The sequence below is a fragment of the Triticum urartu genome, chromosome 7A, assembly GCF_056163025.1.
Source record: "Triticum urartu cultivar PI428250 chromosome 7A, HENAU_Tu73, whole genome shotgun sequence".
Lineage (NCBI taxonomy): Eukaryota > Viridiplantae > Streptophyta > Magnoliopsida > Poales > Poaceae > Triticum > Triticum urartu.
Window position 1 is genome coordinate 578871052 of NC_141879.1, and position 72089 is coordinate 578943140.

At 45.1% G+C, this 72089-nt stretch overlaps 1 pseudogene; it reads left to right on the forward strand.

Annotated features, from left to right (window-relative positions):
• The first annotated feature begins 4481 nt into the window (after positions 1-4481).
• On the forward strand, positions 4482-44133 carry LOC125519085 (uncharacterized; annotated as a pseudogene).
• The last annotated feature ends 27956 nt before the right edge of the window (positions 44134-72089 follow it).

Sequence of the window (72089 nt, forward strand, 5' to 3'; positions counted from 1 at the left end):
TGCCGCGGAGCCACCGTGCAACATTGTCAGCAAACGAGAGGAATCAGACTGTACATGGAGAGGTTGACAGAAGGGACCCAACAGGCCCATTGCCGTATGCAAGCAAGTGCCTTCTTATTACAAGCAAAACAAATGCTTCCTCCTAATGGTTTCATGACATCTGGGTCCCATCCCATTGTCAACGTACTCAGTAAGCGAGAGAATTGCATAAGGAGCGGCTGACACCAGGGACCCAACAGCTCGCACAATTATTTTCTTGTTTTTTAGATGAGGTGGAGCAGAGTATCAATTGGGCTATGTGGTGGTTGTGGCCAATCTAGCCCAGGATTTTGTTTTATGTTTACCACATGACCAGCCCACCTGTTTTTTTTCTTTGTGAAAATGGCTAGCCCAACTTTATTTTTTTCAAGAATACCCAACCGAGGCCTAGTTGCTTTTCACCGCCCTGCTAGGATGCAAACCAGAAAATGAGCTATAACTAATAATAAATAGGCCGTAAACTAAAAAATAGCAAAACAACAATTAGTTTCAAATTTCGTTTTCTTTGGTTTTGAGATTTTGAATTTCATATTTTTTGTGGTGAAAATTTCATTGGATTTTAGATAGATATATATACTTATTTTTGAAATTAGTTTGAATCTGACTCGAAATTTCGGGATTAAAATAGTTTAAACCCCTCCGAAATATGCAAAATTTCATTGAAAATTTTAACCCTTGCCTGAATATGGGATGTAATGTTAACAAATGGAATATGGGCTGCAATAAACTCCTTAAGAATTAGCAAATGGGCTGTAAATTATTGATAATAATAGCAAATGAGTTGTATGTTGTCTGCCACTGATTTGGAGGTTGACTTGTGGGCCTACTAAGTTGACGCATACGCAAGGTTTTGTCAACTTATTGTCAACACACAATTCTAGCCACAGTGCCCGATGGATGTACATCCAACGGTCATCGTGGTTCTTTAATATCTGATCTTCTTCTTCCATACGTCCAAACCAGCGCTAGTGGGACCGCCTGCTCCCACCTTCGGTGGCTAGCTGTGCTGCCACACAGGACTCACCGCCCCACCCTACTCCCATTGCTGGCCAGGCCATCCCTCTACTCACCCATACCTCCTGTTATTCTCCGGCAACGGCTGCCTCACACCATAGCCGAACTAGTAAACCCTCGTACTCCCCTCCACGTGGGAAACCACTACCGACTCTTGCCCGGTTTCAGGTCCTTCCTTTCCTAGGACTTTCCATCGTCCATCGCAATGGCATGGCGTCGTCAACTTGGTCAATGAACGACAACCATCAGAAGAGGACTGTACATGGAGAAGCTGATAGCTGGGACCTGCGACGTCCATCGTCGCATGCAAGGAAGAGCCTCCTTATTACGTGCAAGAAAAATGATTCCTCCCCTGATAACTAGGTCCCACCAGCTACATCTTCGCACGCAATGAATTGCTTCCTTATTACATGAAAAAATGCCTCCTCCCCCTGACAGCTAGGACCCACCAGCTACATCTTCGCACGCAAGGAAGTGCCTCCTTATTACATGCAAAAAATGATTCTTCCACTTGACAACTAGGACCCAGCAGCTACATCTTCGCACACAAGGAAGTGCCTCCTTACTATGAGCAAAAAATGATTCCCCCCCCTAACAGTTGGGACCCACCACCTACATCTTTGCATGCAAATAAGTGCCTCCTTATTACATGAAAAAATGATTCCTCCCCCTGATAGGTAGGACCCACCAACTACATCATCGCACAGAATAAAATGCGTCCTTATTACATGCAAGAAAAATGATTCCTCCCCCTAACAGCTGGAACCCGCTAGCTACAACTTTGCATGCAAGGAAGTGCCTCTTTATTACGTGAAAAATGCTTCCTCCCCCTGACAGCTAGGACCCACTAGACATGTTCACACGCACGGAAGTTCCTCCTTATTATGCACAACAAAAATGATTCCTCCCCCTGACAGCTAGGGCACACCAGCTATATCTTTGCATGCAAGGAAGTGCCTCCTTATTACATGGGAAAAATGCTTCCTCTCCCTAATAGCTAGGACACACTAGACATCTTTGCATGCAAGGAAATTCCCTCCTTATTATGCTCGAAAAAATGATTCCTCCCCATGACAAATGGGACCCACCAGCTATATCTTCGCACGCAAGGAAGTGCCTCCTTATCACCCCTGACAATTGAGACCCACAAGATAAAAGCGTACGTAGTGTTATCTGTCTGATCGTAAAACATGTACGGACATACTAGTCGATCGGTCTCTTTGTAATGATGAACCGTGACTGAGGAAGGAATGTCATGTGTCATAGTAGAGCCCCTAATTTGCAGTTCAGGCAGTCCCGTCTAAATTGTGTACACATACGTACAACAACGCTGCAAAAAATACGGCCATGTATGTACATGCGGGCGGGGTCTCGAATGCGTACTCGCGCATACGTACGACCATGGCTCGTGTTTTCGTGTACATGGAGAGGCCACCAACGGCATCAATGGCCTCGTGTTTATCAGCAACCAACTGGCTGGGTCGGAATGGAGAAACAACATTGTGTTCATCGGGAGGCAACCAACTAGGTCAAAATGCATTCTGTTCATTGGGAGCCAACATGCTTGGACAAAACAACCGAACCAGGGTCCTGTTCATTCACCCCACAGGCTCAGGGTCTGGCGTACCACAAAATGGAGGAAACACACTTATGTTCAACCGCACACAGTCGAAATGGGGTCATGTTCATCGGGAGGGGTCTGGAGTACTGCAAAACGGATGAACCAGACTTTTGTAATCAACCGCCTATGGTCGAAACATGGTCATGTTCATTGGGAGGGGTCTAGCGTACCACAAAATGGAGGAAACGGACTTCTCGCAAACCTCCAACGGTCGAAATGCATCCTGTTCATCGGGAGGGGTGTGGCGTACTGCAAAACGAGACTCCATGGGCTACTGTTCATCCATCGTCGACTTCCCCCAGCCTCCACGGGCTACTGTTCATCCGCAACTGCTTACGGCCTCCCCGATCGACCAGGCTCCTCTTCATCTAGTGCCAACCACTTGCACATAGCCAGGGTACTACGCATCCACAACCAACCCACCTGCTGGGGTCGGGCGTAAGAGTGGGCGGAAACGACGTGAACTGTTCATCCACAGCCAACTAACCAGCTAGGTAAACTCACCATGTCTCGCACAAGGGGCTCGAGCGATGAGTCTCGACTCATGTCTATCTATATCATGCGCGTGGCAGCAACATGCACTATTCATCGAGAGGCAACCCGACATCGGCTGGCTACGTCTCGCGTGGGGTCTAATCGGCTTGAGTAAGCGGCAAGAAGGATCGATCTAGTTCAGTTAGTAGCGAAGGAATCGCTCAAGTTCAGTTAGCAGTGAAGGTATCGATCGAGGTCAGTACATAGTGCGAGGGATGGATCGGTCGTTTTTAGTACTTAGTGCAAAGGCGTCAATCGCTCAGACTTAGTAAGAAAATACCTCGCATAGGTCAGTTAGTGAATACGGCTCGCACACACGCGTGCGTACGAGAGAAACACGCAAACGACTTGGTCGCTTGGGCCTGACCACCCCTACCGTATACCGAGAACTCCCTAAAAATTTCGTCGCCCTTACTTCTACCACAAATTTTTACGTCATGGACGGACCAAAGAATGTCATACAGGTCCGTCTCTGGCCCGCCTAGGACAAAAATACCATTTTCTGTTATAATTTTTTGGCATAGAAGTAGGAGCCCACCGCATCTATGATGATATGTGTTTTTGTCACAATTATCGTCGTAGAAGTGTCTCATCCATGACATAATATTTTTCCGTTCGAGCCATAATGTCATGGATGTGACTTGTTTTGTGGCGTGGCAGGGCCATTTATATCATGCCTTCAAATAAAACTTTGTTCGATTTAACTCCTCGTTAGTGTTTCCAAATAAGGATGTAGGTACACAAAATATAGCAATTCTTTAATGCTTTCAAATAAAGGGTGGGAACATGTACACACATATCAATATTTTACTTCCAAACAAGGATGGGAATATATTGATATATGAGTATTTGGGTAATCATTAATAGTTTCCATATAAAAGCATGTTCACAAAAAGGGTATGCCATTGCTCATAATAGATATATAGAAACATAGTCTACTCAAATAGCAATGGTAACATCAAATTTTAATCAACTTGGGGCTACTGATAAGGGGAAAATTAGAACTTCCCTTTTTGTCATTCGAAAAGCTTTATGAGCACCAAAATTTATCATACACAGTTCTCTAAATGTCCATGACAGATGGGCCCAACCATACAAAGATGAAACTTTTTTAGTAAACTCCGGTAGTATTGTAGAGAAGATACACAATCGTAATGGTCCTTTCCCTTCTATATAAGGGGCTCCCATATCCTGATATCTCACACCAATTTCTCTAGATCATACTAGCTAGATATTCGTAGTAGAAAGTTGATTTCCAGTTGTCCATTTTAGTATGCCAAGGAAGGAGAGGAGATTGGGTATCAAGTACATCCACAATTAAAAAGAGCGTGCCGTCACCTTCTTCAAGCGGCGCGTTGGTTTGTTCAAGTGCTCCGCTGACCTCACTGCCCTCACTGGAGCGAGTGTCGCCGTCGTCCTAGAGACGAACATCAGAAAGATGCACTCATTTGGGACACCATCAGCTGACCCCATTATTAATGGTTTCCTAGATGGGGTTCCACCAACGAATACGTCCACTCGTGGTGTGCTGGCTACAAGGATTGGCCAACTATAATCTGAGGTGGCTCAGTTGGAGGATGAGTATACAATGGAGTATAAGAGAACTAAACTATACATCCAACGTATGAAGGAGATCCAAGTTGGCAACCGTGGGATGACATCAAATCTCATATTCTCCAAAGAAGAAGATCTCAATAAGCTCTTCAATGACATGTCGCGTGTCTAGGAGAACATTAGGCATCAGTTGCCTCTATTGCATCATGGCCATCAATTGCATATCAATGGCCCAAGTGCAACCAAAAACCTGCTACCACCGAGAGGCCTATCATGGGGTAGCCCGGAGACCACTGCTTCACCATCCCAATCATCATCTCCTCACCATATTTCCCAAAATCTAGTACTTTCGGTCCCAATACCAACACCAATGGAATACATGTCGTTTCCAGATTTTCATATGAAGTTGCCACAAGTGTTCCAATCTACTCCTTCATCTTTAGCACAACATTCAGACTTTGTTCTGTCACCAATTCCTAATCAGGTACATGAGCTACCTCCGCAACTGGATTTGGACCATCAGACTTGTGAATGTCCTCACGGCATACTAGATAAACTACATAACTATGCAAGTGTTGACTCAACATTCAAGCTTTCGATCCCAATACCAACATCAACGGAACACATGCTGGTACCAGATTTTCATATGATGTTACCACAAGTGTCCCAATCTATTCCATCATCGTCGACACAACGGTTGGACTTTTTTCTACCACCAATTCCTGATCAGGTACCTGAGCTACCTTTGCAGCTAGATTTGGACCTTCAGACTTGTGCATGTCCTCACGACATACCAGAGAAACCACATAACTATGGAAGTGTTGACTCAACATTCAAGCACAACCTAGAGGATTCCTCCATGTTGATCGACTCCAGTGGCAATAACTTCGTTGTTGAGGACCCCTTTGGCTACGAACACTGGGCTTATGCTCTTTCTGATCAGTCATACTATGAAGAATTCCTACAGGGTAATGCTTACTTGGGTTGTAATGGCACTAATGTAGGCGAATTGTCCATGGAAAATGGTGGATATGATGTCGACGCTCCATGAAAAGTGTTCTTCTAGTTGGCAAGGTGCCGATACTAGCACATTGTATGGACTCTGGTAGTTGCCATTAAGTGCTATGTGAACAATCTAGCTAGTAATATTTCAATTATGTATTTTTTCATTTGGTATTTTAAACCTCTTCTGGGCAACAATATGCATGTCGAATGATTTTATTATCATTGAATACTTAATATGTTCTTGCTGATACAAAAGCATGTTGGTTTGTATCCCGGCGATGAACTAAGAAGAACATGGATTTTAAGTAATGCCCCACTTTAGGATGTTATGTCAAACATTATTAATTTGATTTTAGAGAAAGGGTATGCTCGTTGAGTAAACTCAAATTTAATGTAGCTAGGTCCAACTTTGGCTTGAGAGAGAAGCATCAATTACTTATTGCACAAGTTACCAACAAAAAGTAACAACCCGTAAGATTGTGTGATATTGAAGTAAATCGAAGTGTTTCTTAATACATGCTAATGTATCTTTTCATTAAATTAAATAGAATATAACTCAAAATATATGATGCGCACTAATTTTGTATGTTAGTACCACATAAAAATATTGCAAACATAGAAAACCACAACATGTTTTTGAAACTATATGTGAACATTATTGTTGTCTATTCGTACTAGTGTATCCATGTACAATGTTTCTCATATCTAAGAGTCATGTAGACCAAGGTATACGCATGCCCTTGGGTTCTACAAGGAGTCTACTACCCTAATCGGTATATGGTTTGGGTTACCTAAAGGAAGCCTTGCAGGTTCTTAGTAAGAGGCCATGAGTCCTAGTCATACACGGCCTAAAACATTCCACCAGTACATGCAAAAGATATCGGAGAGTCATCTACCCCGCATGTTAATCTAGGAACTTGAATAATAACACTTGATGGTGAATGTAGGTAGCGACGGTTTGTTTCGAAACCCTAGCAGCCATGATAATTAAAATTTGCATAAATCGATTAGGGGTGTATAACTTGGTTTTTGTTGGATGGGCATGTGATGTGATATAGCCTTCATCATATTAATGAGAATATGTGTGAGATGTCTATATGTTGTAATTATTAACATTACCTGTGTGTCATGGTTCTCCATGATGGCTAGAGCCATGTGATTGTAATTTTTATGACTTGTGTGTGAAATTCATGTTGCATTTATTTTTATTAGCTATAGATAGCATAGTATTATTTTGTTCATCGACATGGTGGTGAAAAGTTTTGTGGTGGCGGACCCCAAATGCAAAATCCATATGCAAAGACGGAAGAGAAGAGTTGAAGAACCGGGCCATGGTAGAAAACTTCTGCCATTAAGGAAAGTAAAACTGAACCCTTCCCGAGCTCTCTCATGCCTTCAATGATTTAGGCTGTTGGATTGCGCATCTCGGTCGTACCTGAGCGTCCAAGGCACTTCTTTCTCCCACATGGGCTGGTACTGAGGCAAATATCCTCAGACCGCTATTCCCGTAGCCATTATAAGCTTCTCGTTCACTGAGATACTCTAACATTGGATGCCGAATGAACGATCATGATTGTGCTCCGCGTCTTCTAGCCCCGCCCACCTCGCTCCCCTTCCCACACCAAACCCAATCCCCACCCCCGCCCTCTTGGCCTTCTCTATGCCAGACTTTGGTGCACCACCACTGGCATCATTGCAGCAAAGGGAGAGACGACAATGGCAATGGAAGACTGGAGCGGATCGCCATCTCCACTCATGACGCGACACCCAAGCTGCTCCACCCAAACAGCGATGCGTACGCCCTGCTCCCTGATGACCCACAAGTGTACATGATCAATCGTAGTCCTTTCGATAAGTAAGAATGTCAAACCCAACGAGGAGCAGCAGGAAATGACAAGTGGTTTTCAGCAAGGTAATTTCTGCAGGCACTGAAATTGTCGAGAACAGATAGTTTGATAGCAAGATAATTTGTAACGAGCAAGTAATGGTAATAGTAAATAAAGTGCAGCAAGGTAGCCCAATCCTTTTGTGGCAATGGATAGGCCAAAACGGTTTCTTATAATAGGCAAAGCGTTCTTGAGGGTACATGGGAATTTCATCTAGTCACTTTCATCATGTCGGTTTGATTTATGTTTGCTACTTTGATAATTTGATATGTGTGTGGACCGGTGCTTAGGTGTTGTTCTTACTTGAACAAACCTCCTACTTATAATTAACCCCCTCGCAAGCATCCATAACTACGAGAAAAATATTAAGATAAAATCTAACCATAGCATTAAATTTTTGGATCCAAATCGGTCCCTTACAAAGTAGCGCATAAACTAGGGTTTAAGCTTCTGTCACTCTAGCAACCCATCATATAATAACTACTCCACAATGCATTCCCTTAGGCCCAAATGTGGTGAAGTGCCATGTAGTCGACGTTCACATGACACCACTAGGACAATCACAACATACATATCATCAAAATATCGAACACACATATCAAGTTCACATGATTACTTGCAACATGATTTATCCCGTGACCTCAAGAACAAAAGTAACTACTCACAAATGATAATCATGCTCAAGATCAGAGGGGTATTAAATAGCATAATGGATCTGAACATATAATCTTCCACCAAATAAACCATTTAGTAATTAACAACAGGATGTAATCAACACTACTAGTCACCCAGATGTACCAATCAAAGGTTCCGATATAAAGATCGAACACAAGAGATGAACTAGGGTTTGAGAGGAGATGGTGTTCTTAAAGATGTTGATGGAGATTTCCCTCCGAAAGATGAGAAGGTTGTTTGTGATGATGATTACGATGATTTCCCCCTCCGGGAGGGAAGTTCCACCAGCGAAATCACTCCGCTGGAGGGCAAAAGTACTCCTGCCCAAGTTCGATCCCGAAAGTCCTCCCTTCATTTTATCTAGGTCAAAATGACTTATATACCAGAAGATGGGCACCGAAGGTGGGCCGAGGAGGGCACAACCCACTAGCGTGCGCCAAGGCTCGTGTCTTGTGCTCACCAGGGTGGCCCCCTCCGGTAGTTATTTGCTCCAGTATTTTTCATATATTCCAAAACAATTCTCCATAAATTTTTATCTCATTTGGAGATGTGCAGAATAGGTAACTCTGGCGTAGCTTTTTCAAGTCCAGAATTCCAGCTGCCGGTATTCTCCCTCTTTGTGTAAACCTTGCATATTATGAGAGAAAAGGCATTATAATTACTCCAAAAAGCATTATTATGCATAAAAACATAGTAACTAATAGTAGGTGAACACGATGCAAAATGGACGTATCAATTCCCCTAAGCTTAGACCTCGTTGGTCCTCAAGCAAAAAACCAATATCGAAAACATGTCCACATGCTTAGGGAAAGAGAGAGGTGTCGATAAAAACAAAATACGGACATAGAAGCATCATGCATATTATTATAACAACAAAAAACTTTATCATAAAACTTTATCACATAACTTTAATCATATAACTTCTCATGAACAAGTAACAATTCATCACAATATCGAAGTAGAAGCATAAACTCTATTGAAAACCAACAAAATATGTTCTCAGTCAACTTTGCAACTACAATTCATCATATTTTCAGGAAGGATCTTGTATCGAAGCCTTTTGGCAAGTCCACATACTCAACGATCATATAGTCTTCTGTGATTGCTAACACTCACCGCATACCCATGAGAAAAACTTTCAACCAGACACATAAGGAAGACAGGGGCTTATAGTTTCGCCTCCCAACGTATTCACCTCAAGGGTGATGTCAACAATAATAACTCATGCTCATTCACATCCAACTGGATATATGTGCCTAGATCTTTCCTCACCACATGATGCTTGCAAAAGAGAAAATAAAAAGGAACAGGGAAGAATACTTTGACTCTTGCATAAAAGTAAATACATAAAAGTAAAACACATAGGCCCTTCACAAAGGGAAGCAGAGGTTGCCATGTGCTTTTGGTTTGTATGCTCAATCTCTTAGGGCAAAAGAATGTCACATTATATTGCCACTTGTGATAGCAACCTTTATTATGCAGTCTATCGCCTTTATTACTTTGCCATCACAAGTTCGTACAACGCTCAATTTTCTCTTACACTAAATGATCCAACACATTTAGAAGCAATTTTTATTGCCTTATTGCACCGATGACAACTTACTTGAAAGATCTTACTCAATCCATAGGTAGGTATTGTGGACTCTCAAAACAAGATTAGGGTTTAAGGGTTTTTGGATGCACAAGTAGTATCTCTACTTAGTGCGGAATTTTGGCTAGCAAAGATAGGGGGCAAGCACCACATGTTAAAGGATCTATGAGAATATAACTGCTATGTGAGTATGAACAAGTATAAATCATTACATTTTCTTCCACATCCAACGTTAACAATTTTGGCATATAGTATTTTGATGAGGGCTCACAATCATAAAAGATGTCCAAGATAGTTTATTTGCATGTGAATCTTCTCTTCCCTTATTAATTCTTTCATGAATTGCATCATTGACCAACGTTATGTTTGTCAATCTCCAATAAGTTTTACCACTTATACTTCTCCTTATGTGATGTCATTACTTACCATAAGATTAGCATATGATCTTTTTCATTTATTTTTCTTCCTTTTATTTTGATTGGAACATAAAAGTAAAGAAATAAAAACTCGAACTAAACTTTATTATATATCTTGCACACTATTACAAAGATAGATACATCACTAAGCAAAACACTCGAAGAAAAGATCGAACTAAACTTTTATTCAACTAATTCAAAAGATAACAAAAGATCAAACTAAGATAAATAAAGGCAAAGAGAGTGGTGTGATACGACACAGGCCACCTCCCCCAAGCTTGGCACGAGCCAAGGGGAGTGCCCATACCCAATACTCAAGTCTCCTTTGGTGGTGAATAAGGTGATGGTGGTGGTGGTGATAAGGTAGTAGCTTCACACCTCCTCCTCAGCTTACGCTTGAGGAGGGAATTTTCCTCCCTCAAGTCATCAATCTCTTATTCCAACATTAATATATTTTTTCATAATTATTGTTTGTTTTCTTGCAGAAGACAAAAAGGGATAAACTGGATCTTAGGTTTCTTTGCTTTATTGGGAAGACTTGACTTCTTCAATTCCACGTACATGTCCCCAGGTTGAGGCAGTGGAACTTCATATTCATCTGAGCTTGTTTCTTCCTTCCCTTTCAGATCATAGTCTTCTTCTTCCTCCGTAGTCCAACCATAATGTTCCACATCTCCGTAAACCTTGGGATTTGCAATATAATCAGCAACATAGCTCTCACCCTCCGAGTCTTGTGATGACATATTTTCAGATCTGTCAAGAAAAATAGCGAGAAAGAAGAGCAGAAGATTTCTCTGCCATACGGTGGTTAATAGGTTCGGGGGGTATATAAAGATTTTTTATCTTTGGAAACAAGCAAAACAAGGGGTAAACAGAGTCAGGAAGGTGCCCGAGGTGGGCACAAGCCAGGCGCGCCCTGGTGTCTTGTGCCCACTTCGCTTGCCTTCTCGGTTGTTTATTATTTTCCTATTTTTTGTAATATTCCAAAACTGAAAAAAATGCGGATTTTCCGGAGTCCGTTTACTTACCGTATCACGTACCTCCTCTTTTTTCATGATTCTGGAGTGTTCCGGAAGGTTTCATTTATGTGTTCCTTGGCTGTCATGGTTTGGATAATATTGCTTTCAACATTAATAGGCGTACCTGAAATATAGTACTGTTTGATTCTTTCCCCATTGACAACCTTCGGATTAGTACCTTCGGCATTATTTGTTTTGACAACTCCAGAGCGATAAACCTCCTCGATAATATATGGTCCTTTCCATTTGGAGAGAAGTTTTACTGCAAAGAATATGAAACGAGAGTTGTACAAAAGAACATATTCTCCAACTTTGAACTCCTGCTTTTGGATTCTTTTATCATGCCATCTTTTCACTTTTTATTTAAATAGTTTGGCATTTTCATAAGCTTGGGTTCTCCATTCATCTAGTCAGCTAATATCAAATAACCTCTTTTCACCAGCAAGTTTGAAATCATAGTTGAGTTCTTTAATTTCTCAATATGATTTATGTTCTAACTCAACAGGTAAATGACAAGCTTTCCATAAACCATTTTATAAGGAGACATACCCATATGATTTTTATATGCTGTTCTCTAGGCCCAAAGTGCCTCATCCAATTTCTTAGACCAATTCTTTTGGGACCTATTAACAGTTTTTTGTAATATTATTTTTATTTCTCTATTTCTAAGTTCAACTTGACCACTAGAATCAGGATGATAAGGTGATGCAATTCTATGGTTAACATCATACTTGGCAAGCATTTTATGGAAAGCACCATGAATAAAGTGTGAACCACCATCAGTCATTAAATATCTAGGGACTCCAAACCTTGCGAAAATAACTTCTTTAAGTATTTTTATGGAAGTATTGTGATCAACACTACTAGTTGGAATAGCTTCTACCCACAGTAACATAATCCACAACAACCAAAATATGAGTATACCCATTAGAGGAAGGAAAAGGTCCCATATAATCAAAACCCCAAACATTAAATGGTTCAATAGTAAGTGAATAGTTCATAGGCATTTCTAGATACTTACCGATATTACCAATTCTTTGACATTCATCAGAAGATAAAACAAACTTACGGGAATCCTTGAAGAGAGTAGGCCAATAAAACCCAGATTGCAATACCTTCTAAGCAGTTCTATCTCCTACATGATGTCCTCCATAAGCTTCAGAGTGACATTTTCGTAAGATTTGTTCCTGTTTATGCTCAGGTACAGAACTTCTAATAATACAATATACTCCTTTATGGGAAACTAGGTAAATGTAATGTCTTAAATCATAGAAGATATTTTTATTTTGTTGGTATGTGAAACTAGGTGGTATATATTTAGCAAAAATGTAATTAGCATAGTCAGCATACCAAGGAGTGTTATGGGAAACATTTATTGCAGCAAGTTGTTCATCAGGAAAGCTATCATCAATAGGTAGTGGGTCATCAAGAATATTTTCTTACCTATACAAGTTATGTGCTACGGGGTTCTCAGCTCCTTTTCTATCAGTAATATGTAAATCAAATTCTTGTAGCAGAAGAACCCACCTAATGAGTCTAGGTTTAGCATCTTATATCAGTGCTAAGTGCGACCCCGTCCCACCTAATATCTTTCTGGAAAGGCTTTTCAAGCCATCCGTGGTGTGGCAGGGGGAAAACGGCAACACTAGTCCGGATCCAAACAAAACCCCAGATTCCGAAAACACCGATATCGTCGGAGGCTCAACCACCGAAATAACACCGTCGGCTCATCTCATTATGGCAGTCATTGCCCAATGGACCGAACCCTTCTTGGCCTACCTTAATAAGAAGGAGCTTCCCGAGGATCAGGATGAGGCCCGCTACATTGTCCAGCGTTCGAAGGCCTACAAAGTTCATGATGGAGAGCTCTATAAGAAAAGCGCTACCGGAGTTCTTCAATGATGTATGTCCGAAGAAGAGGGGCGGCAGCTCATGGCTGAAATTCACGCCGGACTCGGTGGTCACCACGCCGCAGCTCAGGCCCTTGTTAGCAAGGCCTTCCATTTAGGGTCTAATTGGCCGACGGCCCGAGCAGATGCACAGGACCTTGTCCAACATTGCGTTGGATGCCAACTCTTTGCCAACCGAAGCCATATGCCCCCCGCTGCCTTACAAAGAATCCCCATCACTTGGCCTTTTGCGGTCTGGGGACTCGATATGGTCAGACTCCTTAAAGGAGGAAGCCATAAGAGAAAGTATCTGCTGGTCATGGCGGATAAATTCACTAAGTGGATAGAGGGAAAACCGGTCAAAACGGCCGAAGCAGGGCCGGTAATAGATTTCATATCCGGCGTGGTACATCGTTATGGTGTCCCACACAACATAATCACAGATAATGGCTCTAATTTCATAGCCGATGAGGTGAAAACCTGGTGTGATAATCTGGGCATTAAGCTCGATTACGCCTCTGTCTATCACCTGCAGACAAACGGTCAAGTCGAATGGGATAATGGTCTTATTATGAGCGGCATCAAACCTAGACTAGTGCGGTCTTTCAAAGAATCAGACAAGCACTGGGTGGAGGAACTTGCCTCCGTACTCTGGGGGTTGCGGACCACGCCCAACCGCACTACTGGATATACACCTTTCTTCATGGTGTATGGTGCAGAAGCAGTGTTACCCTGCGATATTATTCATGACTCACCTTGAGTACGCATGTACGAAGAGAGAGAAGCTGAGCTTGATCGGCAGGACATCTTAGATGCTCTAGAGGAGGAGCGCGATGTCGCAAAAGCCCGTTCCGCATTTTATCAATAGCAGGCTCACAGGTATCAAAGCAGAGAAGTGTGGGCCAAGACTTATAACATTGGCAAACTCGTTCTACGCCTGCCGAAGAAGAACAAGCACAAACTCAAGCCCAAGTGGGAGGGTCCCTTCATCATTGACGAAGTTCTCTCCGGAGGAGCGTGCCGCCTGCGTGATGCGTTAGACAATCACGTGGAGCCAAACCCCTGGAATGCGGCCAGACTCCGAAGATTTTACGCCTAGCGCCAAACTCGGTGTTCGTCTCCTTCCTCCTGTTATTAACGTTATTCTTTTATCTCTTTTCATTTTTTATCTTTTTTTGTTTTGCTCTTTGGCCCTACGGCTTTAGTACGGCTAGGCTGTCCTCCCGTGATGCGTACATCTCCACATATGTATGTTCATTATACCTGGGGGCTTCTCGTACAGAAGCTTGCTATTATTCTTCGAGCATCAAGCTCACCACATACGCATTTTTCCATATGTACCTTTTCTTCGCCATTATATGCATCGATATGACTTAAGTTTTGGCCAAGCTGGGTTGCCTGGATCCTGTGCTTATGCCCTACGTTCCCGTTAGTTCGGCTAGGGCATAAAGGGAGCACCTCTGCGATTGTTACTGCCGGGTCATCCGGATGTGTATCTCAGACTGGGTGAAGCCGAAAGCTAGCGTTCTTAAGGGAATATTCGGTTGGCAAATTAAAGACGTTTCCGCATTCACTCCATTGTGAAACCCCAGAAGTTACTTACCCTACGATTTTTTCAATCATAGTTCGGACATGCACATTAAACACATGCACACCCAGGGAAAGGAACCCTTAACGGAACTATTCTCTATTCTCTTTAAAAAGGCACCTTTGTGGTACAGTCGGGGTGGTATATGCAAAAATACCCTGACCTCTCGCAGGGACTTCCTCAGTCCTTTGGCTTCCTGTCGCATAACATCTGATCGATGTCTTTCAACTTGAAGTTGAGACTCAAGAAGCCGAACTGATTTAGGCAATGAGTTCGAAGAGCTGGTGCCAGCAGTGGTAGCCAGTAACTCAAACACTACATCAAGACAAGACTTTGGAGTTGTCTCAGTGTCTTCAATATAGTTTTTATCAGCTTTCTTGGAGACCAACAGGGATGTCTCACTATCTTGAACCTTATCTGCATTACTCCCTTTACTATTGCATAACAGGGTACTCTTCTCCAATATTTTATCCGCGTTCTAAAAGAGAAACAAACAAACACATCTCAGTTTTACAATGTAGTATATGAAACTCATTTTGGTAAACCAGTTCAGTAGTAAGGTGGACAGGATAACAGCATGAAACAAACATATATCTATGTAGTATGGTCACTGTATGGTCTATATCATTCTAGTTTATGTAGCCATATCAAGATAGATACAGTTTGAATCATATCTATTTAAGACAAAGCAGCATAGAAAGAATATAAGTGTGGGAAACTACACAGCAATAACAACACTTGTAATGTCCATGGCATGAGAATGTAACTGTTTATTCAATTGAAATTGAAATCAACATAGAGCAAGTTACAATAGCAAACAGCCAAACACGTTGAAGAAACAGGTTTAAAACATACCTGTTGCGCCATTAGAGTTTCAGTTGCATCCTTCAAATTTGAAATTAGTTGGTATCAGTAAATACAGTGATGCAAGAGCAAAGTAGTATGAACTATAACTACGGAACCTGACCTGAGAACAATTCTTCTTCTGCTTTAAGCGTTGACTTCGGGTTCGGAGTGGTGGTCCTCGTGATTTGGGCACTGCAGTTGCCTTACTAACTGCTCGTGTTTGGGTGCTCTGTGGTGGAGACATTGTTGTGTCAACGGGAACTGGGTGTCTATCTACTAGGGTTGGGGTTAGAAGGGGTGTAGCTGGTTCTCTGTCCAACTGGGTAGGGGTACAATTTGCATGAGTGTGGGTTATGTGTGGTGGGGCTGGTTCTTAGGCAAGTACAACCGTGGTTCTATCTACATCGACAGGTAGCATGATCTTTTCTGAAGACTGTGTTTTTACTCCCATAGATACTGCCATGATTCCCTCCAATTGAAATGGTTGATAAACAAGAAAAGTAATTGAATGTACAGACATTGTAAGATAGACAGGTGCAATGGATAGTAGGGAAGAAAACAGGGCATGAAATAATTCACATTTATGTTGTCTAAGCAAACAGAATAGCAGGACATAATTTCACATATATGATGGCTAATTAAACAGGATAGCATGACACAATTTCACATGTATGATGGCTAACTAAACAGAATAGAATGACATACTTCAAAATATGATGACTATGTAAACAGGATGACACGATATAACTATACGATGTGTCTATTAAAGTGGTTGGCATGGCATAAATCACAAATATGCCGTCGATGGAAACATGATGGCATGATAATTCACGGATAGAATGACATAATTTAAAATATGATGACTATGTAAACAGGATGAGATGATATAACTATATTATGTCTTTAGAAAATGGGTTGGCATGCCATAATTCAGATACATGTTGTCTATGTAAACATCATGGCATGACATAATTCAAATATATGATTTATATAGTAATGAAGTGAGCAGAGGGCAATTGCATATATGATGTGTCAACTAAGGAGATGGCATTCAATATTGTGTATATGATGTAAAAACTAAGCATTGCAATACAACATATGCATTATATGAGTAATATAACCCTGCCAAGTTTGAGCATACACCTCAGGGGGATAATAGGACTGGTCATCTGCCTCTGAATCCTCCTCTGAAGAGCTATCTGTAACCAGCAAGATATCTGCTTCAGCAGGTAGAATTGTCTGCTCTGAAGGCCTTGTTTTCACTCCAGATTTCTCCATCACCAATTCAAATGGCTGATGCACAGGAAGAGCAGTTGAATATACAAACATTGTCGACAAAAGCAATGTGAAATACAAAAAAGGACGGCATGATATAATTCACATATATGACGCTTGCCTAAACAGCATGGCATTGCATAATTCACATACATAATGCCTTGTAACAAGATAACATTGCATAATTCACATATATAATGTCTTGCAACAAGATGGCATTGCATAATTCACATATATGGTAATTAGACACTAAACAGGTGGCATTCACACAAAGCATGTCTAAGCTAAGCAAATGACATAGCAATGCAAGATACCATACGCACGGTATGAGCAACATAACCCTGCCAAGTTAGGGCATGCACCTCGGGGGGGGGGGGGGAATATGACTGGTCATCTGTCTTTGAATCCTCCTCTGAGGAGCTATCGGTAACCAGCAAGACATGCGCTTCGTCAGATAGCATTGTCTGCTCTGAAGACCTTGTTTCCACTCTAGAGTTTTCCATGACCGTGCCTAATGGCTAATGCACAGGAAGAGTAATTGAATGTACTAAAATTGTTGACAAATTTAACACGTAATAAAAAATGATGGCATGATATAATTCACATATAAGATGACTGGCTAACCAGGGTGGCATTGCAAATTTCACATATATGATGCCTGGCTAGACAAGATGGCATTGCATGATTCACATATACGATAAAGAAACTAAGCAGATGGCATTGACACAAAGCATGTCTAAACTAAGCAGATGACATCTTTAATGTATATAGTAAGCAATGCAAGGCACCATATGCATGATATTACCAACATCAGCATGCCAAGTTAGAGCGAAGACCTCATGGGGTAAATAGGAGTGGTCTTCTCCTTCTGAATCCCCCTCAGAACAGTTGTCTTCCTCTTGATTACGATCCGAAATGGGTGGAGGGGGGCTGCCTTTGCACCCACCATGGAATGACGTCTGCATGAAATTTTATTGCCACGCAAGGCTCGTCTCTTTTGCTCTAAATGATCAGTTCCATTGTGTACAATAACTGGCATCCATAGGAATAAAACATAGTGAGATTATGTAAGGAGTGCATGCACAAATCCAGAGTGATGGTAGCAAACTGTGGATAGACCCAAAACTAATGATAGCAGGCAGATAATAGCTTTAGTTAAAAAATAAAGTTAATGGCTCCTTTAATGTTTGTTTGCACCCAACATCAAACTCATAGTAGACACCGGAGATTAACCAGATAGTAGACAGATAGTATTGATTGCTGCCCCAATATGTACCCCACAACCATTTAAAAACTCAAGTTTCAGCATTAGTTTGGACCTGACTCGGAGTCTAATAGGTGAACACGACGATAATGTAGCATGCCATCATATTAAGAGACGCATAACGTAAGTAGACACGGAAGAGTGCGACCTCTCTTGCGGACCCGTGTAGTCCTCAAGGTCATCTGCTCAGTTGATGATGGTAATGCAGTTGTCGTGGCTGCCGACGGCGGGGAAGAAGATCTGAGGCGGCGACAGACAGTCTGGAGAGCGGATCCCTGCTGTGGTGAACCCTTCCATTGTTGGAGCAGCTGAGCTGGGGTGGAACACAGCGCCGCAGGAGCAGGACAAACCACACAAGGTTTTCTTTGACACATATCTGTAACCAAAGTAATTGAGTAAGGGCTTGTTTGAATTTGAGGATTCTAACAATGCAGGGATAGGAAATAGACAGGAATAGGATATGAATGCAGGTGCAAAATAGAGAATTTAAAAACACAGGATTTCTGCCAATCTGGGTGTTTGATTCACAACAATTTGAAGATCACAGGATGCAAAAAAGCATGGTGAGATTAAGTCAAACCACAAGAAAATGTACGGTTATAATGCTATTATGGTACTATCTCTTAGTCTTGTGCTTGATGAATAGGAATATGAAAAGGAGGAGAAGTGGAAATTAGAATTCCTACGGTTTTTCTTTCAAGGAGACACTAAAGGAACAAATCCTACAGTTTTCCTTTGCTCCATTCCTTTGCACCAAATTCATGAAAAGTAGTACCATAGGAAACTTTCTAATTCCAATGTTTTTCATTCACTTTTCCTTTCAAGCACTGGCGATTCTAGTAGGCAGGATTGAGCAAGGAAAATCCTACACTAAAAAAATGTTTTTGTGCTACTTCTATTACTTTGGACCCAGGCCACTGCCATACTAGCTCAACTCCCAGGGCCATCGACAATTGCACAGCTCAAACGCGCAGAGATAAATAATGATGGAGTTCAAGAGAGTCCATCACGGGTAGCTAAGTTGCCTAGTACCTCACTGCTTGTCATATAGTAGGATAAAATAATCGTATTTCCCGTTACTACGAGTACTTAGTGGACAATATATACAACATGTAGAGTAAAAAAGAGATGCAACTAGTGTACAACCTCTTTGGCGAAGCCACGTCGATCTCAGCGTGATTGGGTTGGCCAGTGAGGATGCTCTGGCTGACTTTGCTGTCGGAGGAGGGGAAGAAGATCTTAGGCGCCTGGAGATGGAGCCCAAGGTACTGCTCCGCTGTGATGGAGGGTTTCATCGTTGGAGCAGCTCTGGTGAGTTTAGGACAAGAGAGACAACGAACAACGTTAACACGAGTGGAATTCTAATAGCATCTCCAATACATGACGTAAAATACATAACCACAAAGTGCTAGATGTAAAATACATCAGTCGCTCATCTCTGAACTTAACTGTTGAAACTGAACTTAACTGACAAAACTGAATTTTGCTGTCGAAACTGAATTTTGCTGTCGAAACTGAACGCACTAGCAAGGTGAGGCTACACGTCGGTCGACTGACTTTTTCATCTCTAGTCAGTCGATTTTGCAGCCGTTGGATACGAAATCAAGGGCCTGCGGTTCATCTTCAACCTCCACCCCCTTGAGCTGCCAGCCACCACCGGCCAAACAGCAGCCCCCTGCCGCCCGCGACCGGCGGCGCACCGCCCCGCCCGCCCCGAAAACACTCCCCACCGCCGGTCCGCCGCCGCCCCGGCCATCCCTCTAGGCCCCCTCGCGCTGAGCTTTTTCTCCGACGATCCCCACGCCACCGCCCCGCCAACGCCCCGCCACCGTCGGCGACCACCGCCCCCATCCTGAACCTTAAGATAGATAGTGGGGTACCTCTCCGGCGAGCCCCCTCCCCGCTGCGGCTGGTTCTTCCTTCACCCCGGCGAGCCCCTCCCCCCCCCCACACCCCCTGAAAATCGACTGACATGAAAGTCGATTCAGTCAACTGAAGTTTAGCTAAATTGGAGCAACATTGCAAGCAAGAGCAAGAGCAGACCAGTCAGGGGACCGAGAGCAAGAGCAGAGCAGCAGCGCGAGCGAGAGCTAAAGCAGCAGCACCTCCTACTGATGTGGACGTCGCCGCCGAGGGAGCGATGCCGTGGAGGAAGTGGCCTGCGACGCTGCCGTGGATGGAGTCGTGCCGTGTCGGCTCGGGACCGAGCGCCGGCAGCACCGTGAGATCGAATCAAGAAGAAAATGCGGCAATTAGTGTACAACCTCGTTGGTGGCGCCGATTGGGCCGCAGCTTCATCCGAGGAAACAGTGATGATGATGCTATTCTGGTGGTGGAGGTGAAGACGACGGTGTGGGAATAGAGGTGGCGCAAAAGACAAGGGGAACATCGGGGCAGCTCCTTGGAGGTGGAGGACGGGGTGGCTGAACCGGCGGGACGATGAGATCGACGACGGATCCTCATCCGGTACGGTGGATGAGGGACGTCGAGGTGTTGCTGTGGACGAGGTCGTCGGGGAAGAGGCCCTGGCTGGGTGGCGGACGGAGCAGGGTGTGGGGTTTCGTCGCGGGTTTTCGTGGCCTCGGTGTACGAATGGGTGGGCGAATGGGATGGCAGTGGGGAACCATGGCTTAGAGACGCGCTTGTCCGAAATGTGGGGTAAGTTACGAAAGTACACCCAACGATTTGAGGCGGTTCTTTCAGTTCAAGGGTACCACGGGCATTTCGCGTGTCAGGATTTCACAGGAGGTGGGAGTTTTCACGTGCGTTGTAATTTTGGAATAGCAAGGCATAACGAGATGGAGGGAGTTGTCGGAGCACAACGAGACACAGATATATCTTAAATATTTCGGTCTAACAAGGCGCGGGTTGAAGAGGCAGGAGTTTCGCAGCACGATAGATAGAGATGCTAGCTTGAATTTTCGGCATAACAAGGCGCGGCTTGAAATTTCGGAAGAACAAGCTTAGCGTGTACCCAAAAAAAGACAATTTGCACCTCAACACGCACAACACACACACAAACACCATTTAGACTAGAGTAAGGTACATGTGCATTGCAAGCATGAGATTTGGCAACCAAATTATGAATAAATACCACATTATAGCATGGAAGCTTTGAGTCATATATGCATGATGTAGATGTTCGTGTAATTCTTATAGTTCATTTCATTCAAAATCATCTAGTTTTTATAAGAAAGCTAATCTATTTTAAGATTCATGGAATTGTGCGTCGCAAGACATAAATTAAAAACAAATAATGGCAAATCATGTAGAAAAACAATTTGGTAATTCTGATACGGAAGATTCTAGAACAAATAAGAAGTGCTTGTGTTTTGATGTTTGTGCATTATGCTTAAGTTCAACCATGGAGTCTTCTAGATTATACATGTGGCAAAATCTGGTGGAATCTAGATGATATCCAATGGCCAGTAGTGCTCAAATTTGCCATCTTTGGACCATCGGATTTGCCTCATCCAACGACCATCTTTCAAAGTTAAAGTTACCCGCACACAATATAAAAAAATATAAAATATAATATATATAGGGGTATAGATATAGATATGTGATGCGAAAGCCGCCCATCATCTCCAATTAGAATAGTGTGTCCATGCACGGATGTGACGTGGCCAAATGATGTGTGCCATCGGTATCTCAAATTCAAATCAGTCTGACCTTGTTCAATGTGTATACATTACAACATGCTCGTTTCCAAACCACACCGCGCAGATCTCCATTATATTCATGCATGCATGGGTTTCAAACATCAGGATCTCTTATTCAAATATTTGAATTCAACTTTACATTGATTATGACCTCACCTATTCTTTTACACCCACACAGTAGTCTTCTCTTTATAATTGTACCACTAACTTCCTCTCGTGCATGCATGCACACACACTACCAGTCGGCATTATCCATTGCACGCATGCAATATTTTTCTTCAGGTCGGTCTCCCATGAAGGCACACACCCACACACATCCCCCTCTCCATCATATCGGGCATTCTTTATCTCTCACGCGTGCATGCACAACGATCGATGTTCCTCTATGTATGTGTGTATATAGCTAGGTCTTTCATAGTTTTCCACACAAACCGATCAATCGATATATCCAGGGAGGTCTCACCCTCTTTCCCACATCCACATCGATCAATCTATACCTCTCTATATAGGATTAACATATATAGCTAATACACCCACATTAATTATATATCCAACATCCCCCTCTCATCATCCATGCCTTCCGCTTCATCTCTCAGACGCGTGCACAATGGCGAAGACAGGGGGCAGTAAGGGCCCTGCCCCCTCGCCCCTAACATCACTATATATCGAGGCTAATATGAATGTGATCATTAGACAATTGCTGCTAAAAATGGTTTAAGTTCATGAATTGACCCTCCTCGTAAACGATTAGCAATGCTTGGCCCCCTAGCTCATTTATTTTTCTTGGCTCCGCCACTGCGCGCAATAGCGCACGTGTTCCCCCCTCTCTCTAAATATCGATGTCGCACTTGTGCATTCCTTCATAGTCTCCCTCCACTCGGCCCCTCGCGCCATCTTCTAGCCCCCCACCGGATTTTTCCACATGTACAATCTAGCAGACTCCATGGTTGAACTTAAGCATAATGCACAAACCTCAAAACAACAGTGGTTCTCTTTTGTTCTAGAATCTTCCGTATCATAACTGCCCAAACTTTTTTTCTAGTTGAATTGCCATTATTTTTTTTAGTTTATGCTTTACAACGCACAATTCCATGAATCATAAAATAGATTAAGGGCTTCTTTGATTCAAAGGATTCTCAAAGGAATTTTGGAGTATTCTAATCATTAGGAATTTTTCCTATCTTGGTTGTTTGATTCGTAGGATTGTAAACCATAGGAATTTTTCCATATGATTCATTTGCACTAGATTCATAGGAAACATCCCATCCACTCAAACCTCTTTGAAAGAATTCTGCATTTTTTCTATGCACAATCAAACACTCGTACAATCCTGTAGGATTCAAGACGACATTCCACTATAATCCCATGTTTTTCCTATTCTCGCGTTCTTAGCTTTTTTATAAAAACTAATTGATTTTGAATGAGATGAACTATAAGAATTAAACGAAGGGCTACATCAGGCATATATGACTCAGAGCTTACATGAAATAGTTTGGTATTTATTCATAATTTGGTTGCAAAATCTGATGCGTGCAATGCACGTGTACCTTACTAGTACTTCGAGTATGTGCAAAACACGTAAATTAGAATACCAATGGCACGCTACACAGTGTCTCTCTTACAGTTCATGAAGCCATGTGGCACATGTGGAGGCGTTGTCGCAACCTCCTTGCATGGATTGATCACAGTGATGTGCTGCTGGTTCCAGAAGAATGTACTCGTCCTCCCTGAGCCATACTGGCGGTACATGCACGAAGCGAAGATGTGCACACACGCCACGCATGCACTCATTCCCTCGCACGCACACGCGGGTACACGGGTGGAAGCAATTTTGTACCAAGATCCACCCCATGTGATAATTTGATGCGTGAAAAGTCGTTCACTTCATTGATGGTCAATTAATACAGCGCATGCAAATTGAGTGGACGTGTGGGCAGAAGAAAGACATTATTACTCCACTGCGCACATGCAAGTAGTTAAATCATGGGTTGCTAGTAGTACTTCCATTGGTCTCCTAAGTATTTTGTGCCAATTTTTGACAGTAACATAATATTTACGCATTTGAGCAGTGTAGTACTTGAAATTTATGTTCCGCTAAACTCATCGGGAGCCGTTTCGGGCCTCGAAACCAAAACCATCAATTAAACTTTACCTTGTTCCCATCACATTCGAAAGCCTGCTCACACCTACTAGTACGTACCAAACCTGAACGTGTTCCCACTATGCAGGTATTAGTACTAGTGCTAGTACTTAGGTTATAAAAAGGGGAACTACCTAACCGAAAATTACTCTACCTTTCCTCCTCATAAGTGCTTCTTCTTCGTCCGTCGTTGCCATGGCCGGTGAGTAAGCTCTAGGTCGAGAAGTACTTGTAACAAGGGAGCAGCAACCAAGGCTGCGGAAAAAAAGAGAGGGCTCGCCGCCACGCAGAGACCTCGAAAGATCTCTCACGGGAAAGCGATGGCTCCCAGGAGCACCCTAGCCGCGGAGGTGAACATGCCGAGTCGGCGGAGCTGGAGTCGTTATCCCTCGACGGCATGCCCGATCAGCTCAATAAGCACCTCAATAAGAAGAACGAGTTCATCCATGGCTTGATGGAGTTGCTGAAGGATTGCCTCGACGACATGCCCGCTGAGCTCAATCATCAGGGGAAGTTGACCGCTGGCTTGGTCATGCTGCTGAGGAAGAGCATTGCCTCGGAGAAGAAGGCGGCTGGCGAAATCCTGCGACTTCAGGAGGACAAGGCGAAGCTCTGCCACGAGATCGACTTGTTGAAGGAGAAGAACGCCGGCTGGAAGAAGCTGCATGAGAATAGTAGTTCCTCGATCAAGATGTTGCAGGCCCTCGTCATGGAACAAAAGGAGGAGTTGGCGAAGCTCTGCATCGAGCACCCGGCTGCTGTCAAGGTACGTAATGCGGCCGTGGAATAGATGATGAAGGCTCGCGTCGAGAAATCCCGCGTCATGGACAGAATGAAGAAGATGGCGGAGGAGACGCGCAAGGAGATGGAGGTCGTGGAGGCGATGAAGAAGTAGTTACGACTCCGCGGAGAATTAGATCATTTGGGGTGATAATCTTCCTTCTTCTTTTGCTCCTGTGTTTCATCTTTTGCTTCGGGTGTTTCGCTGCACGTGTCACGTTCTCTGCGAGGCATGAATAGAACAATGGTTTTTTTAGGGAATGAATAGAACAATGCTAACAATGAGATGACTAGCAAATTAGATCATTTTTTTATCGCCATATGGCACTGGGCTGCCGTGTTTCGTGCTCCTCCGTCGCAGTACTACTCCAGTGGAAAACTTGAGTATACCACACAGTTCTTTGCTCCTCCTCGATCAGGTCATCGGCACATTTATACGAGCAGTCAAATCACAAGGCCCGCCTTCTAGCAGTAATGAGCCATCAAATCACAAAGGCCCTTGCCTCTCCTGAAACCGACCAAGCTAGACTGCCCCGCCCTCTAGCCTTTTAAAAAATGTGTACTTTTGTACAACAGTAGTATCGATGGATTGTGCCATGGAGCAAAACTTGAAATTAAAAAAAAGGTGGTACATATAGAGAGCGCTCGTCGCCAAATTATGCATATAGTATTATTAAAAAGGCTAGTAACAGTAATGGTGTCCAGCTCAACCCACCCCTGAAATAAAACTAAGAGGGTGCTTGGATACGTTTTAGTCCCATGACTAAAAGTAGTGGGACTAAAACATGCTAGCCTCACCCATGCTTGGATCCAAATACTAAAAAGGCTAAATCAAGTTAATCAACATTTATTATCCACCAAACCCTCCAGTCCAAAACTCGCATGTGTTAAAGGAGAGGAGTTAAATGAGTAGAGAGAGGACTAATCCATATTTTAGTAGGGGTACCCCTGACTAAATTTTTTTTAGTCTCAAGACTAGTTTTAGCCCCTTTTTAGTCAGGGGTGCTTGGAACTTTAGCCTCTTAAATGGACTATTTTTAGCCAGACTAAAATAAGTCTCTTGGATCCAAGTACCCTCTAAGCATCCTGGAATTCTTTGACAAAACTAAGCACCCTGAAATTCTTTGACAACTAAACTGCTGGCTATATGATGTTGGGCATATATGTTGTACGTATATAATGTGAAGAAATGAGTGGTAGTACTATACCAACTAAAAGATGAAATGTAAGAAATACTAGTGTGTACGTACTAAAGAGTTAAAGTAACAAGAAGAAACATAACATAGTTCTGCTGGGGGCTCAGCACAACACACCCCTCAAATTAAATTAAGCACCCCTGAAGTTAAACTTTGCAACTATTCCAGTAGACACTGCATTAGAACCATCATGAGCAATGACACTGCCACCTTACTCAGAGTCCTCGTCCACGTCCTCGACTTCGTCCTTGTCCCTCTTCATCTTGGCTGATACTTCTTTGATTGAACCGCACACTTGGCTGTTGCTCTTCATCCAGCCCTTGTAGATATTGAAGCAAAGGTAGCCATCCATTGCAGCGTAGTGGATGTGGTCTATATCTAGTACATTCCGCTGCCATGCATGACGATGAAACGTGTATGGAGGTTTCTCCAGTTTACCGTACGAATGATGAACCATGGCTCCTACCAGGGTCAGCATTGAAGGCTGACGAGAGGAAACCAGCCGATTCTTCTGGAGGTCGAAGGTGTTGCCTACAATGAGGCCTATCCGACGCAGGACTTCTTTGTCGTTACCAAAGTCTACAGTAACGAGTTTGACTAGGTTGCTCTCGAGGATGTCTTTAAAATCCTGGCACTCAACGTCAGCATGGCATATGTGGTAGACCAAGCATAAGTCATGCATGCAAACCTGGATCACGGCGGGCTTCTTCCTCTCTTCATCCTTTAGATCCTTCTCTCGTCCCAGGACTATGGTGTACTCAACATCTAGCCCAGCGAACCACTCATCATCTGAGTCCTCGATATGCGTGTGAAGCGAGAAAGGCATCCTTTCACCGTCGCGAAAGAACAGGTGTAGATGGCGTCGAACTCATCGCCGGTGATGGTTCTAACCTTGTACTCACCGCCGATCGTGGAGATTTGGGACGCCATGGATTTGGGAGGAGGGTTAGGATTAGTGGAATTACCGTAATGTGAATGGACGGGACGACTAGCAGCGAACTGCCGTAGTATTGAAGGATGTGCGGGGACGAGTAGGAGCGGCATTAATTAATTGAATCGTCTCGCCTCCCTCCGAATGCAGCCGCATGCAAGCCTCACGTGCACATCCCTAGAGCATGCTACAGCTAGGTATTTATTTCTCCCAATCATCGTACGCAACGAGCAGCAGAATCAGTGTAATATGTGGTGATTTAATTACAGCGGGACTAATAAAAATGGGACTAATATGTGGTGATTTAATTATCTTCTCGTCTTAAACCACCGCCACTCCTCTCTTGTTCCAATCTAAATGCAGCGCTGCTCCTCTCCTCTTACATTTCAAAACCACCGCCCCTTGTCGGTGTCAAAACCGGCGGATCTCGGGTAGGGGGTCCCGAACTGTGCGTCTAGGCCGGATGGTAATAGGAGGCAAGGGACATGAAGTTTTACCCAGGTTCTGGCCCTCTTGATGGAGGTAAAACCCTACGTCATGCTTGATTAATATTGATGATATGGGCGTTACAAGAGTAGATCTACCATGAGATCAGAGAGGCTAAACCCTAGAAGCTAGCCTATGGTATGATTGTATGTTGTGATTGTTGTCCTACGGACTAAAACCCTTCGGTTTATATAGACACCGGAGAGGGTTAGGGTTACACAAGGTCGGTTACAGAGGAGGAGATATCCATATACGTATTGCCTAGCTTGCCTTCCATGCCAAGTAGAGTCCCATCCGGACACGAGACGAAGTCACTACTAGGAAAAGGGCTATAGATGGAAATGACACTAATGGCGCACCATACATGTGGTGCGCCATTAGTATACTAATGGCGCACCATGTGTTGGTGCGCCATTAGTGTCCAAATACGAATGGCGCACCACATCCACGGTGCACCATTAGTAACAAATTTTTTTTCATTTTTTTTCAAAACTAGTAATGGCGCACCAGTGGATAGTGCGCCATTACTAGTTAAACTAGTAATGGCGCACCACATCCACGGTGCGCCACTAGTAAATTATTTTCAATTTTTTTTCCAATTTTTTTAATTTATTTTTTCAAAACTAGTAATGGTGCACCAGTGGACAGTGCGCCATTACTAGTTAAAAACTAGTAATGGCGAACTGTCAACTGGTGCGCCATTACTAAGTTTTTTTAAAAGAAATCAGAATTTGTTTTATTGTTTTTTCAAAACTAGTAATGGCGCACCACTCCCACGGTGCGCCATTACTAACTTGGCCCAAAACGTACCGAATGCACCCCCCCCCCCGTGGACGGCCTTTTCAGTTTTAAAAAAATAAAAGAAAATGATGGAAATGTCAAAAAATAAAAGAAAATAAGTTTCCTATGTGATATGTGGTCTAGTTGTTGGGAAAATTTACAAATATGAATTTCGACTTTATTTGCAAAATCTCTTTGAAATTTGTAAAATGGGCATAGCTTTTGCATACGAACTCGGATTAAAAAGTTTTTTATATGAAAAATCATCTACTCGAAAAGTTACATCCGAATTTAACGGGAACCCCGTTCAACATTTTAAAAATCCCCAAAAACCTAACAGAAAAAAAGTTACGGGGCTTTTAAGATCTGGAGGCAAAAAAATTCAAAAAATTTCAAACTTACTAGTGGTGCACCATATGCTAGGTGTGCCACTAGTAATAGAACAAAAATTGGTTTCAAAAAAATTTTGAATTATTTTTCAAAGTATGATACGTAATATGACCGGGAAGTTTGAAATATTTTTTCAAAATTTCATCATACTCATGAACATGAACAAAGTCCTAGACATCAGCAAGGTTTAATAGGATTGATATGATAGATATATCAACAAGTGCCTGTGAAGTGAGGTGGTGCTGGGGTTGGATAGAACTATGAAGTTAAGCATGCTTGGGTTGGAGTAGTGTGAGGATGGGTGACCTTTCAGGAAGTTTGACCACAGAGTGCGATTTGACCTGAGATTAAGCATATTGACTCGAGATTAAGCCATAGTGACCCGAGATTAAGAAAAAAAATTGAATTTTTTTTAAAAAATAATTGAAAAAAATTTATTACTAATGGCGCACTTCTATGTGATGCCCATTACTAAGTCAGATAGTAATGGTGCACCTCTAGGCATACTAATGGCGCACTACTGGTGCGCCATTAGTATCTGGTATACTAATGGCGCACCAGTGGTGCGCCATTAGTAAAAAAATACTAGTGGCGTGATACTAATGGCGCACCAGTAGTGCGCCATTACTAGGCAAAACTGGTGCGCCATTAGTAGGCCTTTTCCTAGTAGTGAGTCTTCAATCTTGTATCTTCATAGTATAACAGTCTGGCCAATGGAGATAGTCCGGCTGTCCGGAGACCCCATAATCCTGGACTCCCTCAGTAGGCCCCGAACTAGGCTTCAATGACGACGAGTCCGATGCGTAGTATTATCTTCGGCATTGCAAGGCGGGTTCCTCTCCAAATTCTGTGTACCTGTCGAAATAATGTCCGGTTCCTTGTGACGGTTTGTACTCCTTGGCTTCTACGCCCAATAATGGCCACTTTCCACGTGTCCAGCGAATGTGAAGAGCCAGGGTGTTTTCACATTTACCCCCCTAGCTATGAAAATGAGCCTCCTATTTAAAAAGATGAGGATTCAGATCCAAATCACATCATCCTCCCTTGCCGAGTCTTCATCGGAGCGCACCCGACAGAGATCCATTCCACCATGGCCAGTCGACGCAGCTCCTCCTCTCGCACCCCTAGCTCCAAGCCTGGAGATTGAGAGAGATGTTCCATCTCGCATAGCAAATTGGTGATGCTTCAGTCCAAGGGATTTCTTCCCCCAGCGTACCTGGTCCCGGTTCAAGCCGGGCTTGCCACCTACAATGGCGGAGAGCAAGCGGAGAGCCGTCCCAATCCCTCCAAGGGAGAGTGGGTATGCCTTGTCCCTTATCTGGTAAGAGGGCTCGGATTCCCAATTCATCCGTTTCTCCGGGGGCTTCTGGAGTTCTATGGCCTCCAGCTGCACAACCTTACGCCTACCTCCCTGCTGCATATCACGGGATTCTTAGCCCTTTGCGAGTTATTTTTGGGCTGTGAGGCTCATTTCGTCGCTCTGTGGAAGAAGTTGTTCTGCCTTGTGCCGCGTTCTAAGAAGGGATCAATATATCAAGTGGGCGGAGCTGAAGTGTGGCGTATTGCCGGGACCGGATACTTGTCCGGGACCCCGAAGAATACTTCCGAAGACTGGCCTTCAGAATGGTTTTATATAGAAGATGTCCCCCTTCCGGACCCTATTCGGATCGGCCTTCCTGAGTTTGACAACGCCCCTTTGAAGAAGCACCGGAGCTGGCGTCCATGGAGCTCCCTGGAGGAAGACGACAGGGACATTCTTTATCTAATGAGCCGGATAAGTTCTTTAGCTCGATCCGGATTGACCATGATCGAGGTCATGGCTATATGCATTATGCGGGGGGTGCAGCCACTCTAGTATAGAGGCCACCCCATGTGGGATTTCAACAGGGAGGATGATGCCACCCGCCACGGCCGCAAAGGGCCGGGATCGGCTGCTGATTTAATAAAGATCTTCTCCACTTTGTACAAGGGAGAAGAGGAGGAATTCCTCCGTGTCAACCCGCAGGGCGGATTCTCTTTGTACAATCTTCCGAGCTGGGTAAGCGGAGACTTATTCTCGCCCATCCGTTTCGTATTCCCGCGGTTTAAGTATTCATTCTAGCGATTTCATCGCAGGAGCTGCGCCAGGCAGTAAAGGAGATAAACAGCCCTCCTCCACAGCCCGAGGACCCTGGCCGGTCCCTTGACCCGACCTCCCAGGAGGATCCGGACATATCCGTGGAGCTGATCAACGGGGTATTTTACCTAGGGAGTAACGACAATACCTTGGTGGCCATTATGGCCGATTACCCTGGGCTAGTTCCAGCCTCGTAGGTGACTGAAACCGAAGTCCCAGCACTTGAAAAGGGATCCATCCTTGTGCTCTTGTTATTGTCGTATAACAGCCGTGTTTTGCAGGGGAGGTCCTCGGGGTAGAAGGCCGAGCCTGTGGCAACTAGCCAACAAGGGGCCGCTAGGCCAGGCAGGCTAAAAAGATCCGCAGTCCGGATTGAGGCACCGGTGCAGTGGTATGGCGTGCCGTCTTTATTGCAAGACATTATTTACAGAGGCATATTAACGCCCATGCCTTCTTTTCAGGAAAAAGAGCGCTCACCGGACTATACCCGGAGAGGCTACCAATCGCGCATCCACAAGCCAGGCTCCAAGGCCGGACTGAGAGGTGAGAACGAGTACAAGGCGTGCGCCGGGTGCTCCTCCGATAGAGGATACAGATAGACTGTCCGCCACCCATTCTGAGGTGGAAAGTGCCATGAACCACAGGCGTCGCCGGACTGTTCTTCATGATGCTTGTTTCTCCCAAGAGGCATTGGATGCCTTCAACTCGGGAGACGCGCACCTCCGTGCTGCTCAAAATGGTCTAGCCAGAGCCACGGAGCAGTATGTAAAAGACATATGGGTGAGAAAATTTGATGATTATATATATCAGTAGCCCATGAGACTAGAAACAGTTAGGATAACTGATTTAAGGATCATTTGCTATGTAGGTTCTTACAGAAAAGAATACTCAACTGTCCCAGGAGCTAGAAGAGTGCAAAGCCCAACTTCAGGCCGCACTGGCCGCGGAAGGGGAGCCCAAAGAGACCCCCTCTGGTAACATATCCGTCAAATGATAAGTATCATATTAGAGTGCGGCTTTATATGCAGATCTGACGATAAAATTGCAGATGACGCTGAAGTGAATCCGGAGAAGCAACAGCTCATACGCCAGCTGAAGGCCGGTGAGAGCGTGCTTACAAGGGTGAGGCAGGAGAAGAATGATCTCCAAGATGCCAACACCAAGCTGGGCGTGGAACTAAAAGATGTTCGTGCCCAACTGTCGGACTCTGTTAAGGAGAATCGGCGGCTTCGACGAGGCATATTTAGTAAGTGCTTGAATGAACTTTGAAAAATAGTTTAGCGAGGAAGTTGGCTGACAGAATTATGTCTGCAGGTATCCTAACAGGTCGTCCTGCCGAGGAGATGCCTGGTTCAACGGGTCATCTTCTTCCCGAGCTCGCACAGTTGCACGAACGAGTTCGGCAGGTGATGCAAGGCGTTGCCCAGGCCTTGTGGCCGTCCATCTCCATACCCGAAGGCCTTGGAGAGCTTGCAGAAAAGCTGAAGGGAGCATGGCAGTGCTTATGATTATGGAAGATATCGGCATGCCGTCAGGGCGCCAGGGAAGCTTGGGCAATGGTGAAGACACGGTACACGAAGGCTGACCCGAACCACATGGCCGAAGTCAGACCTATGGGGCCTGATGGCAAGGAGATCCCTGTGAGTTTAGTGTATGGCCAAGTAGAATTGGCCGCAAAGTATTCCCAACAGGACTATAGACTAGACAGCCTATTGGATGGCATTGAAGAGGAATTCAACCAGTCAAATTGACTATGTAATTTTAAGGTGACATGTATGATGCCTTCTAGCCGGATTGTAGATCGTTTGTCATGGCAGACCTTTTCGCTTCAACCTCGGGACCCAACAGTCCGGAGTGTATCCGAATACCCTCTCGGTTATGTACGAACCGGGGCATGCGTGCAGACCAGGCGTAGGGGTCATTAGTGCTTTATTAGACAAGTGCCCAACTAGTTATGTTATATTACATGGGTAGTAAGAAACATCTTCCATAGAGAATAGTTCCGTTAATAGTTCCTTTCCCTGGGTAGGCATGCCCTAAAGTGCATGTCCGGACTGCGATAAGAAGCGCAGAAAAAACATCTGGGGGCAGATATGGATAATACATAAAAGTCATCTTTTGTTCACCGACCGAATATTCTCTTAAGAACGCTAGCTTTGGGCTTCACCCAGTCTGAGGTACACGTCCGCTGACCCGGCGGTAACAATCGCAGAGGTGCTCCCCTTATGCCCTAGCCGAATTAACGGGAACATAGGGCATAAATACAAGAGCCAGGCAACCCAGCTTGGCCAAAACTTAAGTCATATCGATGCATATAATGGTGAAAAAAGGTACATGCGGAAGTATAACGCATGTGGTGGGCGTGATGCCCAGGTAAATAATTTAAGCTTCTGTGAAAGAAGCCCCCAGGTGTAGAGAGTGCGGCTAGCACATCTGTAATGTACAAGTGAGGCACAAGGTGACCCTTGAAGGCCTAGAGAAATAAAAGAAAGAAAGGGAAACAAGACAGATGACGCATATGCAGGAAATGGACAAAGGGAGGGGACTAACATAAAGTCCGGTGCTAGGCGTAGAATCTTCGGAGCCTGGCTGCGTTCCATGGGTTCGGCTCGAGTCGACTAGTCGATGCATCCCGCAGTCGGTATGCTCCGCCAGTCAGAACTTGGTTGATGATGAAGGGACCTTCCCATTTGGGCTCTAGCTTGTTCTTTTTCTTATCCAGCAGCCGGAGAACTAGTTCGCCAACGTTATAAGTTTTGGCTCATACTTCTCTGCTTTGGTATCTGCGAGCCTGTTGCTGGTAAAATGCGGAACGGGCTTTGGCTACGTCGCGCTCTTCCTCCAAGGTGTCCAGACTGTCCTGCCGATCGAGCTCGGCTTCTCTTTCTTCGTACATGCGCACTCGAGGTGAATCATGAATTATGTCACAGGGCAGGACTGCCTCTGTGCCGTACACCATAAAAAATGGTGCGTATCCGGTACTACGATTCGGCGTGGTCCGCAGCCCCTAGAGTACGGAGTCGAGCTCCTCTACCCAGTGCATGTCAGACTCCGTTAAGGAGCGCACTAGTCTGGGTTTAATGCTGCTCATTATAAGACCATTTGCTCGTTCGACTTGACCGTTGGTTTGTGGGTGATAGACTGAAGCATAATCGAGCTTGATGCCCATTTTGCTGCACCAGAGTTTTACCTTGTCGGCTGTGAAGTTCGTGCCATTATCAATGATGATGCTGTGGGGGACGCCGTAGCAGTGTACAACCCCGGATATGAAGTCTATCACCGGTCCGGATTCGACTGTTTTAACCGGTTTGGCCTTTATCCATTTGGTGAATTTATCCACCATGACCAATAACTATTTTTTCTTGTGGGTTCCCCCTTTAAGGGGCCCAACCATGTCAAGCCCCCAGACCGCGAAGGGCCATGTAATGGGGATTGTTCGGAGGGCGGTGGGTGGCATGTGGCTTTGATTTGCAAAGAGCTGGCAACTGGCGCAACGTTGGACCAAGTCCTGTGCATCTGCCCGGGCCGTTGGCCAATAAAATCCTGTGCGGAAGGCCTTTCTTACAAGAGCCCGGGCTGTGGCGTGATGACCGCCGAGTCCGGCGTGAATTTCTGCCAAAAGATTCCGCCCTTCCTCTTCGGAGATGCACCTTTGAAGGACTCCGGTAGTGCTTTTTTTGTACAATTCTCCCTCATGGACCCTGTAGGCTTTGGATCGCCGCACTATGCAGCATGCCTCATTTTGGTCCTCCGGAAGTTCCTGTCTAATTAGGTAGGCCAGGAATGGTTCTGTCCACGGGGCAATAATGGCCATTATTTCGTGGGCTGATTGTGTTATTTCGGTGGCGGAGCCTCCGATTGTGTCAGAGAGTTCGGTATCGGGTATTTTGGCCGGGTCCGGACTGTTGTTACCGGTGTCCCCTTCCCATGCTACGGATGGCTTGAAAAGCCTTTCCAGAAAAATGTTGGGAGGGACCGCGTCACGTTTGGCGCCAATGCGGGCGAGGATATCCGCCGCCTGATTGTTTTCCCGAGCCACATGGTGAAATTCGAGCCCCTCGAACCGAGCTGACATTTTTAGGACGGCATTGCGATAAGCGGCCATTTTTGGACCCTTGGCATCAAAGTCTCCATTTATTTGGGATATCGCGAGGTTTGAATCCCCGCGCACCTCTAGGCGTTGAATGCCCAAGGATACGGCCATCCGGAGACCATGTAGAAGGGCCTCATATTCTGCTACGTTGTTGGAGTCCGTATACATTATCTGCAGTACGTATTGAACGGTGTCTCCTGTTGGGGACGTCAAAACGACGCCAGCCCCCAGACCAGCCAACATTTTGGAGCCGTCGAAGTGCATGATCCAGTTTGAATATGTGCCGTACTCTTTAGGGAGTTTGGCTTCCGTCCATTTAGCGACGAAGTCAGCCAAAACTTGCGATTTAATAGCTCATCATGGCTTGTAAGTTATGTCGAACGGGAGGAGCTCAATGGCCCATTTGGCAATCCGGCCCGTCGCGTCGCGGTTGTTTATAATATTGTTAAGTGGTACTTCCGAGGCTACCATTATCGAACACTCTTGAAAGTAGTGTCGCAGCTTCCGGGATGCCATAAATACCGCGTACGCTATCTTTTGATAATGCGGGTACCGTGATTTGCATGGAGTAAGGACAGTGGACACGTAGTAAACCGGCTTTTGAAGGGGAAATTTGTGTCCGTCCACTTCTCGTTCGAGGACAAGCACTACGCTTACTACTTGATGAGTTGCCGCAATGTATAATAGCATTGGTTCGCCAATGTTTGGCGCGGCAAGGACTGGGTTTGTTGCCAATATGGCTTTTATTTCGTTGAGTCCGGCCGTGGCGGCGTCCGTCCACTCGAAGTGTTCGGTGCGCCGAAGGAGCCGATAAAGGGGTAATGCCTTTTCTCCCAAGCGGGAGATAAAGCGTCTTAGAGCCACCACGCATCCAGTCAATTTTTGTATTTGTTTGAGGTCTGTTGGGGTAGCCAACTGTGACAACGCTCGGATTTTGGCCGGATTAGCTTCAATACCTCTACTGGAGACAATGAATCTCGGGAGCTTTCCTGCTGGTACGCCGAAAATGCATTTTTCCAGATTGAGCTTGATGTCATATGTTCGGAGGTTGTCGAATGTGAGCCTCAAGTCGTCTACTAGAGTTTTGACATGCTTGGTTTTAACGACCACGTCATCCACGTATGCCTCCACTGTTTTGCTGATCTGGTTTGCCAGGCATGTCTGAATCATGCGCTGATATGTTGCACCGGCGTTTTTTAGCCCAAAGGGCATTGTGTTGAAGCAGAATGGGCCGTATGGTGTGATAAATGCCATTGCGGCTTGGTCTGGCTCTTCCATTTTGAGTTGATGGTAGCCGGAGTATGCGTCGAGGAAACACAATGAATCGTGTCCTGTGGTAGCATCGATGATTTGATCGATGCGGGGGAAGGGGAAGGGATCCTTTGGGCAGGCCTTGTTAAGGTCCTTAAAATCGACGCACAAGCGCCAGGATTTGTCCTTCTTTGGTACCATTACCAGGTTTGCTAGCCAGTCTGGATGTTTTATGTCTCTGATGAATTCGGCCTCCAATAGCTTGGCTAGTTCCTCTCCCATGGCTTGTCTTTTAGGCTTGGAGAAACGTCGAAGAGCCTGCTTGACTGGCTTGAATCCTTTTAGGATATTTAGGCTGTGTTCAGCCAGCCTGCGTGGGATTCCTGGCATGTCTGAAGGGTGCCAGGAAAAAATGTCCCAGTTCTCGCGTAGGAACTCTCGCAGTGCAGCGTCGACATTAGGGTTTAATTGTGCCCCGATGGAAGCTGTTTTTGTAGAGTCCGTTGGATGGACTTGGAATTTGAGTATTTCGTCCGCCGACTTAAAGGAGGTGGACTTGGATCTTTTATCGAGTATCACGTCGTCCCTGTTCACCGTGGAGCACAGCGCAGTTAGTTCTTTGGCCGCTAGGGTTTCGGATAGTGCCTCAAGGGCCAGTGCAGCTGTCTTATTTTTGGCACGGAATGCTATGTCCAGATCACTAACAAGAGTGATAATTCCGTTGGGCCCCGGGATTTTGAGCTTCATGTACCCATAATGGGGTATGGCTTGGAAGATTGTAAACGCCTCCCGCCCTAATAGAGCATGGTATCCGCTGCTGAACGAGGCCACTTGGAATGTAATTTCTTCGGACCTGTAATTATCCGGCGTGCCGAATACCACGTCTAGTGTGATTTTTCCAGCACAGCGTGCTTCCCGAGTGGGGATGATTCCTTTAAAGGTTGTGCTGCTTTGCTTAATGCGGCTCCAGTCTATTTCAATCTTTTGAAGTGTTTCCTCATAGATGAGGTTTAATCCGCTGCCGCCGTCCATGAGTACCTTGGTGAGTCAGAAGCCGCCCACGATTGGATTGAGGACCAGTGCGGCTGGTACTCGGGCTGTTCGGAATTTAGGTTCGTCACTGCATTGAAGGTAATAGTCGTGTCGCTCCAAGGATTTATTTCTGCTATGTGGCAGATTTCGGACATGCTGCGGAGTGTTCGCTTCCGTCTATTATTTGACGCGAAGGTCTCAAAGACCATTAAGACCGTATTATTGTCCTCGGGGTGGTGCCCTGTGGTTTTTGAGAGGAATAGATCCTCACCACTTTTGGCCACCTGCTGGAGTATCCAGCATGCTCTAAGGCTATGCGTTGGTATCGCATCCGCTGTACTATGAATTTTGCAGGGTCCGTTGAGCCATCCCTCCAGTACGGTTCCTTGCCCCGTAGAGGGCTTTTGCTTTTTGGTAGTTAACCTAGGTGTATTGTGATAATGCACCCTTTTATTTCGGACTGGGTTTGTATTCAGGGCCGGATTATCCCAAAATTTTATTTCGGTTTTACAGCCGCTTTCCATCGCACAGTACTTTCGTACTATGGACACCAGGTCGACAAAGCGTGTAATTTCACGATGACTTGTGGCATTGAGGATTCCCTTATCCGTGCAATTATTGCAGAAGAATGAAATTGCGTCTTCCTCGCGGCAGTCCTTTATCCTGTTCTTGACCAGGAGGAATCTGGCCCAGTAATGGTGTACTGTTTCTTCGGGCTCTTCCCTAATTTGGGATAGATCGCGTATGTTCGGGTGGGTGGGTGGAATTGAATCCGAATCCTCACCCAATCTGAGGCTCAGTGGCCAAGGAGTTTCCGTACTCGAAAGTTTGGATTCTTGGATGTTTTCCGGTAAATCTAGCCCGTTGCCTGATTCTGGGTTCAGGCTTTGAGTGACATCATCCCCTCCGCGGGTATCCGGCTTGGAGGGATCGGGAATACGGACGTAGCTAGTCCTTACGATAGATGAAGGGTTGCCGCATTGTTCTTCCACCACTGCAACGTGATGGGTGACCTGGGGAGAGTTAATTTCTCTCAGATCGGGTTTAGGCCCAAACTGATCGTAGTCTGTAGCGACTCCCAGGGCGGCGATGCGATCCAAGAGCTCGTTCAGGGAAGAGAGCTCCATTGGATCTAACTGCTCGGCGAGTTCCGAGTTGACATAAAGATTGCTTTCGATGACCCGAGAAGTCATCGTCGGCGCAGTGGCCGAACAGGCGGTCATAAGGAAACCACCTAGCCGGAGAGTTTGGCCGATAGCCAGAGCTCCCTCAGCGATAGTGCAGTCTTTAAAGACGGGACGAGACATCCTTCCTGGTGGTGACGGCACAGCGGAACTCTCAATGAAAGCACCAATGTCGGTGTCAAAACCGGCGGATCTCGGGTAGGGGGTCGCGAACTATGTGTCTAGGCCGGATGGTAACAGGAGGCAAGGGACACGAAGTTTTACCCAGGTTTGGGCCCTCTTGATGGAGGTAAAACCCTACGTCCTGCTTGATTAATATTGATGATATGGGCGTTACAAGAGTAGATCTACCACGATATCAGAGAGGCTAAACCCTAGAAGCTAGCCTATGGTATGATTGTATGTTGTGATTATTGTCCTACGGACTAAAACCCTTCGGTTTATATAGACACGGAGAGGGTTAGGGTTACACAAGGTCGGTTACAGAGGAGGAGATATTCATATACGTATTGCCTAGCTTGCCTTCCACGCCAAGTAGAGTCCCATCCGGACACGAGACGAAGTCTTCAATCTTGTATCTTCATAGTCTAACAGTCCGGCCAATGGAGATAGTCCGGCTGTCCGAAGACCCCCTAATCCAGGACTCCCTCACCCCTCCTCTCCCATTCCTGTCCAAAACCAACGTCGATCCTCTCCCGTTCTAATCCAAAACCAGCGCTGCTCCTCTCCTCTTCGATTCAAAAGCCACCGCCGGCGAGTGAAGGTGTTGTGGAGAAGTAGATCGATGGAGGAGTACAACTGATACATGAGGATCGCAGACGGCGACCCTGTGAAACTAGCTAGGATGTTTGAGATACAGTCTTGGTTTGACAACAAGGAACAACTAGCGGCGACGGCGACATCCATGGCCAAATATCTGCAACAGAGCGAAAAGGTGGCGATACTCCCGGAGGGAGTCGCGCTGGAGTACATAGAGCTGCTCCTCTGGGCCATGGAGCAAACAGATTCACCGAATCTGAATGTGAGGGAGCGGTGGTGGGAGTATTGATCCCAGATGGAGCATCCACCAGAGATTGATGGACCGAGCATATACAGGGTGCCGTTTGTGAGGGTGTCCTGCCAGAGCGAGCTGGTGGAGTCTTCGTCGACCGAACCCAACTGCAAGAGGAGAAAAGCAGTTGGCCCGACGACGCTTCCCTGCCATCGTCACCCTCGCCGTTCACATCGTCTCACGGGGCGGCTGTCTGCCGCCGAGGAATAGGAGGGGGCTGCCCCCCCCCCCAGCCCAATAGTCGGGCAGGTTGTGAATTGTCAGGAGGAGCTTAGGGTTGTCAGTATTTGCAGGTTGTGAATTGTGTTTTGTGTTGTGTATTTTGAGAGTACTTTCAGATATGAATGTCTGTTGAATTTCAGATTTGCAGTATTTAGCATCTGAAGTATTTTATGAATTCTAGAGATCTATTTTTAGCACTTAAAAAGTGTAGTATCATAGTAGTATAAAAGTGCAGACAATGTGATTCTCAGAGAAGAAATTGCAAGTTTCAGTTTCAGATAAGAAACTGCAAGTTCAGTTTCAGATAAGAAACTGCAACTTTCAGAGGTAGAGCATTTATATTAACACGGCCTTTTCAAATAGGGTTAACATCATGTTGGAAGTTTTATTCATGGTCGAAAATGGAACTACCAGCCAGTTAACATCATGCTGATCAACATTCATGCATAGCACATATTCATATGATGCACAGTTAAAATGCCCACACAATGTCGAGCATGCGAAACACAGAGAAAACGAGGGACGAAGTTTTGGCAAGTGTTGGACGTGGTTTTCGGCTGCCCCGTCTAGGCTTTCATTTTTAACATGCGCAGCCCACGACCTCGGATGGGAGGTCCATAGGCCGCCTATGGACCTCCCATCCGAGGTTTTATTTTTGACAGCCCAATTTATGTATTTTTTTGAAGAAAACTCAAAGGTCTGTTTTATTTTACTATATAAGAATAGGAACGCCAGGTCCAACTTATGTTTCCCTTCTAACTATATTATATATATTTAAATTATTTTATATGTTATTATATATTATTTTTATTGTCATCATATATTTAACAGATACTTACATATGTAAGAAAACAATATCCCACATCTTATTAACTTATAACAATAATTTCTTAACAAATAAAAGCCCGGATTGTTTTCGCACGAAAATCCTAGTGATTGTGTACAAAAGCTTTGTAAGATTTAAGGATGAATGTAATAATATCACTTATTATTTAAATATATTTATAACAAAAAGCTCAGCCCCTTTTTATTTTTTGATAACATTGCCGGCCCAACCCAACATTATAATTAGAATTAGCCCAGCAAAATCGTGTATTTCGATAAAGTGAAAATGGCCTGTAATTTTTTAGGAAATAAAATAAATGGGCCGCCTGGACTCTACATTATTTGTTCAACCAGCCCAACTAATGGTTATAATTCAAAAAAAGAAGATCAAATTGACTGTAAATTCTACCGCGCAAAAAAAAGACTGTAAATTCTGAAAAAATGGGTTGAATACTTGCCACATTTTTGGAGGCTGAAATGTGGGCCAATAGGTCGAAGCCAACGCAAGTCGTTGTCAATTTAATCAACAAATGATTCTGACATGTTAGCCATTGGATATACATCCACCGACCAGCATCCATCTTCAATCTCTCGTCTTCTTCCTCCAGCGCCGCCGGGACCACCTCCCGCCTCCTCCTGCTAGCAGCTCTGCTTAGCACGCTTCGCTATGAAGCGCTACTCCACCATTGGCCAGGCCATCCCTCCACCCCTCCACAACTCCTGTTCTTCTCCACCGACTGCCGAACCACACCGCACTAGAACCAGTTAACCCTCGTACACCTCTCCGTCTGGGACTCTACTCCCGCGTCTTCCCATCTCTGGCTCGTTGCTGTCCGGGGCCTCGCCGTCGTCCACCACCTTGGATGCGCTCGGCGCAGCATGGTCAACGTGGGCAACGAACGACACCATCGGAAGTAGACTGTGCATGGAGAGGCTGACAGCTGGGTCCACGGCCGCACACAAGGAAATGCCTCCTTATTACGCGCAAAATAATGATTCCTCCACTTGACTTCTGGGACCCACCGGAAGGGCCTCTGTATTTCACAGAAATAATGTGCCCCCCGCTGACATGTTGGACCCACCAGCTATGTTCGCACGCAAGGAAGTGCCTCCTTATTATGCACAAAAAATGAATATTCCCCCTGCCAGCTGGAACCCATCATAGTGGGAGGCTGACTTGTGGGCCTACCAAGTTGACGGGGACAGAGGGCTTTGTCAACTTAGTCAATATGAACGATTCTAGATCCTATTACCGTACAATGTTCATCCAATGGCCGTAGTGCTTCTTCAACCTCTGGTCTTCTTGCTCCAGCCGCCCAAACCAGCGCCGGTCGTGCCGCTTGCTCCTGCCTCCCGTGGCCGGCTGTGATGCCGCGGAGGCCTCACCACCCCTACTCCTCCCACCGCTGGCCAGGCCATCCCTCTACTCACCCACACCCCCTGTTATTCTGCGGCGACAGCAGCCTTACACCGCAGTAGAACCAGTGAACCCTCGTACTCCTCTTCGCGTGGGCATCCACTGCTGCGTCTTCCCTGGCTCCGAGTCGTCCCCTTCCTAGTCCTCGCCGTCGTCCACCGCCATGGTGCTCTCGGCGCGGCGTGGTCAAGGAACGACTTCCATCAGATGTGGACTGTACGTGGAGAGGATGATAGCTGGGTCCACGGCCGCAGCAAGGAAGTGCCTCCTTATTACGCGCAAAATAATGATTCCTCCACCTGACAGCGGGGACCCACAGGACGGGCCACTGTATTTCGCAAAAAAATTGTTTTCCCTGACTGCTGGGACCCACCAGCTACATCTTCGCACGCAAGGAAGTGCGTCCGGGCAAAAAATGATTCGCCCCCCTGACTGCTAGGACCCACCAGCTACATCTTCGCACGCAAGGAAGTGCATCCGGGGAAAAAACGATTCGCCCCCCTGACTGCTGGTACCCACCAGCTACATCTTCGCATGCAAGGAAGTGCTTGACAGAAAGGACCCACCTGGTTGAAGCGTACGTAGTGTTGTCATTCTGGTCGCGAACGTGCATGTACATATATACTGGTGGATGTAGAGGCGCGCACGTGTCGTAGTAGAGGCGCGTACATGTCATACTAGAGGCGCGCACGTAGCATGTACACGTAAGTACAACGGCCAGGGTGCAAGAACGAAAATACAGCCACGTATGTGTACATACGGGCGGGGTCTCGAATGCCTACTCGCGCATACGTACGGCCAGGGCTCGTGTACATGGCTGGGTTGGAACGGAGAAACAGCGTCGTCGTGTTCATGGGGAGGCAACGGAATGTGTCGTGTTCATGGGGAGGCAACAGAATGCGTCGTGTTCATCAGGAGGCAACGGAATGCGTCGTGTTCATCGGGAGGCAACGGAATGCGAGGGAGCCAACCGGCTAGGTCGGAACGGAATGCATGGTCGTGTTCATCGGGAGGGCTTGGACGGAATAGGCGATGGTAATGAGGCCTGGCATACCGCAAAACGGAGGAAACGGACCTCCTACATTTGGAACGGGGTCCTGTTGATCGGGAGGGGTGTGGCGTACCGCAAAACGGAGGAAACGGACAACCTACGGTCGAAACGGGGGTCCTTTTGATCGGGAGGGGTGTGGCGTACCGCAAAACGGACGAAACAGACCTCCTATGGTCGAAACGGGGGTCCTGTTGATCGGGAGGGGTGTGGCATACCGCAAGACGGACGAAACAAACCTCCTACGGTCAAAACAGGGGTCCTGTTCATCGGGAGGGGTGTGGCGTACTACAAAACGGGACTCCATGGGATACTGTTCATCTCCACCGTCGACCTCCTCCAGCCTCCACGGGCTACCGTCGACCTCCTCCAGCCTCCACCGCGCGCTACTCCACCGGCTACTATTCAACCACCCCTCCACATGCTACTGTTCATCCAGACCTCCACACCACGGGGTCCTGTTCAACCACCCCTCCACGGGCACCCCTCCACCGTCTACTGTTCATCCAGCCCTCCACACCATGGGGTCCTGTTCATCCAGAGGCAACGCCACCGCTCACAGTTCATCCAACCCCCCCCCCCCCCCCGCGTGCAACGCTCACTGTTCGTCCAATCGATCGGCTTCAGTTAGTAGCAATAGCAAAGTAGTCGCTCGATCGGTTCAGTAACGCTTAGCCTGCAGTGCAATCGCTCGGGTTCAGTTAGAGCCCAACGCCTCGCTCGGGTTCAGTTAGAGCCAACGCCTCGCACACACGCGCATACGTGTACGATAGAAACGTGCATCGCTTGGCCCCCGACATCCCACTGTAACCGGGAACTCCCCGAAATTTTCCTCCCACTCGCTTATACCATGGTTTTTTCCGTCATGGACGACCCAAAGAATGTCTTGCAGCTGCGTCTCCGGCCCGCCCAGGACGAAAAGCCCATTTTTTGACATGATTTTTTGTCATAGAAGTAGGAGCCCACCACATCTACGATGATACCGGGTTTTGTCACAATTATCGTCATAGAAGTGTCATATGTATGATAGAGAAAATTTTCGTTCGGCCCAAAATGTCACGGATGTGTCTTTTTTTTGTAGTGATCACCGGGCTGCAGCAATCACCGAGTATACGGACACCGCCGTCTTCCTCCCCGAGCTTGATGAAGCGGGCATCGAGGTGCCGCCCAACTGGTTCCAGCTGAACCCAGAAGGCGGCAAAGACTCGGTGGAGGAGATCGCCTCCAGTGATGAAGGCGAGGAGGAGGATGAGGACGAGGACAAGGACGGCGAAGACGAGGCGCCAGATGGTGAAGATGTCGGCCGGCCTTAGCCTGATCAAGCCTCGACCAATGGGCGGAACACCGACAGGTCAACTACCGCTGATGCTGATCAAGCCGAAACCCACCAGGCGGACGCTTCACCACCTGGAGCCTCTACCTCCGCCGACCCCTCCGATCCGTTTGCTGCTCCTCTGACCTAGGCAGCCGAGTTATCATTTCTTTTCCTGTTTTGTAATCTCTTTTGAACAAATTTGTTAGACTTGCGCAGTTCCACCCGCTGGGGGTGTATTCATACTCCGTTGAATGTTGGCCAAGGGCCTTTTGCCGTATAAATTATCTTTGCCGATTTCCGACTTGTCTTGCTTTTTACTCTTCTGGCTTTTTCCTTTGTCGTCTCCCTTAGTTGTTGTCTTGCCAGCCGGACAGCTGCTTTGCGGACTATGGCTGGGTCAAGTACTTGACCGCTTTGCAGAGGCAAGTATTTTGCCGTCGGTAGAGTGTGGCAAGCAAAGTAAGAGACCGGTCGGCCGGCTGCTCAGTAGCCGGTCAGTGAGGCGAGGAGCCGACTCGGCCTATGAAAATGCTTTTAGTCCTTAGCCATTTTTTGTGTGGGCACCGTTTCCTGCCTTTTCCTCGTGTCGGCTAGTCAGTCGCTCTACAAACTTCGGCTTGTGGCAAGAGAGGGCTTAGGTGCCATCACACTACTTGTCCGACTGCAGGTAGCATTCTCATAGTACAAGGCGGCAAGCCCCGGGCCGACTGGTTGAACCTGGTGCCAGGCAGAATGATGAAATGACATACTCATAGGCATAGAACTTATCATATAGATAAAAAAGGAAGCCCCCGAGTGCTCCTCCAAGGACCGATGTCTTAGTACTTAATACAAAAGGTAGTAGGAGTCGTTGCCCAATGCTTTGCTGATGATGATGGGGCCTTCCCATGGGGCCGAGAGCTTGTGCTGGCCGGCTATTCGCTGGATCAGCCGGAGCACAAGGTCTCCCTCTTGGAAGGATTTTGGCTTGACCTTTCGACTGTGGTATCTGCGTAGGCCCTACTGGTAGATGGCGGACCGGCAGAGTGCCAACAACCGGCCCTCTTCCAGCAGATCGACGCCGTCTTCTCGCGCCTCCTTCGCTTCCATCTTCATGTACATGGTGACGCGAGGTGAGTCGAACTCGATGTCAGTTGGAATGACAGCCTCGGCCCCATACACAAGGAAGAAAGGAGTGAAGCCGGTAGATTTGTTCAGCTTGGTGCGTAGGCTCTAGAGAACAGCCGGCAGCTCGTCGATCCAGTAGCCGGCTGACCGCTCCAGAGGCTCGGCCAGTCAGGGCTTGATGCCGGAAAGGATGAGGCCATTTGCTCACTCGACTTGGCTGTTTGACTGCGGATGGGCAACGGACGCTAAGTCCAGTCGGATGCCCTGCGTCGTGCAGAAACGGGCCAAGGCTCCCTTGGTAAAGTTTGTGCCATTGTCGATGATGATGTTGTGTGGTACTCCATACTGGGTGGTGATGTTTGCAATGAAAGTCACAGCAGTCGGACCATTCAACTTCTTGATTGGCTTGGCTTCGATCCACTTGGTGAACTTGTCCACAGCAATAAGCAGATGGGTCATGCCTAGGGCTGGAAAAAAAGCTCGAAGCTCGCGAGCTAAATGAGTAGCTCGTGACTCGGCTCGAATCGACTCGAACTCGACGAATAACGAGTCAAGCCGAGCTTTAGTTTAAGATCGTTTATAGACCAAGTTAAACGAGCCAATCTCAAGAATACTCGTATAACTCGTTAGGCTTGGTACAAAATATCAGCCGCTCCCAATACAAAAAAAGATCAGGCACTCAGCACCCTATATCCTAGGCACACAACATAAGGCCTATCCTTTCAAGGCCCAGCCGCCCAAGAGACTCATGCGTTACAAGGAAATTACTATTGTTTAGTGCTGTATATATGTTTAATATATACATAATCATTTTTATAATATTTGAGGGTTTTATTTTCATATCTTTAACGAGCTTAACAAGCTAAAGGAGCCAGCTCGCGAGTTATACGAGTCGAGCCAATCTTGGATTTGAGCTCGTTATAATAACGAGTCGAGTCGAGCTAGCTCGTTAACGAAATGAGCTCTAGTGAGTCAAGCCGAGCTGACATGACTCGGCTCGAATTCCAGCCCTAATCATGCCGCCGCATGCTATTTTGAATGACCACCATGTCCGAGCCCTAGACGGCAAATGGCCACGTCAGGGGAATGGTCTTGAGTGCAGAAGCTGGTAGATGTTGCTGAGAACTGAACTTCTGACACCCTTTGCAATGCTTGACTAACTCCTTGGCATCTTCCAAGGTAGTCGGCCGAAAGAAACCATGGCGGAACGCCTTGGCGACAAGGGATCTGGAGGCCGTGTGGTGGCCGCACTCGCCTTGGTGGATATCTTTGAGGATTGCTTGGCCTTTCTCTGACTCTACGCAGCGCTGGAAGACTCCAGTCATGCTGCGTTTGACAAGCTTTTTGTTTACTATTATGTAAGCTCCTGCTCGGTGCTGCACTTGCCGGGCCGAGATCTCATCGGTCGGCATCTCTTTGTTTACCAAAAACTTGAGGATGGGCAATGCCCATGAAGGTGCTTGAATTTCTTCTACTGCCACTAGGGCTACTTGTACAAGGGTGGTTGGGCTGGGAGGCGGCGAGTGGGAGTCGATTGCCGCTTGTTGCGCTGCCGAAGCCCCCAGGCCAGGTTGTGAAGTCCCCGGGCCGGGGGCGACTGCTGCAGTCCCCGAGCCGCTTGGTGAAGTTCCTGGGCCGACTGCTGAAGTCCCTGGGCCAGGTTGTGAAGTTCCCGGGCCGGGTGCGGCTGCAGCAGTCCCCGCGCCGCCTACTGAACTCCCTGGGCCGGCTGTTGTAGCCCCTGAGTCAGATCCGACTGCTTCGGGAGGAGCCGGCACAAAAATGGACTCAGATTCTGGAGAAGGTTTGATTGACAGCTTGCGGAGGCACTAAAGGGAGACGCCGGCTGGTATTGCTTGATGGGTGGAGCTAATCCGTGCCAAGGCATCAGCTAGCTCGTTTTTGTTCCGTGGAACATGAAGGAACTCGCACCCCTCAAAATATCCACTGAGTTGCTGAACGAGGAATCGGTAGCTCACCATATTTGCATCCTAGGCGTCCCAGTCACTAGACGACTGTTGGACTACCAAGTCGGAGTCTCCATAGCACAAGATCCGGTGGATGCCGATCTCTTTGGCCAACCGGAGGCCGTGTATTAGTGCTTCATATTCTGCTACATTATTGGAGGCGGCAAAATGGATTTGCAATGTGTATCTGAGCTTGTCGCCTTTGGGAGATGTGAGAACAATGCCGGCTCCCAAGCCGGTGAGCATCTTCGAGCCATCGAAGTGCATTCGCCACTGAGTGCAATCCGGAGCTAGCGGAAAGTACTAGGTCTCGGCCCAGTCGACAAGGAAATTTGCCAGTGCTTGGGACATGATGGCGGTGCGTGGCTGGTAGAAGATGGTTTACGGGGCCAGCTCAATGGCCCATTTGGCCACTCGGCCAGATGCATCTCTGTTGCCAATGATTTCGGCAAGCGGGGCCGTGTAGACAACCATGATTGGGTGCTCTTGAAAGTAGGGTTTCAGCTTCTTGGCGGCAAAGTGCATGCCGTAGCACATCTTCTGGTAGTGGGGGTAGTTCTGCTTTGAGGTTGACAGCACTTCGCTCAAGTAATATACGGGCCTCTGGACTGGCTGTGCCCTGCCGGCCTCTGGACGCTCTACCACCATGACAGTGCTGACCACCCGGCTGGTGGCGGCGATGTAGAGGTACATAGGTTCCTTATCAGCCGGAGCCGCCAGGATAGGTAGCGTGGTCAACATCTTTTTTAACTGGAGAAAAGCTTAATCCACCGGGTCATTCCACTCAAAATGAGTGGTTTTTTCATGAGTTGGTACAAGGGAAGAGCCTTCTCACCCAGCCGACTAATGAAACGGCTGATGGATGCCAAACGACCAGTGAATTTTTGGACATCTCTCAGTCGGGTGGGTCTCTCCATACTCTCGATGGCCTTGATCTTCACAGGGTTGCACTCGATGTCGCGTTCTGAGACCAGGAAGCTAAGGAGCTGGCCGGCTGGTACTCCAAAGATGCATTTCTCTAGGTTGAGCTTGATCTGAAACTGGCGCAGATTTTCAAAAGTTTCCTTGAGGTCCTCCAAGAGAGTGTCGCGCTTCACCATCTTCACCACAATATCGTCCACATAGACATGGGTGTTTCTGCTAAGCTGCTTGAGGAGGCACTTCTGCATGCAACGCTGGAATGTGGCACCGGCATTTCTCAAGCCGAATGTCATGGTCAGGTAGCAGAAGGCTCCAAATGGTGTGATTCAGGCAGTTTGCTGGGTTCAGCTTGATCTGATGATATCCTAAGTAGGCATCCAATAAACTCAACAGCTCGCATCCGGCTGTGGAGTCTGTCACTCGGTCAATTCGAGTCAAAGCAAACGGATCTTTTGGGCAAGTTTTGTTGAGACTGGTGTAATCAATGCACATGCGCCACTTGTTCTTCTTCTTCTTCAGTACAAGGACCGGGTTGGCAAGCCATTCTGGAAAAAACACTTCCATGATGAAGCCGGCTGCCAGAAGCCGGGCTATCTCTTCTCCAACAATTCTTCTTTTTTCCTCTGGCAGTCGGCGGAGGGGTTGTTTGACTGGTTTGGCATCTGCTCTGACATGTAACTTGTGCTCGGCGAAATCCGTTGGAACACCCTGCATGTCCTTGGGGGACCATGCGAAGATGTCCCGATTCTCATGGAGGAAATCGATGAGCTCGCTTTCCTATTTGTTATCAAGGTTGGCACCAATGACAACAAATTTCTCCAGGTGCACAGGGTCCAAAGGGATCTTCTTAGTTTCTATAGCCAGCTGGAAGGATCCCTGGGTCTCTGGCTCTTTGGGTTCTGGGGACATGTCCGGCTGCTTGCTGGTCATGGCCACCACCTGGTTCAGGAGCTTCTTCTCAGCGGCAATCACAACGGACTCGTCCAGCCAGTTGCTGGCTGCGGCACAATTGGCCAACTTCTCGTAGTATCCGGATATCGTGATAATGCCCGTTCCCAGCATCTTCATCTTGAGGTAAGCATAGTCTGGCACCGCCATGAACTTGGCCAGAGCTGGCCGGCCCAGAAGTACATGATAAGGGCTTCGAGGTCCACCACCTCAAGCCAAATTGCTTCGTGGTGGAAGTGATCCTTGTCTCCGAAGATGACGTCTATCTTGACCTTGCCGATTGGTGAGCAGGACAGGCTGGGCACGATACCATGGAAAATAGTTCGGCTGGGCTGGAGCTACCTTTCTTTAATGCTTAACTTTTCAATGGTATCATGATACAGAATGTTGATGTTGTTGCCGCCATCTATCAGGGTCCGGGAGAAATGAGCATCTCGCCTTTCTGTTGCGACAATCATCCAACACCAGAGCGTAGGAGCCCGGAGAGGGCATCACCTCCGGGTGGTCGGCCCGGCTCCAGTTGATGGGCTTTTCAGACCAATGCATGAACTCAGGAGCACCTGAGGCGACGATGTTCACCTCTCGGTGCTGCTGACGCCGGCTGCGCCAATTGTCCGCTATGCTAGTGAAGACTACGTAAGTGCCATGCTCTTCAGGATAATCATCTTGGACTACTCCGACTGCTGGAGGGGCGGCCGTCTACTGAGGAGGCGGAGGTGGTAGGCCAGCAGGCGGTGGAGGCAGCCCTTCTCCCTTGGCGATGCGTACAAGCCAGTGGCACTTCCGAGTTGTATGGTTGGACGGCTTCGCCCCGCTGTGAAACTTGCAGGGGGCATCGAGGGTCTGCTCAAAGGAGAAAACAGGCAACCAGGTCAGTTTGCCGCCCTTCTGACGCTTGGGGAGTGGCTGCCCTTCAGGTTGTTGATATTCAACTATTGCCACCTGCCGGCTAGTGGAGGCCATCTGGGGGGCTTTGCATTTGTTGTCGTTCGGCTGCTGGCACCGACTGTTATCTCCAGCCGGTGTTCGAGGATCCGAGGGGAGCACCATCCCGGAAGTGTCCACCCAGAGCTCCGACTTCAAGGAAGAGTCGGTAGTGGCGTACTTGTCTGCTATGATCAGCAGTTCGTCGGGTGTGGCCGGCTCGTCGCAGAGAACCCGGTGCTTGAGTAAGGTGCCCTCTCGGCACCCGATGGTGAAGTACTCGATAGCTTGGACCTCATGCACCCCTTCGCAGGAGTTGCGCAGTTCTGCCCACCGCATCAGGTAATCGCCGGTGGATTCATTGGGGCCTTGGACGCACAGCGAGAGCTAGCGAGGCTTGGGGGCCGCTTGTAGGTGCTGGTGAAGTTGCGGATGAACACTTCGGTGAAATCTACCCAGCTGTTGACACTGTAGGTCTTGAGGCTGTTCAGCCACGTCCGGGTTGTGCCCTGGAGCATGAGCGGGACGTACTTCACGACAACACGCTTGTTGCCGTTTGCTATGCTGACGGCTATGGAATAGTCAACCAGCCAATCCTCTCTGACTCCCTCTCGGTGGCCCAGCCGGTCGCCGAGAGTCGGATGATCAACAGGCGGCGGGGAAGCGCGCCTCTCTCTTCAAGGAGGCGGCGGCAACGGATCATCGCCCCATCGTTTGACTGCTCGAGGGAGGCCATCCTGGTCACGCTCGATGGTTATGCGAGTCCGGCTGCGGCTAGCAGCCGGCTCCTTGTCTCGTCTATCGTGGGCGCCGCCTATCGGCGTCCGGGAGGTCGCACCATGCTCTGGGCGAGGGGGCGGGTTCTCAACCCGTTGGTTAAGCTCTTCCATGCGACAGCAGGCTTCTTGCTGCGCAACAGTCGCATCGATAAGCTGTTGAACACGCTACTCATGTAGCGATGCTCGTCGCCCTCCAGGTGGTCCAGCTCGTTTGCTACCACCTGGGCAGTGCGTATGTTCTCCATGGGTGTGGCATAGACTGGGCGGTCCACTCCAAACATGATGGCGACGGCTACGCCTCATTGCCTGACCATGCCTGCTTGGCTAGGCCCAGTAGCAGCAGCATGCCGCTGACAGCGCGATCAACCTCACGCTGAAAGGCTTTAGAAAGGCGTCTCATGGTAGCCAATTTCTTGGCGTTCTCCACAAGTGAGACGCGGCATACCTCCAGCATCTCGGCATCCGCATCCGCAGCAATGGGTGTGGACAGGTTCCGCATTGCTGCCTGCAATGGGTCATGGACGGCTCCTCCGGAGCCCCCATTGTGGCTGATGACGAGAACCTCCATGACGGTGCTGCCGCTGCTCTCTGCTCGGGGAAGTGGATCGTCGATGACCACCACGTTGGTGGGGAAGGAATCGGAAGAAACCGTGTCGGTGTCGACAAGCATCGGATCGGTGGAGCCAACCGACTCCAGATCGGTGGCTGGCTCGTTGGCGATGTGAAGCTTGCCGAGAAGGTCAACGAAGCATCTCTCGGAACTGGCCGCTCCCGCGTCGGGTGCGGGCTCGGTGGAGAGGTGAAGCTCGCCAACAAGATCGGTGGAGCTAGCCACCACGCAGGCGACCTCCGCGCCATGCAGCGCATCGGCACAGACGCCATTGGGCGAGTCAGGCTGGCTGCGCTCGCGAGGAAGGAACAGGGTTCCCGTCCAGAACAGATCTCTGGACGACGGTGCACCTAGCCCCACGGTGGGCGCCAAATTTCGGGGGTGTCATGCGACATATGCCAAAGGATGGCATATCATGGAGGGGGCTAATAGTACGTCGCCGGTGCCAGGAAACGGGATGAGGCGAAGACATGCACGCCGGCGAACCTTACCCAGGTTCGGGGCTCTCCTAGGAGATAACACCCCTAGTCCTCCTCTGTGGGGTCTCCGCATGATCACTATAGCAACAAGCGTGACTACAAGATTGCTCCTAGAGCTGTTTCTCTAGAGGAGGAAGAAGAACAAGGCTAGCCCTAGCTTCCTTTATCTATATGTGTGGGTGGGATGAACTAAGGTCTCAACCCTTTGCATGGGTTCCCTGGGGGTTTATATAGGCCTAACCCCATGGGTACAAAGGTAATCTGGCCGGGTGTTGGCCCCATCTGTCACTGTCTATGGTCGCCGGCTTCTCCCCCGGCCGCTGGGGCCCGCCGCCTATTGGGCCCGATTGGCTGTCTTGTACTTGGCCGACAGGCCGTTCCCGCCGCTTGCAGGTTTGGCCGGCTGCTCAGCATTGTAGCGATGCTGGTAATGATGCATGTTTTGTCGGGGGAGGTGTGGCTACAGTACCGGCGCCTGGCGGGCGATCACTGTAGCCATCCCCTATCTCTTTTTATTAATGGCGCACGGACTTTGAGAAGAGGAGGGCCGCCTGGTCAGGATCCGGCCTCTCCTCGAGCCGGCTGGTCTGGGTTTTCCGCCATCTGGATCCTCGCGGACAGGTAGGGCCTGCACGTGTGGGCCGTACCGACAGTCCGTAGTGGGGGCATGGCCCTCTCTATCATGGGTGATGTCATGGGTCGTACATCAACAGTGCCACGCCGGTCGGGGGGCGTCCGCCCCATACGATACATTGTGGCCAAGCTTGGCCCTGGATTCGGGGGTGGCTGTCAGCACTGTAGCCACGCCCCGTCTCGTTGTCATGATGTGGTGCAAACTTCGAGGGTGCTTGGGGCCGCCTGTTGAGGGCCAACCTCTCTAGAGGCCGCCCGCCAGGAGTCGGATGATGTCTACTACACAACCTTCTTCTTGTAAATGTTTTTGGGCCTCCAAGTGCAGAGGTTTGTAGGACAGTAGCAAATTTCCCTCAAGTGTATGACCTAAGGTTTATCAATCCGTAGGAGGCGTAGGATGAAGATGGTCTCTCTCAAGCAACCCTAAAACCAAATAACAAAGTGTCTCTTGTGTCCCCAACACACCCAATACAATGGTAAATTGTATAGGTGTACTAGCTTGGCGAAGAGATGGTGATACACGTGCTATATGGATAGTAGATATGGGTATTTGTAATCTGAAAATATAAAAACAGCAAGATAGCAAATGATAAAAGTGAGCGTAAACGGTATTGCAATGCGTTGAAACAAGGCCTAGGGTTCATACTTTCACTAGTGTAAGTCATCTCAACAATAATAACATAATTGGATCACATAACTATCCCTCAACATGCAACAAAGAGTCACTCCAAAGTCACTTATAGCGGAGAACAAACGAAGAGATTATGGTAGGGTATGAAACCACCTCAAAGTTATTCTTTCCAATCAATCCGTTGGGCTATTCCTATAGGTGTCACAAACAGCCCTAGAGTTCGTACTAGAATAACACCTTAAGACACAAATCAACCAAAACCCTAATGTCACCTAGATACTCCAATGTCACCTCAAGTATCCGTGGGTATGATTATATGATATGCATCACACAATCTCAGATTCATCTATTCAACCAACACATAGAACCTCAAAGAGTGCCCTAAAGTTTCTACTGGAGAATCACGATGAAAACGTGTGCCAACCCCTATGCATAGGTTCATGGGCAGAACCTGCAAGTTGATCACCAAAACATACATCAAGTGAATCATGTGGTATCCCACTGTCACCACAGATACGCACGGCAAGACATACATCAAGTGTTCTCAAATCTTTAAAGACTCAACCGATAAGTTAACTTCAAAGGGGAAACTCAATCCATTACAAGATAGTAGAGGGGGGAAGAAAACATCATAATATCCAAATATAATAGCAAAGCTCGCGATACATCAAGATCGTATCACCTCAAGACCACGAGAGAGAGAGAGAGAGAGAGAGATCAAACACATAGCTACTGGTACATACCCTTAGCCTCGAGGGAGAACTACTCCTTCCTCGTCATGGATAGCACCGGGATGATGAAGATGGCCACCAGAGAGGGATTGCCCCCTCCAGCAGGGTGCCGGAATGGGTCTAGATTGGTTTTCGATGGCTATGGAGGCTTTTGGCGGCGGAACTCCCGATCTATTGTTTGTTCTGGAAGTTTTAGGGTATGTGAGTATATATGGGTGCAGGAAGTACGTTGGTGGAGCTTTGAGGGCCCCACGAGGTAGGGGGCGCGCCCTAGGGGGGCGCACCCCCACCCTCGTGAACACCTCCCTTGGCTCCTGACGTGGGGTCCAAGTCCATCCGGTAGCTTCCCTTCCAAAAATAACTTCTCAAGTTGATTTCATTCCGTTTCGACTCTGTTTGATATTCCTTTTCTTCGAAACACTAAAATAGGCAAAAAAACAGCAATTCTGGGCCGGGTCTCCGGTTAATAGGTTAGTCCCAAAAATAATATAAAAGTGGATAATAAAGCCCAATATTGCCCAAAACAGTAGATAGCATAGCATGGAGCAATCAAAAATTATAGATACGTTGGAGACGTATCAAGCATCCCCAAGCTTAATTCCTGCTCGTCCTCGAGTAGGTAAATGATAAAATCAAAATTTTTGATGCGGAGTGCTACTTGGAATAATTTAAATGTAATTATTCTTAATTTTGGTTTGAATATTCAGATCCGAAAGATTCAAGACAAAAGTTCATATTGACATAAAATGATAATACTTCAAGCATATTAACTAAGCAATTATGTCTTCTCAAAATAACATGGCCAAAGAAAGTTCATCCCTACAAAATCATTTAGTTTAGTCATGTTTCATTTTCGTCACACAAGAATGCTCTCATCATGCACAACCCCGATGACAAGCCAAGCAATTGTTTCATACTTTAGTAATCTCAAACCTATAAACTTTCGCGCAATACATGAGCGCGAGCCATGGATATAGCACTATAGGTGGAATAGAATAATGAGGGGGTTATGTTGAGAAGACAAAAAGGAGAAAGTCTCACATCAACGAGGCTAATCAATGGGCTATGTACATGCCCATCGATTGATGTTAATGCAAGGAGTAGGGATTGCCATGCAACAGATGCACTAGATCTATAAATGTATGAAAGCTCAACAAAATAAACTAAGTGGGTGTGCATCCAACTTGCTTGCTCACGAAGACCTAGGGAACTTGAGGAGGCCCATTGTTGGAATATACAAGCCAAGTTCTATAATGAAAAATTCCCACTAGTATATGAAAGTGATAACATGAGAGACTCTCTACTATGAAGATCATGGTGCTACTTTGAAGCACAAGTGTAGTAAAAGGATAGTAACATTGTCCCTTCTCTCTTTTTCTCTCATTTTTTTGGGCCTTCTCTTTTTTATGGCCTTTCTCTTTTTTGGGGCCTTCCCTTTTTTTTATGGCATTTCTCTTTTCTTTTTTTATTCCTTACTTGGGACAATGCTCTAATAATGATGATCATCACACTTCTATTTATTTACAACTCAATGATTACAACTCGATACTAGAATAAAGATGACTCTATATGAATGCCTCCGGCAGTGTACCGGGATTGCGATGAATCAAGTGCGACATGTATGAAAAATTATGGATGGTGGCTTTGCCACAAATACAATGTCAACTACATGATCATGCTAAGCAATATGACAATGATGAATGTGTCATGACGAACGGAATGATGGAAAGTTGCATGGCAATATATCTCGGAATGGCTATGGAAATGCCATAATAGGTAGGTATGGTGGCTGTTTTGAGGAAGATATAAGGAGGTTTATGTGTGAAAGAGCGTATCATATCACGGGGTTTGGATGCACCGGCGAAGTTTTCCCCAACTCTCAATGTGAGAAAGGGCAATGCACGGTACCGAAGAGGGTAGCAAGGATGGAAGGGTGAGAGTGCGTATAATCCATGGACTCAACATTAGTCATAAAGAACTCACATACTTATTGCAAAAATCTACAAGTCATCAAAAACCTCAGTACTAGGCGCATGCTCCTAGGGGGATAGATTGGTAGGAAAAGACCATTGCTCGTCCCCGACCGCCACTCATAAGGAAGACAATCAAATAACACCTCATGTTTCAAATTTGTTACATAACGTTTACCAACGTGCATGCTACGGGACTTGCAAACTTCAGCACAAGCATTTCTCAAATTCACAACTACTCAACTAGCACGACTTTGATATTATTACCTCCATATCTCAAAACAATCATCAAGCATCAAACTTCTCTTAGTATTCAATACTCTATATGAAAGTTTTTACTAATCTTGTATACCTAGCATATTAGGATTTTAAGCAAATTACCATGCTATTTAAGACTCTCAAAATAATCTAAGTGAAGCATGAGAGTTCATCTATTTCTTCAAAATAAAACTACCACCATGCTCTAAAAGATATAAGGGAAGCACTAGAGCAAACGCCAAACTACTCCGAAAGATATAAGTGAAGATCAATGAGTAGTCAAATAATTATGCAACTATGTGAAGACTCTCTAACATTTAATAATTTCAGATCTTGGTATTTTATTCAAACAGAAAGCAAAGCAAAATAAAATGAAATCTAAGAATAGCAAACATCATGTGAAGAAGCAAAAACTTAGGATCAACCGATACTAACCGATAGTTGTTGAAGAAGAAAGGTGGGATGCCAATCGGGGCATCCCCAAGCTTAGACACTTGAGACTTCTTGAAATATTATCTTGGGATGCCTTGGGCATCCCCAAGCTTGAGCTTTTGTGTCTCCTTAATTCCTCTCATATCACGGTCTACCTAAATCTCAAAAGCTTCATCCAGACAAAACTCAACAAGGACTCGTGAGATAAGTTAGTATAACACATTGCAAAAACCTTATCATACTCTACTGTAGCAAATTACTAAAATTATTATTCAACATTGCATAATAAATTCCTCTGCATATTTAATGGTCATATCCTCAAATAGAATCATTAAAGAAGCAAACATATGCAAACATAACAGCAATCTGCCTAAACAGGACAGTCTATACAGAATGCAGCAACATCCATACTTCCCTAGCTCCAAAAAATATGAAAGAAAATTCCCATTGTAGTAAATTTATCAGATCTTAATATTCAAAAGGTTTTAACATTTTATCACCTTCTGAATTTTCTAGGGAATTATTGCAACAGCGGTAAACTTTCTGTTTTCAAACAGCAACATGAGGACTTCTAAAATAGGCATAGTAAAGGCTATCAATGCCACTTTTATTGAAAAAAAAGATGCAAAACATTGTTCTAAATAAAATCAAGCAAATCCTCACAAAATAAATTGACGCTCCTAGTAAAACACATATCATGTGGCGAATAAAAATATAGCTCCAAGTAAAGTTACCGATGAACAAAGACGAAAGAGGGGATGCCTTCCAGGGCATCCCCAAGCTTAGGCTCTTGACTATCCTTGAATATTACCTTGGGGTGACTTGGGAATCCCCAAGGTTAGGCTCTTTCCACTCCTTATTCCATATTCCATCGAATCCTTACCCAAAACTTGAAAACTTCACAACACAAAACTTAACAGAAAACGTGTACGCTCCGTTAGTATAAGAAAATAAATCACCACTTCAAGGTACTGTAATGAACTCATTCTTTATTTATATTGGTGTTAAACCTACTATATTCCAACTTCTCTATGGTTTATAAACTACTTTACTAGCCATAGATTCATCAAAATAAGTAAACAACACATGAAAAACAGAATCTGTCAAAAACAGAACAGTCTGTAGTAATCTGGATCAAACATATACTTATGGAATTCATAAAATTCTCAAATAAATTGATGGACCTGAGGAATTTATCTATTAATCATCTGCAAAAATAATTAACTAAATATCACTCTCCACATAAAAATTTCTCCAATTCTCGTGAGCGCTAAAATTTCTGTTTTTTACAGCATGATCGCAAAGACTTCCCCCAAGTCTTCCCAAAGGTTCTACTTGGCACAAACACTAATTAAATGCATAAAACCACATCTAAACAGAGGCTAGATGAATTATTTATTACTAAACAGGAGCAAAAATCAAGGAACAAAAGTAAAGTTGGGTTGCCTCCGGACAAGCGCTATCGTTTAACGCCCCTAGCTAGCTAGGCATGATGATTTCGACGATGCTCACATAAAAGATAAGAATTGAAACATAAAGAGAGCATCATGAAGAATATGACTAGCATATTTAAGTCTAACACAATTCCTATGCATAGGGGTTTTGTGAGCAAACAACTTATGGGAACAATAATCAACTAGCATAGGAGGGCAAAACAAGCATAACTTCGAAACTTTAAGCACATAGAGAGGAAACTTGATATTATTGCAATTCCTACAAGAATATATTCCTACCTCATAATAATTTTCAGTAGCATCATGAATGAATTCAACAATATAACCAGAACCTAAGGCATTCTTTTCATGATCTACAAGCATAGAAAATTTACTACTCTCCACATAAGCAAAATTCTTCTCATTCGGCATAGTGGGAGTGTCATAAGAGACTCGAATACTATAAATTGTTTCCACATTAAAAGAGTAATGTTCAGAAAATGGGTAACCATAATCATGACAAGTTTTATAAATATAATCACTACTTTTTATAGCGTAAGTATCATCACAATAATCATCATAGGTAGGAGGCATGCTATCATCATTATAAATTTCCATATCAAAACTTGGGAGACTAAAAATATCGCCATTAAACATAGCTTCCCCAAGCTTAGGACAAACATTAATTGCAGCAAATATATTCTCAAAAACATCATCTTCATCAAACATAGCCTCCCCAAGCTTGGGCCTTTTCATATCATAAGCATAATCACTCTCATCATTAATAGTATGGATAGCACCAATAGTATAGCAATTATCATATTCTTCCAAGCAAGTGCAAAAAAGATTTTCAAGATCATAAGAAGTGTCATTATCTTCCACAATTATATTTTCATGAGGCACAATAGTAATAGGATCATCATTATTTGAGAGAGATATCTTTTTACCTATCTTCCTTTTTCTTTTCTTCTTCTTCACCACATCATGTGTGGGTTCAATCCTCTTTTTGGAGCTCCTTATTAATGAGATTGGTTGAATAGGAGGCTCCTCCTCGTCACCTGGTTCATCATAAGAATTAATAGGAGGGTATTGGGAAGCCTCTTCCCTTTCATTAGTATTCTCTTCATCTTCTATTTGTTTTCTTTTCTTTATGTAGTTGGCAATATAAGGATTTTCAATACAATTCACCGCACAATACATATAAATTTTCTCTAGATCAAAATCAAGAAATCTATCAAGATTAAACTTTGGAATACCCTCAGTTATACGTTTCATTTCCTCATACCCCAAAAGAAGACTAAGCTCTTTATGATGCTCAAGGGTAATCAAATTATCACAATTTTTGGATACGATTCGGTCATGAAACAATTTGCATTGGAGATTTAAATGACCATGTTCATTGCAAAGTTCACAAGGGACGCGAAAAATATTGAATTTTTCAGCACAATCATCAAGACTTTCTTGCAACAATTCAGTTTCTAAGTACTTATGCCTCTTGCAATATCTATCTTCCCTATTTGGTGTGTACTTACAAACCCAATGCACTCCACAAAAATTGACATGTTTATAGGAGACATTTTCATCATAACTAGTGCAATTATCATTAGTATCATGGATATTCAGAGAATTTGTACTAACAACATTGCAATCATGCTCATCATTCACATATTTAGTGCCAAACATTTTATAGATTTCTTCTTCTAGCACTTGAGCACAATTTTCCTTTCCATCATACTTACGAACGATAGTAAAAAGGTGAAGCGTATGAGACAAACTCAATTCCATTTTTTTTATATAGTTTTCTTTTATAAACTAAACTAGTGATAAAACAAGAAATTAAAAGACTTGATTGCAAGATCTAAAGATATACCTTCAAGCGCTAACCTCCCCGGCAACACCGCCAAAAAAGAGCTTGATAACTACTACACAACCTTCTTCTTGTAGACGTTGTTGGGCCTCCGAGTGCAGAGGTTTGTAGGACAGTAGCAAATTTCCCTCAAGTGGATGACCTAAGGTTTATCAATCCGTAGGAGGCGTAGGATGAAGATGGTCTCTCTCAAGCAACCCTGCAACCAAATAACAAAGTGTCTCTTGTGTCCCCAACACACCCAATACAATGGTAAATTGTATAGGTGCACTAGTTCGGCGAAGAGATGGTGATACAAGTGCTATATGGATAGTAGATATGGGTATTTGTAATCTGAAAATATAAAAACAGCAAGGTAGCAAATGATAAAAGTGAGCGTAAACGGTATTGCAATGCGTTGAAACAAGGCCTAGGGTTCATACTTTCACTAGTGTAAGTCCAATAATAACATAATTGGATCACATAACTATCCCTCAACATGCAACAAAGAGTCACTCCAAAGTCACTAATAGCGAAGAACAAACGAAGAGATTATGGTAGGGTACGAAACCACCTCAAAGTTATTCTTTCCAATCAATCCGTTGGGCTATTCCTATAGGTGTCACAAACAGCCCTAGAGTTCATACTAGAATAACACCTTAAGACACAAATCAACCAAAACCCTAATGTCACCTAGATACTCCAATGTCACCTCAAGTATCCGTGGGTATGATTATACGATATGCATCACACAATCTCAGATTCATCTATTCAACCAACACATAGAACCTCAGAGAGTGCCCCAAAGTTTATACCGGAGAATCATGACGAAAACGTGTGCCAACCCCTATGCATAGGTTCATGGGCGGAACCCGCAAGTTGATCACCAAAACATACATCAAGTGAATCATGTGGTATCCCATTGTCACCACATATACGCACGTCAAGACATACATCAAGTGTTCTCAAATCTTTAAAGACTCAATCCGATAAGATAACTTTAAAGGGGAAACTCAATCCACTACAAGAGAGTAGAGGGGGGAGAAAACATCATAGGATCCAAATATAATAGCAAAGCTCGCGATACATCAAGATCGTATCACCTCAAGAACATGAGGGAGAGAGAGAGAGATCAAACACATAGCTACTGGTACATACCCTCAGCCTCGAGGGAGAACTACTCCCTCCTCGTGATGGAGAGCACCAAGATGATGAAGATGGCCACCGGAGAGGGATTACCCCCTCCGGTAGGCTGCCGAAACGGGTCTAGATTGGTTTTCGGTGGCTACGGAGGCTTCTGGCGGCGGAACTCCCGATCTATTGTCTGTTCTAGAAGTTTTAGGGTACGTGAGTATATATGGGTGCAGGAAGTACGTCGGTGGAGCTTCGGGGGCCCCACGAGGCAGGGGGCGCTCCCTAGGGGGGTGCCCCCACCCTCGTGAGTACCTCCCTTGGCTCCTGACGTGGGGTCCAAGTCCATTCGGTAGCTTTCCTTCCAAAAATAACTTCTCCAGTTGATTTCGTCCCGTTTTGACTCCGTTTGTTATTCCTTTTCTTCTAAACACTGAAATAGGCAAAAAAACAGCAATTCTGGGCTGGGCCTCCAGTTAATAGGTTAGTCCCAAAAATAATATAAAAGTGGATAATAAAGCCCAGTATTGCCCGAAACAGTAGGTAACATAGCATGGAGCAATCAAAAATTATAGATACGTTGGAGACGTATCATCGGCCCACTTTGAGGCTGCCCTCTAGGCCTTGTCGTCTTCTTTCGGCCGGCCACTGGGACCAGTCGGCCCAAAGAAGGCGGCTAGTTGATCTTTGGGTCTTGAGGGGTGGAGCCAGCCGCGATGTCTTGAAATGCCATGGGGAGCAGATGAGGCTACCCATGGCTAATTACTCCGACAGGTGTGCTGGAGGAGCATCTGCATTTCCCAGCCATCCATGTGCTCATATTTCAAAATACTAGAATCTAGTAATTTCATGGGCCATGCATGTTGTAGAGCTATCATATGTCTCTCGTCATTTTTTTCTCACCGACCTTCTACCTGCTACCTTTACATTGTACTACTTGTGCACACACTTCACCCATACTCACACTATTGTTTTTTATGCATGGGTATTTCAGACTCTAACGCGGTGTTGATGAATACAAAAAAGAAAAGACAGAAGTCGCTCCAGTGTAATTCGAAGATAAGCACTAAGCATTGCAGCGCTCTAAAGGGGTGTAGTGTCAGCAGATGGAGACAGTAAATGTAGCTCTGCAGTTGATGATCTCAATTGCCACACACAACCATCCCAGGTGCTTGCTTTAACTTCGCGATGTCAAATGTGGTTGCATGTTGCATATGGTGTCTAGCTTGTATTGCTTCCAATTTGGTTAAATTGCATCTGCTTACTTTACACATTATACCTTTGATAATGACATTCCCCCCTATTTTTGATACATACTACATATGTCTATTAACCATGTCCATACATCAAATTAATGCTCTTTTGTATCCCTCATCAATCACTTATGATGAGACAGACACCCCAGTGGGTTACTGTGAGACGCGCTACTCGTTTAAAGAGTGAAGTGTCATCCTCCCCACATGATTCTCAAGAAACAGCAAAGGCTAAATGAAGATAGTCAATGTAGCTCTCTAGTTGATGACCGCGATTCCCCCACACCACCATCGCATGTGCTTGATCTTACTTGGCAGTGTGATATGTGGTTGCATGTTGCATATGGTGTCTACCTTGTAATGCTTCTAATTAGGGTAAATTGCATCTGCTTAGTTAACACATTCTACCTGTGAATATGACATGCCTTCCTGTTTTTGGTGCATACTATGTCTTTCTATTAACCATGTTCTTACATCAAAGTACTTTTCTTGTGTATCCCTCATCAATCACTTCTGACGACACACCGTCAAGTTGACAGTGTAATATTAGTTGCAGCTTGCATATCATTTCACACATGTATTGCCTCTAATTTGTTGAAGTGCCACTTATAATGAGACACATCAAACTTGGTAGAGTGATTTTGGTTGGATCTTTCATATGGTGTCTAGATTGCATTGCTTCCAATTTGTTGAAATGCCTTCTGCTTAGCGTTTTCCGTACATATTCCATCCTCCTACAATGTGGTTGCCATACATAAAAGTTGTGTTCATCAGTATCATGCATCAACGAATTTGGAAGTGTGAACTTCATTCCTTTTTCTTGTGTGTTTACTTGACAAGGCAAAATATAAAAGGATGAAGGCACAAAATGATGGTGGTCCTCTGGAGCAACCAAAATAGATGATCTCTACAGATTCTCCTGCTACTCCTACTATAGTGCAAAGTTCCAAATCTCATCCCCCTACTCCACAACCATAGGTGCTTGCTCTAACATGGTAGTGTGATATCTGGTTGCATGTTGCATATGGTGCCTAGCTTGTATTGCTCCTAATTTGTTAAATTTCATCTCCTTAGCTTACACATTATACATGTGAATATGACACGCCTTCATGTTTTTGGTACATACTACATTTGCCTATCACACCATGTTCTTACATCAAACTATTGTTCTTATGTATCCTGCATCTATCGCTTATGATGAGACAGCCACGCCCATGGGTTAGTATGAGATGCGCTACTCTTATAAAGAGTGCAGTTTCATCTTCTCCACATGATTCTCAAGAAACAGCAAGCCTAAATGAAGATATTGAACATACCTCTATACTTGAAGACCGCACTTCCCCTACACCACCATCGCAGGTGTTGCTCTAACTTCGCAGTGTGATATGTGGTTGCATGTTGCATACGGTGTCTAGCTTGTAATGCTTCTAATTAGGGTAAATTGCATCTGCTTAGTTTACACATTATACATGTGAATATGACATGCCTTCCTATTTTTGGTACACGCTACATCTATGTGTTAACCATGTTCTTACATGAAACTACCTCTCTTCTGTATCCTACATCAATCACTTACGATGAGACACCTTTATTCGTTGCATATTGCATATTATTTCTAGCATGTTGCCATGTATTGCTTCTAATTTGGTCAAATACATTTGTTAGGCCACCCTTTTAGTTTGGCAGAGTGATATTGGTTTCATCTTTCATATGGTTTCTAGCTTTCATTGCTTCTAACATGTTCAAGCACCTTGTGCTTAGTTTACACTTTATACATCATACATATCAATATGTCATGTCGTTCTGTTTTTCATACATATTCCATCCTCCTATCATGCGGTTGCCTTACATGAAAGAAGTGTTCATCAGTATCATGCATCAATGAGTTCTGAAGAGCAAATTTTATTCCTTTTTCTTGTGGGTTTGACTTGACAAGGAAAAATCAAAAAAGAGGAAGTAAAAGAGTAAGGAAGGCGATGATGGTGGTCCTCTGCAGCAACGTAAATGGAGCATATGTACGGATTCTCCTTTTACTGCTAGTGCATTACAAGTTCCAAGTCTCCGCTCCCCTACTCCACCATCCAAGGTGCTTGCTCTAACTTGGCAGTGTGATATCTGGTTGCATATGGTGTCTAGCTTGTATTGCTCCTAATTAGTGTAAACTACATCTGCTTATCTTACACATGATACGTGTGAATATGACACGCTTTCCTGTTTTTAGTACATACTATATCTGTCTATCACACCATGTTCTTACATGAAACTACTCTTGTTGTGTATCCTGCATCAGTCACTGGTGATGGGACACCTTTAAGTTGGTAGTGTGATATTGGTTTGCATCTTGAATATGATTTCTAGCATGTAGTGCTTCTAGTTTGACGAACGCCACCTATGACGAGACAGTTTTAACTTGGCAGAGTGATATTGATTGCACCTTCCATATGGTGTCTAGCTTGTAGTGCTTCTAATTTGTTGAAGTGCTTTCTGCTTAGTTACCACATCATAGGTGTGAATATGTCAAGCCGTCCAGTTTTTCATACATATTCCATCCTCGTATCATGACTTTGCCTTTCATCAGAGTAGTGTCCGTCAGTATCATGCATGACTGAGTTCTGAAGAGCGAATTTTATTCCTTTTTCTTCTCGGTTTGACCTCACAATGCAAAGTCAATAAAGCGGAAGGAAATTGGTAAGGCATTGGATGATGGTGGTCCTTCCGAGCAACTGAAACGGAGAGTCTCTACAGATTCTACTCCGACATCCTCCCAACAAGATTCGCAACACAACGCAAGGCTAGACAGTCAACGTAGTTGTGTAGATGATGAGCACATATCCCCTACTCCATCATCACAGGTGCTTGCTCTAACTTGGCACTATTATATGTGGTTGCATGTTGCGTATGATGTCTAGCTTGTATTGCTTCTAACTTTGTTGAATTGCATCTACTTACTTTACACATAATGCATGTGAATACGACACGTGTTCCTGTTTCTAGAACATATTATATCTGATCACACCATGTTCTTACATCAGACTATTGTTCTTGCATATCCCGCATTAGTCACTTATGATAAGGCACCTTTAAGTCACCACTGTGATATTGGTTGTGTCTTGCATATGATTTCTAGCATGTACTGGTTCTAATTTGTTGAAACGCCAGACAGTTTGAACTTGGCAGAGTGATATTGGTTGCACCTTTCATATGGTGTCTAGCTTGCAGTACTTCAAATTTGTTGAAATGCCTTCTACTTAGTTACCACATCATAGGTGTGAATATGTCACGCCGCCCTATTTTTCGTGCATATTCCATCCTTGTATCATGTGTTTGCCTTTCATCCGAGTAGTGTTCGTCAGTATCATGCATGAATGAGTTCTGAAGAGCGAATTTTATTCCTTTTTCTTATCGGTTTGACTTCACAATGCAAAATCAATACAGCTGAAGGAAATTAGTCCGGCAGTGGATGATGGTTGTCCTTCGGAGCAACTCAAACAGAGGGTCTCTACAGATTCTACTCTGCCATCCTCCCAACAAGATTCGCAAGATAACACAAGGCTGGACAGTCAACGTAGTTGTGTAGATGATGAGCACATCTCCCCTACTCCACCATCGCAGGTTCTTCCTCTAACTTGGCACTATTATATGTGGTTGCATGTTGCGTATGATGTCTAGCTTGTATTTGCTTCTAACTTTGTTGAATTGCATCTGCTTACTTTACACATAATGCCTGTGAATATGACACTTGTTCCTGTTTCTAGAACATACGTGTAGATGATGAGCACATCTCCCCTACTCCACCATCACAGGTGCTTGCTCTAACTTGGAACTGTTATATGTGGTTGTGTGTTCCATATGATGTCTAGTTTGTATTGCCTATGATTTTGTTGAATTGCATCTGCATAGCTTACAACTTATACCTGCAACAATCACTTACCCATAAGACACATTTAAGTTGGGAGTGTGATGTAGGTTGCATCTTGCATTGTCTTCTAGCTTGTATTGCTTCCAATTTCTTGAAATGGCACTTACGACGAGACATTTTTTACCTGATAGAGTGATATTGGTTGCATGTTCATATGGTGCCTAGCTTTCATTTCTTCTAATTTTGTTGAAATGCCTTCTGCTTACTATTTTTCATACATATTCCATCCTCCTATCGTACGTGTGAATATGCAATGTTGTCTTTTTTTGTATATATTCCATCCTCCTATCCTGTGCTTGCCTTACATCGTCTGTATCATGCATCAACCAGTTATGCAGAGCTAATTTTATTCATCTTCTTGTGGTTTTGACTTCATAAGGCAATATTAGAAAATAGGAAGGAAAAGAGTAAGTTAGGGGATGTTGGTGGTCCTCCGGACCGACGCAGATAGAGACTCTCTAGATTTTCCACTGCTACTGCTAATGAAGTTGATGTCCCAAGTCTACATGGTGAGTTCATCTCCCGTACTCCACCATCGCTGTTGCTTGCTCTAAGTTGACAGTGTGATAATTGGTTTCATGTTGCATATGTTGTCTAGCCTGTATTTCTTCTATTTTGATTAAATTGCACCTGCTGAGTTTATACGTTATACATGTGCATATGACATGCCTTTCTATGTCTAGAATACACTGCATCTATCTATAATACCATGTTCTTACATCAAAGTACTATTGTTGTGTATCCCGCATCAGTCACTCATGATTGGACGCTTTTAACATGGCAGTTTGATAGTGGTTGCATCTTGCATTGACTTCTACATTGTAATGCTTCTAATTTTTCGAAATGCCACTTATGACAAGACACTTTTAACTTGGCAGAGTGATATTGGTTGCATCTTTCATATGGTGTCTAGCTTGCATTACTTCTATTTTCTTTAAAATCCTTCTGCTTAGTTTACACATCGTAGCTGTGAATATGTCACGCCATCTTGTTTTTCTTACATATTCCATCCACATACGGTTGTCTTACATCAAAGTATTGCTTGTCTATATCATGCATCAATGAGTTCTGAAGAGCGATTTTATTCTTTTGTGTTGTGGGTACAGCTTGACATGGCAAAGTCAAAAAAGATCAAGGAAAAGAATATAGTAGGGAATGGTGTTACTCGTTGGGTGAAACAGAAAAGGATCTGCCCTCGAGATTCTACCGGTACTTATAGTCCAGTAGAAGGTCCAAGTCCACCGGCTAAATCTACAAACACAGTATCACCTGCTCCACCAGCTGCAGCATCCACTTCAACTTTACCAGCATCTCAACGAGTTACTCGTTCATTTGCTTCGGAACTGGCCAGTTCCCAAGCTGCCTTCACACCTAACACTACTTCCGAAGCACTGCTGACACAACAGGACTTGGCAAGATCAGATGAACATCATGAGCATCAACACCAAGATGGTACCTGACCGAGTCAAATTGTAGTTGCATGCTCCTTTATATGTACACTCACAGTTTGATGTGCACTAACACTTTCCATATTCGTTGTTGAACTAGCACCACGGCGCAAGCGGAAATAGACATCAGGGATAATGTTTGACAGATTAACAAAATCTAAAGGCGGAAGAATGGAGATCCATTTTGAGGCAGGTTTAAAAAGGCCACGTGATGCTACAGAGTCGGCCAAGTTAGTATCAGAGGCAGCCGTTGCTGTTAGGTGTCATGCACGTATCCTCCCAACATGGATCCAATACAGGAATGAGAAAGACAATACCCAGTTTAACACCTTCCTTGACCATTTATCCGTAAGTAATGTTATTCATCACAATTTGTAATATTGCCTTGCTCTGTCCCATACTTTCTAGCTTCCTCCTAATAAGACTCACATTCTTTTTTCAACAGATGAGGTTCAAGTTGGATCTGAAAGATGATGCAACTAAACAAGCATGCACTCATGTTTTTCAGTCTGCTCTGCGATAGTATCGATACCACCTTAGAAAATCTCACTTTGAAGGCAAGGCTAACAATGAAATTGCCCAAACATCTCCAGTGGAATATATTACAGATGAAGACTGGACAGCCCTTGTTAAACACTGGTCTGATCCAAAGTATCAGGTAGGGTATATGTATTTGATCAGACCACATATTGAACTTGTATTTACGTATGTGACTTACAAGTGTATCTTCATCTAGGCTAATTATTTGAAGAACAAGACCAACCCTTCTAAAGTGAAATTCCAACAGACAACAGGATCTCATAGCTATATCGCACATTGTGAGGCTCTTGTAAATAGCTGCTAGTTCCTTCTTTTTATGTGCCATATTATCGTATCTATATTGACTTGTTCCAAATACAGAGGAAAGCCCGTGCGGACCAAAAGAACCTGAACCGAATGTAGTGCAAATCTTCAAGGATTGCCACACCAGCAAGATGAAGAGCATGAGCACAGCAGTTCAAGCCGCTGTTGTATGTCCTTACTCCTCCTGCCTTTCAACTGATTGGTACTGTGATGTGTTCATTTAACTGCTTGGTTTGCAGCCAATGTCAGTTACCCTGCTCACTTTTATACAAAGTTGTCTTAGCGTATCATTTCACCTTACATGGTTTAAAAGAGATGAAGGATATTCTTTTGGTGTTGATCTATAATCTAGTTGTGATGTTCACGTGCGCACACAATGATACAATAGCCTATTTGTTTTATATCTGTTTTCCCATGATATGAATGATGTCATACTATGTTCATCCTACTTTAAACCATGTCTCTTTATCCTTAGATGTCAATGAATGTGAGGAAATAGACAATACAACAGGCATGCTACATGGACATATGTTTTGAAAGTGATTTTATCATGTAGTTGGCACTACAATACATGCTAATGTATTACAGTAGTTCACCAAAATAAGTTATCTATAAACGTGGAACCTGCTTTATTTGTTTTTGTCTCATTAGTAACTCATCTGGTACACTAATCCACAAGTTCAAACTTTCAGCAAGCTATGGAACAAATGATTGAACAGCCACAGCCACCGGAAGGTGACGAGGCTACCACAGGCACAATGTCACCTCTTGCTACAGTGCGTCAGTATCTCTCCACTAACAGTGCAAAAATCACCTTCATGCGTAATTCTGGGTTGGTTGTCAAGGTAACCTCGTCCAAATCACCTACTGAACAAAATCTTCCGGCTAGACAGAGTGATATATTTGCGCTCGAGACAAAAGTCCAATCCCTAATGGACGTAGTTTCGGAAACAAGAATAGTGGTTGACAAATGTCGTCAAGATATGAATGGTTTTGAAACCAGACTATCAGACATTTGCTTCGTTGTTCAAGAGCAATGGCGGAAAAAAGGGGAATATCGTGCTGCTCCATCAGATTCTACAGCCTGAAACCAATGTTGAAGATATCGCTTATCGTTATCATCTCGGTCAGCTAGGGATTAGAGATTAATCAGAAATCGGCCGATTAATCGATTTTATCGGTCGACTATTAATTGGATATTTTGTCAAACCTCAGGTTCCCAACACTAAAATACGCTATATTAAACACCAAAATAATATTTGATAGAAGTGTTACCTTGATTTCTAGCCTTTGAATCCTCGTATAATGGCAAACAAAATAGGATAATAGTACATATTCCGTAACAAGGTCCACAAAACATAAAGAAACATAGTTTTTGCAAACATCGTGTTATGAATAGGTCCGATTTATCGGTAGAGTCCTGATAAATCGCTTATCAGAATGATAAATTGGTCCAAAAGATAAATGGCAAAGATAAGGCATAATCTTATCGGTCACCCCCCGATTAGCGATAAATCAGAAGATTAATCGGTGAATCGGAAGATTTCTTGAACAGTGCCTAAAACATTAGCACTCAGGTCATATGATTTGTGCTTCTATACATCTAATGGTGCTTTTATCAACAAGGACTGTAAACTTTATGCCAACATGCCTTTTGTTGTATGGTTGGAATTTATTTTGCTGTGATACAACATTTATAATGCTGCCAAAGGCTGCAGTAATTACAACGCTATTTTTGTATATTGTAGGTTTATCTTAGTAATGTATTCGGTTGAAAGCTTCGTAGGAGCCCAACATGCCATCATTCGTCGGGCCCATTCCAATTGGGCTAAAACGATTATGGGCCAAAATTTGCATGTAGCCCACTAAAAATATTTGGGCCTATATCAGCATAAGCTTTCTTTTTTTTGGTAGGCTTGTGCCCATAGTGGGCCTTTAACAGGCCTAAACATAATTTGGGCCCTCAGTAACAATAGGCCATTTACAGGTGTAAATATCTCGAGCCCATAAAAAACATGGGCCTTTAATAGGCTGAAAGTGAGATTGGACCCTGATTGTGCCAAATAACCCAATGGTCTTAGCAGGCCGAAATGGTGGCCCATTTACAATGCGGATCATTCACAGGCCAAAATTTAGACAGGCCGAAAATGTGTCGACCTACTACACGGGCCTTTAACAGGCTGAAAGTTCGGTCGGGCTTGATTAGTGTCATTTTTATATGGACCGTTAATAGGCCCGATGTGGCATTGGGCCACATATGGCCCATGGATTTCGTCCGATGTTAACAGGCCGAAAGTCACAACAGGCTGAAAGTGGCCCAAATCTATAGTGGGCCTCTAACAAGCCGAATGTCAGACATGGCCGAATATGACCCAAATCCTTCATGGTCGTTTATGGGATGAAAGTTTCAATGGCCTATAAATGGGCCCAAATGAAGTAGGACCTTTAACAGGACGGAAACACATCGGGCTGTAATTCAGCCCAAATACTTAGCGGACTGTTAACGGGCCAGAAGTGACCATGGGCCGTGATGATGACAAGTTTAGGATGGGCCGTTGATGGACCGATTTGACACTAGCCGTACGGGCCTTAACTGAGAATGTTGGGCCTTTAGCTGGGCCGACCCATTATGGTCTGCAAAATCTTGTGCTGGGTCAACCCATTATGGTCCGCTAAATCTTGTGGGCCTTTAGTTGGGCCGGCCCATATAATCTTTATGGGCCACTTTTGTGCTGCTCCACGTGGTAACATATCATAGGCGCATCTTGCCCATTGGATGAGTCACACCTGTGCCAATGCGGAGCTAACACGTGGTTCCGTCATCCAATGAGAATTTTAAACGTGGAAAATCGGCATTGGTCATGGCTATTAGCGGGTTATCGGATCCAAAACCGGACCCGATAGCTTAATGGCGACCCGTTACGGTGGATGCCACGTGTCGGTCACCCTTGACGAAAGCACTTCCATGACGCGGCATTTATCGTCATGGAAGTGGACACTTCCGTGATGATAAGTTTGGTAATGTCATGGAACAATTCTACGACAGCACAGGTATGACTATCTTGATTCTGTCATAAAATCGTCATGGATGTACGTGCATGACAGAAAACATGACCTACTATGACGAACACGTATCATCACAGAAGTGTATTTTTTTGTAGTTTTTGGAATCCCAAGTTCCTGAAACTTGTTGAGCCACCAAATCTGAGTCGCCAAAGCACCTCACCCGGCTTAGATTCATCTCCTTAGCCATCCGAAGACCATGGAGCAAGGCTTCATACTCAGCTGCATTGTTAGTACAAGGGAACATCAACCTTAAGACATGACAAAATTTATCATCTTGTGGGGAAGTCAAAATAACTCCAGCCCCCGAGCCTTCCACCTGCCTGGATCCATCAAAGTGAATAGTCCAATATGTGCTATCCGGCTTCTCCTCAGGCATCTGCAATTGCTACCTCTTGAGTATGTGTTGTTTTCCCTTGAAGAGGAAAGGGTGATGCAGCAAAGTAGCATAAGTATTTCCCTTAGTTTTTGAGAACCAAGGTATTAATCCAGTAGGATATTACACACAAGTCGCCTAGTACCTACACCAACAATCAAGAACCTTGCAACCAACGCGATAAAGGGGTTGTCAATCCCTTCACGGCCACTTGCAAAAGTGAGATCTGATAAAGATAATAAGATAAATATT